We start from the raw sequence: 71,837 nt of genomic DNA, 5'->3' as shown, positions 1-71,837 counted from the left end.
CACAAATTTCGCCATCACTCAGCACCCTGACAAAACTGTACAGACTGTAAAATATAGATTACATCTAAAACAAGTCTAAAGAGTTTTAACTGGAGATCTCCATCGCGGCTGGTTCTTAAATAGCTCGATGACACTGCTGCTGATGTCGTTTCAGTATGAAGAATCGTGATTGAAAATAACCTTGCAGATCGGGTCAAAAACGAGGCTGATTAACTGGAACCAACAAGGTTTCACTCCGACAATAACAACATATCTTACAGTCTTTTCCACGTGAAAGGTTTTGGACTCATATACAAGGAATTTCAGCGATTTGATTGGTCAATTACACGTCGCATCTGTGCCGAGAAGTGCCATAGAGACTCTCCTGCTGTGCTTTATGGGTCGCTAAGCCCAGCTGTTATGGTCACCAGGGGCCAATGGAGCCATCGCGCTTTCCTTTTTTCTCTTTTTAGTCTTAATATATACACAGAGTTTCACACAGTGCTAAACAGCATATAAAAGCAATACTATCCCACGAGAGCTGTTCTTTGTACTTTGATAATGCTGACAGAACAAGGTCCCATATGGTCCCAGTGAACAACATTGGCTGTGGTATGAAAACTAATAGAAAAAAGTGTTTGAATGAGGCCCAGGAACCACCCCAATCTGAGAGCTTTATTTGTCCCGAAAGGATGCATTCGACCCTCTCGCTGTTCTTGTTAGTCCGCCAGCTCTACCTTTTATCTGATGTGGAGCAGTTTTGATGACGATAACTCAAAGGAGCGCCGTTGAGGCTTCTCGTTACCAAGATGGTGGTATCTCCCTCTGTTGTGCCAGACACAACACAACTGGATGGGATATTTTTACCGTATGCCATCACATATTTTTTATTTTTCTGACTGAGTCCTGTGCTATTTGCCCGTTGGTAGCCTTTCCCGAACAAATCCTTGTTTGTGCATTCGTCAGGTAAGGGTAGGCCTGGATGAGTCCAGAGCTTTGAATGTCTCCAGTCCACAGAGCTGACTCTTTCATAGCATTTTGACATGAAACAGCAGGTTGAAGATTAAAAAACAATTGGTCCAATGAGTGCCGTAGGAGGATTAACACACAGCCAATCAGTGACAGATTAATGGAGTCATCTCAGTAGAGTGTTGTCACTGTGCAGCGCTGGCTTTCAGCATCCACGAGAGGCAAACACATCGATTCACGCAAATGGGAAGCGGTGCAGACTAAAGACTGAATGCTATGAACACACGTTATATGTAATATGCAGCTGAGCCTCCCTGTTCAAAAACAGCTTGTGATGAGGACGTTCTCAAAAGGTTAAGCAACTGTTGGTGGAACATTTCCAAACATCTGGCTTCTAAAGCAGCTATTAGCAAGAGACAGCAGGTAATTTAAGTCACCTCCAGCCATACGCCTTAAATGTTGATCTATTTATTATCCTTACTGAAGTGTCACAGTTTCTCTGCAGTTAGAGTTAACAGTCATTTTCTCAGAGTGTTCTCAGTGTACAGTGAGGAGTACATGGCAATAAAACATCTGCCTTTAAACAATCACATCTGTGGTTGATGCGTAAATTTAGCTGCAGCTGATATCTCCACATTCCCCATCTTTTCATAGATTCTTTAGAAACCATGTGACCGCGCCGAGCCAAGAGTCATTTTTTGACTATTGTGGGAACTGCTGGTGCACGCTTAGTTGGAGGGTTCGCGTTCCCGCACTGAAAAAAATCCATAAATCTACTTGTTGTGACGCAGGCTCTCAATTTCTTTAAAATTAGCTCCGGTTCAGTGCAGCGCTCTCGTGCGGGAAGATGACTAGTTTGATGAAAGAGGCGAGCATTCAGTCACATTCTGAGATGCAGGCGACAGCCGCTGAATGCCGGGGTGTGCCTCTACCGCCCATTTACCTTTTAGCGTGTCTCCTCTCTCCTCTGGATGTCATACAAACTATTTTTCAGCCTGTAGCTGTGCAGTCGTTCCCTTCCTATCTCGCACCAAAGTGTTGACACGCCACTGAGAATATTTTCACGAGATGTTGTCAATGTTGGACTAATAAAAAGCGCTATACAAATACAGGCCATTTACCAAGATAACAACAGATAGTTTGAGTGTTGCATGTGAATGATAACAGTTTTTGGATGCTCTTCAGGAAAAACATGCTCCTGTGCTCCTGGCAACCATTCTCCATCTATTCTACGACGGGAAATGGAGCCATGCCACGGCGGCACTGAGCCCAGAAGAGTACAGTTCAGTGGTTCTCAACCTTTTCAGCTCACCTCCCCACAAATAACTAATTCCCTTAGTCACATGGCAAAGGCGTGACTGGGCAGAACCCTGAAGTGTGACTGAAAAAGATGGATTTACCTATTATAGCTGATGTTCTATACCAGGGGCAGGCAATTCATTTTTCAAACTTGGACTGTTGTGGAGGGCTAAAGAAAGAGGTTCTGGTTCGGTTGTGACCCTTGGGAAAATATATATCGCCCACTCCTGTGTTTCATTATGATGTTTATTCACACTTGATACTTGAAAACAAATCTAAAATCTAGAATCTAGAGAAGTTTTACTCTGAGTGAACTTTCTGTTGTCGGGCAGACAGCAGAGTTTGTCCTGCTGGCTTCTCTGTATCATCTCTGCTGCCGTGCTAACTCAGTAATTAAGGCTCAGTAGCTTAGCGCATTTTTTTTAATTTAAAAATAATCTTGTGGAGAGCAGCTTTAATTAATGTTTCAACGGAGAATAAAGGCGGTAATTGCAGTGTTCACACTTCTTTAGCAAAAAGAGATTTTGGTAAAACTGACTGAGTGCCCTCTGTTGCTCCTGCTAAGTTAGCTGTTGTACAATTTCAAGTTATTTCGAGTGTACTAATACTTGTAAAACACGAAGTCCCCTCAAAGGATTAAAAACATTACTGCAGTCCTTGTGGAATAAGAGGTAACACTTTTCTCCTACTCGTGTCAGTGCATGTTAAAGAGAACACAAAGAAAATAATGTTGCCAGAAAGAAACCAAGCAAGCAAGTTTCCAGAGTTCCTGTCAACATGATGTTGCAGCTGCTCGGTGCATGCAGGATGCTGCACTAAAACTTGTGCACATACAAAAGCTCTGTGCACTTTATCACTCCCCCTGAGCTAAACTTGTACTTTTAACTTTAAATTAAACTCCAAGCAGACAGGCTCTCGATCTCTGGGGAGATTAAACACACCAACGAAGCAGCGGCTGTGATCTGCTCTCTCCTTTAACATCCACATCAGATTTCCTCCCGGGCGTCGCCCTGTAGCCTGAGACAGAGCTACACGGGAATAACAGCTGCGTAATTGTCTGTGATCACATGAAACTCCATAAGGACAAGAGGTGAGAAGATTAACAGCATGGCAGCCCAACATATTGGAGGTCATTTAATTAACACTGGTGGTACAGATCCTAATAAATGATCACATCTAACAAATCTTTAGAAAAAAAAAAGGCGTATTTACGCTTCGTCCATGCTTTTGTCAGCTTTGATGACGATAACTCGATTGAATTTGAATAATCGAATCCAGAATGAACAGGGCTACGTGGAAATTCCAACATCGTTATATAGAAATGGTTAAGACCATAAGTTTTCATCGTCATTAAATCATTTTGTGTGACTTGTTGCAGGCAGCAGGCTCCTAGCATCGCCTCCACCCGCCACAACCAGCTGCTTCCCACACACACACTGAAACTGCTGTCGTGGTTTAACGTCTAATGTTTAGTTATCATTTGGACAAAGGTGCCAGTAAGGGTGTACTGGTCCCATGGTAAAATTCTTAATCAACTAATGGCACTGATTAGCGGGATGCTAGCATTTATAAGCTAACCTGACCTCTATGTTAGAAAAAAAATTAACATAACTGTTGTTTTACTACGGAGCCCCGCAGGGGACATGGGAGAAAAAAAATTAAGACGGACTTTTGCGAGATCTCTCAAAACAAACTCAGGATCTCGCAAAAGTTGAATTCCAACAATGGCGGTGTTTTTGGAGATCTGACACCCACTAGCTCAAAGCTAACGGGAGGTCGAGACTTACTACAGCCGGGAGGAACACCGCTTTCCCGGCACATCGTGCCTCGACCTCCCGGTCGGCTTCGAGCTGGCGGCCTCCGAAGGATGTGGCTAAAAGTTTTGCGAGATTCTCGCAAAAGTTTTGCGAGATCCCGAGTTTGTTTTGCGAGATCTCTTAATTTTTTTTTTCTCCCATGTCCCCTGCGGGGCTCCGTATTTTACTTCAAACAGGAAACAGAATCAGTTTATGTATTTATTCCCTGGAAGCAAACATAAATCATGATTTTAATTGTTTAGCTCCATTCACTGCTGCTCATTGAGGATTGTCTCACTGGTGCCCCCTGCTGTTCAGCTGGATGAATTACAAGAAATTTCTGTGACGTGAGATCTAATTTCCAGCTGGGCCCAGTTGGAAAAATATGACCTCATAGAGTTTTGAGCATCAGCTGGAGTTAAACAATATTTGACTTCAAAGGAGACGCCAGTTATGGGTCAGAGGTGTTTCCCAGCAGCAGGACAAATCCTGATCCTGGATTTGTCCTAAAAAGATGTCCATATAATATATTAATGTTAAGATTTTTATATATTATAAAGAATGGAAACATAATTTATCAAAATGAAACTGGTACACGGGGTATTTTTTTGATGACTGTAGATTGAATATGAAACTGTGATTTTACTCTTTTAGACCCACTTGAGACCGAACTTTAGCCCTAAAACGAGTCAATTGTTAAATTAACTGTGAAAATAATTTTTGGTGCGTGTCATGTCAAAAGATTAGATTCTGTCTGACCATCATTCATCTGTGTTTGAGAGGATACTGCCCATTTTATTGGCCATTTCTTTTGTTATGTAACGCACAACAAGGCTAAAGTTGCACACAGTGTAAAGCGAGACTCTTGTGTGCTGCAACCAAACCTTAGCCAACAAAGCAGAAAAAGGCACAGGCACATTCAGAAAGCGTCTTCAATGATGTTTCACTCTACTCCGCCTTCAGCTCCGTGTCGACATCATCGCGTTCTGCATTTTCACATCATTTTCTCGTCCCTAAGAGTCCTTGCTTGCTCGTTAATTAGCTGCCATATTACAGAAATAAATGATCAGTAAATAGTTTTCAATAAAGAGGTGGTCATGACACGAGTAGAAGGAAAGGGAGCACGTTTTGGCTCATCTTCAAACGATATCACCTCATTACAACAGATCAGAACCATTTGTTACAAAAACAGCGTGGCTATCGACTTGTGTACATACATTTTTACATACTTTTTAATCATTACCGTGTCCACTTGTTACGCCTGTTCACCAACGAAACACTCTACGTTTTAGAAAAGTGATAACTGCGATGCAAAGTAAACACATTTGGTAGCGGTTGAGCTCCGAGTCGTTCATTATTTTCTCATTGTTCGTTTTCCTGGGGTCAGAAATGGAAATGTAAGTCACTGGCTACTGAGTGAGATCATTTCCATCCATGACAGGAGCTGAGATCAAAGTCTGGGTGTGTAGCTCCTGCTTTTGCATCAATGTCATGTTCAAAAGGCTTCTCAGCAACATAGCAGCCAGTTTCAAATCCACCAAGGTAGCCCTTCCTCGTGGGCTTCAGAATCATTGCAACAGATGCCACTAATTAAACAGTATGAATTCATCACCACTGAGCTCCGTTTTCTCTCAGTTTTCTCCAGAGTGAAACACTTAGACTTCCTCTACATCCACTTAATCGCAGCATCTTTCCTCCTCTCGCCTTGGCAATCCTCATGAAATCTGGAGGGTAAAAAGGTCCGTCAGCACAATGGCCTCGTGCCACAGTCTGAGCCCCAGTTGATTATTTTCCATACTGGTCTCTGCTGCCTTGCTGATTGGCAGACCTCCAGCTTTACGCGTCAGCGTCTGGTTTCTCCACCAGTTTTAGAGCCTCGTGCATGCCAGCCGCCGACAACTTCCGATTGATGTTCCTGTAGCGGCAGCGCAGGAGGTTGCTGTAGGTGGTTCTCAGATCCCGGTTGAAGAATGCATAAATGAAAGGATTAATGAGGGAGTTGGCATAGCCGAGCCACAACAGAGTCCTTTCCAGCCAGAGCGGCACGCAGCTGCACTGCACGCCACAGACGAACGGCCTGGCAGTGGACACCAGGAAGAACGGCAGCCAGCAGAAGGTGAAGGCACCAACTACGATGCCCAGAGTGGCTGCAGCCTTCTGCTCCCGTTTGAAGATGGACTGGTTTTTCCTCTTCCGCCGTTGGTGGTGCTCGCCAGTTTTGAGAAGGCGGGAGACACGCGTGCTGCACTCCTCCTCCACCTCACGCTGGAGCTTCAGCGCCGCTGCCACGCAGTCCAAGCTCTCCTCTTCCTCGGCTTCCTCCACCTGTTCGACCTCCGTCCCCTCGACGCTTCCCATCTCTCCCGACTCTGCTGGCTGATGCCCTCCTCTCCCCCCGCGAAGAGTCACCACAGCTCGGTGCTCCCCTTCCCTGGGGAAGCCAGTGATGGTGTGCTTGGCTGCGCTGAGCTTGGCCGCTCGGTAGATCCTGTAGTACATGATCAGCATCACCGACATGGGGATGTAGAAGGCCACGGCTGTAGAGTAGACAGTGTATCCAAAGTCCTGGCTGATGAGACAGACCCTGCCGTCATTAACGTTCTGCGCCCAGCCGAACAGAGGGGGGAGGGTGATGGAAGCAGAGAGGAGCCACACCGACAGGATCATCTTGGCCATGCAGCAGCCGTTTTGCCGGACAGGATAAGTCAGAGGCTTAGTGATACCCAAATACCTACACAGAGAAAAACACAGCCAAATGAATACAACCCTAAAATGTGTCTAGTGTAACTCTATTTTTATTGCTTTACATTACCCTAATCAGGTGACACTCTCCCCACCCTGGACAAGGTGCCCTTGAGCAAAACTAAGATGTCTGGTTGCCACACTCAGCCCCCAAATGAGAACTGGGTTACATTATGAAAGAGAAGCTTGGCGATGCTGGGAAAGACCATAAATGTTCAGCAAACCAGGCTACACAATTTCCAACACACAGGACATTGGCAGGCATGTGTGGCTTTCAAGAACAAATGAGCATAAAAACATTTTATCATTTGATTAAAGTGGTGAAAACGTTTTTAAGGAAATGGAAAAACAACAGCAGCGGTTGAATATTAAACTCGGGGTCGTTTCAGAGTCTCTGAATCTGTAAATTGATTCAGCGGTCAGAACGGGAATGCCGCGGGCAGAGAGGTCACACTTTGTCCTGCAGCTTTTCATTTTAAGTAAGCGCCCCAGAACAAGACCCCGAGGCGCAAGAAGCCTCACAGAAACCCAGCGATCCAGTGTCGCAGAGCCCCGAGCCACAAAATCTGGAGTTAAGACTACAGAAGGCATTTTTTCTACATCTGTGAAATAAGAACGTGACCTGTTTAAATGTATTTTTGGTAACAAACACTAAAGACAGGAGACGTTTAATTAAACTCGGTTAAAAAAAACTTTCTATCTTAGCTTCATGAAAAAAGACTGACACAGTTTTAAAGCTGGAGAAGTTTATCTTACCTGTCAATGCTGATTACGCACAGAGTCATGATGGACGCGGTGCAGCACATCACATCCATGGCGATAAAAACGTTACAGAAGAACTGACCGAATATCCACTGACCGCCGATAAGGTCCGTGATGCTGACGAACGGCATCACGGCCAGAGCCACCGAAAGGTCGGCCAAGGCCAGAGAAACGATGAGATAGTTGGACGGCTGGCGCAGCTTCTTGACAAAACAGACGGAGATGACCACGAGCAAGTTCCCGCAGATCGTGGACAGCGTGAGCATGGTGAGCACCGCGCCGATCAGAACTTTCTCCACCCGGCCGTAACTCAGGATCTGCTCCCCGCAGCGGGTCCCGTTCGTCTCCATGACCTGCGGCTGACTGGAGGTGGACGGAGAAGTGGCTGCTGCCGCTGCTGCTGCTGCATCTGCGGCGCCTTGCGCAGCCTTTAGGAGCCGAAACGCAAGAGCCTCGGAGATCATCATGTTAGTGGAGCCCCCGGGATCTCCGCCACCGACTATGTCCTCTATCATGAACGACGACCTCATGTTGCCACTGCCGAAAGTCCCGTTACTCGCTCCTGCAACAACCATTCTGCCGCCTCGTGTTCCTTTTTATCCATGGACTTGGAGAGCCGTCTGGAGGTGGCACAAGCGCGCACCGAAGTGCCGGTGTTGGTGCGTGAAATGATTAATTCCTTTCCCTAACCCCCGTCAGGAGACACCACGCTGGTGTGCTCTCTTTCATTCCAAAGTATCGACGCCTTATTTCATCTATTTACAGGCGCACTCGTCATTACGCACGTGGCGCGCAGCGGGCATATTCCCAAAATACCTGACCTACAAAACGGGATTTTATTTCCTTTTTGTCCTCGGCCTGATGGACTGCACGTCACGCCTTTCACTCCGATGTGCAGGAAGACAAAACTTAAACGCTGCCCTGCGCGTAAATATCGCAAAAGTTGACGCGTGACGTCAAAACCCAAGTTGGATAGCCTATAGGCTACATTTACACATTTACACAAATAACACGCACTGTGCTTTTTGGTGTTCGTTCTGCTGGAACTGGACACCCGTGCCCATGTGCGTAATTACGCAGAATGGATAAATGTTCATTAATGTCAATAATTTACACACAGAAAAAAACAAAGGGAGATAAATTCGTATTTATAGAAGTTTTAATGATGTAATCTGAGGTTTTAAGAAAATTTTAAGAAAACATCATGTCACCCTTTTGGGGGATAGAAGTGAGGTCTTATAATTACATATTTGTGGGGAAATACTTTTAGTAGTTTCATTTTAAAGTCGTTTATCCCTCATCTGATCGAAGTGAAGGAGCTGAAAAGGATTTCCTTTAATTTTCCCTTGAATCATTTTTCTGTTTAGCCTGCATGAGTCACATTTTGAGTGTTAGGACAATCTGCCTCCATCTCACTTCTAAAACTATTAGATTTGTGTTGCTGGAGTTGAGAACAGGAACACAAAGTGCTTTTCATCATTCTCTAATCTAAGTGCAATTTTGGAAAAGATAAGTTCCTACGTGGCTGTGATACTAATGCAGTAGGAAGGCTTGGTTACTACCTCCCCCAAGTGATCAAAATCGTCCACTGCATGCTGCTCGTGAAGACAATGCTGGATTTCTTTCTTGGTTTTGCACCAAGAATCGTGCGATAAAACGAATAATGTTAGTTTCATTTGAAATAATTTCATGTTTTTCTTTCACAGGTGAAGCTGTGGTTTCTCCTGGAGAGATCACCACAGGCTGGAATTTCACTGCTGGTCGTCTAAAGTATCCTAAACGATCCCCAAACACCTCAATCTGAATCACTTAATCATCTCCTTGTTTTATGACAGATTAGTCATGTGATTTTTCCTCACATGACTAATCTGTCCACACAGGGGCTGGACTCAAACACTCGCTGTGAGGCAACAGCAGTAAAACTGCACCCTGCAATTCACACTCTGCTGGCACAGCAGCCAAAATACACTCATGCCAGTTACACCCCCCCCCCCCCCCCCCCCCCCCCCCCAAAAAAAAAAACAAAGCTTACAGGAAACTCTGGTCTTCATTCATAACTTCTATCCTGATCTGATTGTTTTTATCCCCAACACTCTTAAAATAGGTCGATAGGTTGATTCCTGATCGGCACATCGCTAAATAAAAGAAGCGTAAAGAAACATTCATGAAGGTCACATAAACTTTTATTGGTTTCAACCAGCCCGTTGTCACTCCCAAGGCGTAACATGCCGACGTTTTGTCACGTCCCGCGGCGTTCCCGATGAACGCAAAAGGAGACCTTCGGCGTTCTTATGGTACGCGGCGGGTTATGGCTGAAATCCAGTGCAATGACGCTCCCGCGGTAATAGACGTTCCAGCCCTGTATTCCAGCCCTAAACCTAACCTTATCCCTAGCCCTAACCATAACCTTTTTCCTGATGTTAACCAGCACTTTAATGATGTTAAATAGCGTGTTTCTAAGCGATTTGAAGAAAAAGAGCGAACATGTGTAGATTGAGTCCATACGGTTCTCATATTTCCTCATTTTTCCGAGGTCGTCATTTAGGAACGTGGTGGGTAGCCGAAAACGTAATATGTTGACAATTTGTCACCTAGCGTAAAATGTTACGCTTTGGGAGTGAGAACGTGTTGCATCAACATATATGTCACGGTTCCTCAGTCGTCCCTGACTGACTCCACCAGAGTTTGTTTTTTGTTGTTGTTAATGTCCATGAGCGGGACCCATTCGGGCTTTCCGCCTCTGAAGCTGCACACCTGCCTACAACGATCTCATCTGAGATCACTACTTTGGGTAGCGGCTGGCTAACATTCCTCACTGGAACATTAAACTATGCAGTTAGTAAACTTCTGGCTCCCTAGTTGGAAAGTACAGCCTTTGTTTCTTCTCCTTGCGGCCTGTCTCATTGTGTTTCTCCTTTGTACAGCTCGTCCCTGCTCAGCCTGAGCTGAGTGAGTGTGGAGTGTTCAGAATGTTTTTGGATATTTGGACCCTCTCCTCCCTGGAGCTCCATTGTTCTCCTGCTATATATATATATATATATATATATATATATATATATATATTACACTGGTGTTCACTGTAAATAAATACACTTAGCTCGACCTTCCAGAATCCTGCTCCTGAGTCATCTCAGCCTGGTTATGGAACAATCAGACCCTTACAGTAAGTATTTTCTGTCTGACTTGCATTTCTGAAGCTTTAGTTAATAAACCTGTCCATCGTACAGCCCGTGCTGTTAAAGTTTGGGAAGTCAGAAGATTTTGCAGGCTTCCCGACCTCATCTCCATTCAGCATTTTCAAATAAATGAACTGGCATGCGAGTCAAACAACCTGAAATTAGTAGCCAACCTCATTACTGTAATGCTGCTTCTTGTGGAGAGCCTGAAACCAGAGGCTGGTAAAGCAGCAGATTTATGTCCAGAGTTTTATAATGTCCGGTTTAATTATCAGATGTGGCCAGAATGGATCTACTGTTTTTATCCCTGCCAAAGAAAAATTACAAAAATAAATTTTAAACGTTTAATGCATCTAAAGAAAATTAGGATTACCATTAAGAGGTGATAAATACTTCTTTTTCAAATTTGGGAAATTCTTGTGCAGCCGTTAAAATGATGATGAAAAGAAATCAAATAAAACATAACTGCTATATCTTGTGTTACTGTGATCATGCGTGTGTCTCATCATGTTTGCTCCACACACTGAAGGAGCTCAGCTTCCTTATGAAATGGAGCTTTTTGTATCCAGCATCTGTGTTGAGCTTCCAGTTCAGCCTGTTGTTGATGTGGATGTCCAGGTACTCAACGCATCAACATCCCAGGATAGACACGGGTGTTGTAGCCATTCTCGCTTTATGACATCTCTCTGGTCTTTTTCACATTAAGCAGCAGATCATTTCTCCAAGACTACTCAAATAAAACCATCCACTCGTGCTCTCCTACCCGTCACTAATGCATCCAAACTTTATGAGTATTTCTGCAGGTGGCGTGACTCGGAGTTGGACTGAAAGTCTCAGGTGTTCACGGTAAACGGACTGGAGACAGCACGGTCTCCTGTGAAGCTGCTCTAATGCACAGGAGCAAATAGACAGAGCTCAGTGTGATGTCCTGCGGCCTGTCTGTCAGGCAGTCGCTGATCCCTGAGATGGTGGAAATGTTTGCTGACATCTCCTGCAGCTTCTCTCTCAGTGCTGTTGGCTATCAAAAAAACCCCAAACTGCATCAACACCACATTTCAAGGAGCTCACCAAACATAGGCCACCATATAATAACAACATCTGTTAGAGAGCTATCATCTGCTGAGAGCAGATTAAGCGCATTAAGAGCTCCCATTAACAGAAACAGACGAACGAGTCCGGTTCTCTTCGCCTCGACACCTTAAACATCCCTTTAACTGGCATCACACTGACGATGGATGTTGAGTCACTTTGTAATTGGGGGAAGTTTTAGACGAGAATCTAGAATAGCTTTTTAAAACATTCATAAGTGAGATTTGTCCTCCCTAAAGTGCTGCCGCATTTCATGATTAAAGTCATCAGGCCTATAATCATGTTATTGCCGTTGTTTGTTTTTATACAGTGGTTGAGGTTCGATCTGAAGTCATTTTAATTCCTATTTTTCACCCATTGATCTATGATTGTATATTCATTTTACAATCATGTCTCCTCTTGGTTGTCTGCGCTTTTATTCTAAGGTGAAGTGGATAAATCGGATCAATGCAGAATATTTGTTCTGTTTAGAAAGGTCACGTTGTTGCTACTGGAAGTCATAGAGTCACAAAACTATTGAATGGTCAAGCAAACAAGTACATTAAGAAAGTATTAAGTACCAACACTGAAAAACACTTGAAAGTTATTACATGCATGTATCAGAACGTGTTGCGGGTTCATACTTTTGTCTCCAGTTTCTTTATTCAGAGTTTGTTCTTTACTGACATTCAGTAGATTCATTCTTGTGATCGCTATTAGATTTTTAACAAAGTCAGTTATCAGTGGCTGTAGAGGGCACCAGCTCATGTTACCTCATAGGTATCATTTTACCATTGATTTGGAGATCACCTTGTCAGACTCATCACAGCAGCATTTTTCAGTTCAGTTGAGATTAATGCTGAAATAATCACGCACACACACGAAGCAACAGCTCGTGAATGTTCTAAATGTATGTCCGAATGCAGACTGCTGCTTGCACTTACAATACTGTAATTTTCTGCTGCTCATTCCTGTGCAATATCCCATTTGCCCTCCCGTCATATTTCTTTTCAAGATTTTCTTATTTAATCACTAGTGTACATATTTATATTTATAGATACATATATATTTAGTCATCTTTTCTCTTTTACCACGTCTCTCTAATATTTTGCTCCTTACTATTTTTCTATTTTTTTATTTTATTTTATTTTATTTTATTATATTTTCTCCTACTGTATCATGCTGCTGAGAGACTGCTGCTCGTCAAACACATTTCATTGCAATGTTGACCCTGTGCTAACTTGCATATGACAAATAAAACTGAAAACTGGAAAACACTTACAAGGCAGATGATTTCTCAACTATCATGGAGACACTGGCTAACTTTTACTTAATGCTTCAGTCTTTGTTCTGGCTCAGTACCCTGATGACGAAAATGGTAGCCAGGCCTAAAATCTATAACTTCTTTATGTAAGTAGATATAAACCAATGTCCAGCATGCTGAAGAGGGAATGTTATTGGATGCTAGCTTGCTAGATATGCAGTAGTGGTTCTGCCAGTTTTCTTTGAGTGATATGAAACTGAAAGAAAGTCGATTTGATGAATGATTAATGATTTTAAACCTGCAGTTGTTATGTCTCGGTGACCATTGTTATGTTATTAATATAGAATAATGATAATGAGTCCAGCTGGGTTTTCATGATGGCTGCAGACTGGCAAGACATGCTTCTAAAAGGACTTTGGCCTCAAGCACAGACTGTATATAATCAGAATCAGAATCAGAATACTTTATTGATCCCTGGGGGAAATTATTTTTTGTTACAGTGCTCCATTATAAACAAACATTAACAAGACAGACAATACGCTAACTGAGAATAGTACTATATACATACATACATAAAGTCACTTATTAATAAATAGCTGAAAAAGAAACATGTGTAGTTGTAGCAGTAACCAGTGTGTTAAGTGGAGCCACAGGCAGGAAAGATCTCCTGTGTCGTTCAGTGGTGCATCATGGGTAATCTCAGTCTCTCACTGAACGAGCTCCTGTGACTGACCAGCATGTCATGGAGTGGGTGGGAGGTGTTATCCAACATTGTCTTTATCTTGGACAGCATCCGCCTCTCCGACACCACCTTGAAGGAGTCCAGCTCCATCCCCACAACATTACTGGCCTTACGGATCAGTTTATCGAGTCTGTTGGCATCTGCGACCCTCAGCATGCAACAGCATAGAGGATCGCACTGGCCACAACTTCTGAAGATTGCAGGTCTCTGTGCAGTGGCTGAAGTCTGTGGTGTAGAGGGTGAAGAGGAACGGGGAGAGGACAGTCCCCTGTGGTGCCCCTGTGTTGCTGATAACCTTGTCAGTCGGCCTGATGGTATTGAAAGCCCTAGAAAAGTCAAAAACCATGACCCTCACAGTGCTCACCGGCTGGTCTAGATGGGTGTAGACACGATTGAGCAGGTAGATGATGGCGTCCTCAGTTCCGAGACGAGGCTGATGAGCGAATTGAAGGGGAAATATATATAAAAGATGAGTGTAGTCATGATGATGCCTCATTTGTTCTGATATTTCATTGGTCCTTTATTATTACTATTATTAGCAGTAATGTGTCTGTGTGTTGTGCTCTTACAATTTATCGCTGTAGCTTGCTAATCAAGCTAGCTAGCATTAGCTTATAACTTCATGTTCCAGCCTCTCGTTAAAAATATGAAAACTTCTTTGGAGTCCAAACACAAACACCAAAGCTTCAAAATGCAGGACTGGAAACTAGTGGGTGATGATGTCACTGTTACTTCATCCATCTTTTATAGTCTCTATGCTGTCTCTGCTTTGAAGTTTGGTATTTTAATATGGAAAGCTGTGGGGCAACACCAAATCACAGCAATAGTTGCCTCAGGGGGGGATAGTCAACGCGTTAGCCAGTGAGCATATCCAGAATAATCCTCCTTCTGACACTTATGGATTAAATGATCTTCATATTTTATACAGAATGACTAGAAAATGAGGATAAATTCACTGGGTGCCATCAGAGGGATGTCGTCCTATTACCTTCAACAGGAACTTGCTTTCTGAGAGAGCTGTGGGTGCTTTTGCACCCACAGCTCTCGCTGCTCAGTGGCCTTTCAGATGTCTCTTTAAAGCAGAGCTTCCGAAAGTGTGGGGCCTGCCCCCTATGGGGGGTGCAGAGCCATTGCAGGGGGGTGCGGTATGGAAAAAAAGAAAAGAACGCTTGGACACTGCTAGCATAATTGACAGGTTTTTGACGGGGCGCCCACACAAACGCAACGCAGAAGATGAAGCATCGCCAATCGTGGGGCGATCGTGGCTCAAGAGTTGGGAGTTCGCCTTGTAATCAGAAGGTTGCCGGTTCGAGCCCTGGCTTGGACAGTCTCAGTCGTTGTGTCCTTGGGCAAGACACTTCACCTGTTGCCTACTGGTGGTGGTCAGAGGGCCCGGTGGCGCCAGTGTCCGGCAGCCTCGCCTCTGTCAGTGCGCCCCAGGGTGGCTGTGGCTACAGTGTAGCTGCCATCACCAGTGGGTGGATGACTGGTTGTGTAAAGCGCTTTGGGGTCCTTAGGGACTAAGTAAAGCGCTATACAAATACAGGCCATTTACCATTTCTTCCTCTTGAAAGGAAGTTCTTCCTCCCCGTCATCTCCAAAGGATCTTCTTATCGTTGGGGCTTCTCTCTAGAATATTGTAAGGACTCTATCTTATCTATCTTCAGAGGATAATTTGGTGTTAAAAAGTTTTTAAAAACAGATACTGATAAGCATTTACTTTAATCTTTTGAACGGTTCCTTTAGACCCATTTTCCCCTTTAATTAGCAGCAAACCCCAATAAAACAGGGTCGAGCCAAAACGAGCACTCCAGAGAAAAGTGTTGTGGCCACAGTGGAAACAGGTATAATGCTGCAAGCCTGACTGCTCATCACTGCTTTTGTGCCCAGAATCAAAAACGATCTTAAGCTAAAGGTGGAGGTGGGTTGCAAAGCAGCCGGCAGATGGGCAAGAACTGTGGGCAAGCTAAAGCAGCTTAAGTAACACAGCCGACATGCAGTTTGTGATATGTAGAAAGGTGGCACCAGTGTCCGGCAGCCTCACCTCTGTCAGCGCACCAGGGTGGCTGTGGCTACAATGTAGCTGCCATCACTTGTGTATTTTGTCTCTATCTGCCATTCTGCAATTCATCTCATGTACACAATAACGTGGCGCACAGCGCGACGTTAAAAAAAGGCACATACCTTTTTTCATGTCACGTTGCGTGACAAACTCTGTGTTCCTCGTCCACACGTAAACGCAAAAAAGGAATTTTAAAAAATCTCAGTTTTCGGTGATTCGAAACGCCGTTTACGTGGACGAAACAGCTGCGTTTTCAAAAATACCCGTGTAGGTGCGGATGTAGCGTAAAAGAGTTAGTAGTTTATTTTCTTACTACCTGTAATTTATTGCAGATTACTTGTATTTGTTTAATTGTTTACTAAATGTTTGAGGTGTGAAATAAATGCAATGGAGCAAAATATGGGCGTGTGTGGTTGTGGGGCCTAGCAAAAAAAAAAGTTTGGGAACCACTGCTTTAAAGGACTTCCGCATTGACTGACGCTCTTTTATAATCTGCCTCAAGTGGCCGTTAATGGAATTGCAGTTCTGGACACTGAAACACACTGACTTCATATTACTTCATATCCCTGAGGTTGAGCTTTTGAGCTGTGAGCTGAGCCTTTTTTGGGCAAAAATGAAAATAAGACGGACTGATATGAATTATTTTAGAATTTGTGCTTTACTCTGAAAGCAGAATCGCCTTATCAGCTGTGCCCGAGCTTCCTCCACCTGTCACCGGCTGAGACCGCAGGAAATCCCATTCCAGTGACTCCAGCGTCGCTGCCGCGGTTTCAAACGTCCCCGCCGGGAGAGCGTGTAAATACTGTGTTGCCATGTTGGACAGGAATCCACCTTTTAGCGGAAGGCGCTCACCGTGCAGAGCTGTGCGCGTGCTCCTGCCATGCAGGCAGCTTGACGTGAAGATAAGAAAAACCGGATCTGGTTTCCGCGAAGAGCGCAAGTATCCGCTGGAACGGACTTCCCAACGCGGCAGCGCGGAGGGATAAACGAGCCACGGACACGAGCGAAGCGCGTTTGTTCCGTGCGTGTGTCCGCGGCTGGACGGGCAGCAGGCTGACACGACTATTTGTCGCACGTCAGCTGATCGGCGCTGCTCTTTCTGAAGGCCGAAGCCTCGGGTTTGGGAATATACGCACACGCGCTTCCTCCTTCCACCTTCGCAGGATCGGCGGCTGGCCTGACATCATTGGCTGGCGGTTAGGAATGAATCATCGCCTTCCCCGGGGGGGTTCGGGGATGCTGTCGCTGTCATAGCACCCATAAAATCCCTCGGACACGCAGACCCACCCTCTGCGCTCTGCTGTTTTAAAGCCGTCTCGTCTTTGAAACCAGCATGGAGGAAATCTTGAGGAAGCTGCAGAAAGACGCGTCCGGCCACAAACACAAAGGCATCCGCGATGCCTGCGTCTACGCCTGCGGTGAGTGCACGGCAGCCCCCCCGGGCTCTTTGTCAACAGGAGGCGGAGGGAGAGCAGGGATGAGGGGAACCTGCGACTTCTCACCTGCTTTTAGCTTTTAGGAACCCGAGAGCAGCTCCTGCACTCAGCCCAGAGGCTGTGAAGGCTGAGCGAGAAGCTTTAGGACCATAACAGATTCATCCGAGCAGCCACGGTGCCATATGGCTGCCATGCCCCTGTGCTGAGCTCCGCACCTGTTTTATAATGCCAAATGTCAGCCTTTCTTAAAGAAATACGATAAATGCTCCAGTCAGGCTTTAGACAATTAGATTGGATCGTTCTAGAAAAACACACAAGGCAAATATTTGCTGATTCATTAGTGCAATAAGTTGGGAATATTTGACAGAGACGAAGAAAGCATGAAGGAGCTTCTTCAGAGGTTTCCAGACTGAGCAGAAACTCTTTGCTGTCTCATTACTGTCTGTCTGCACAGTTCAGTGCTTTTCACGAGTTCTCGCCTCAGCGAGAGACACGAGCTTCACCGTGGAGGGAAATATAGAAACAGAGGAGACCTCCTCTGGTTTCTTTATGAAATAAAATGTAGTTAATATGGTTTAAAATGTCTTAATAATATTTATGCACTGAAGAGTTCACACACACATCACATCAAGCAATAACAAAAACGGACACACCATGGTGTTCAAGCTCCCACACTGTCTTGGAATAATAATAATAATAATAATAATAATAATAATAATGAGTACAAAGTCTGATTGGGACTCCAGCCAACATAGCTTCATTATCCAGGTGGATGAATTATGACAGAAATTCTCTGTGTTGTTATGAGAAACCCAATTATCACATGAAGCTAAAAGAGTTTAATGCTCCAGGCTGCAAATCTGATTGTTTTTGCTGTAAAATTGGGTGTTTTAACAAGAAAGTAAATGGGGATTGAATCCTCTGTGGTGCCCGCCCCAAGTGGACGTTAGTGGAACTGCAGTTTTTAGCACTTCTGCATCACTGTGTGATCTTTCAGTTCTGCAGGATGAGTTTTTGGAACAAGGCTGATGGCGTACAGGTGAACTGTGGATACGGAGGGTCATCAAGTTAGAGCTCGGTTTGAATCCTGTCAAATAATCCTCTGAGCTTTGTTACACTTAATCCAGCAAGCTGGAAACCGGCAATGACCTTTTACAAACGAATCATGCGGCCGGACACAAATCACGTGACTTTCAGTGACAACAATGAGAACGAGCCACAGAAGCCAAAATATATAAGCACACGGTGAAAAACGATTTCCACTGACGTCAGCGAGGAGACTGTTAGCATTGAACGGGTCAGCGTGACCTTTTAGTGGCAGGTGGAACTCATTGAGACAGCAAGTAGAGAATGAGTTCAGGTTGCGCTGAAGAAGGGGTCATTGTGTACTCGTAAACACACACACACACAGTATTAATACATACTGTCTGTCCAAGGGCACAGACCTATTTGAGTATGTCCAAAGAAAGCTGCAGGCCCTTTCCAGGCACATGCTTGCATATACACACATGCACAAAAGGCCTGAACTGTCACTTTCCAAAAAGGATGATATCATATATCAGTTGTTTGCTCTTTTCTTCACAGACCGCTCGCATGAATAGAAACACGCCCACAGCATCAGTCACTGTGCAGGTCATGGTCGTCTCCGGATGTAAAGGATGCTGAACAGATGATGCAGAGAACATGTGTGAGAGAGTTCAGTGCAGGGACCAAGCTGCTGTTCACTAAGCTTTGGCAGACACAGAAAGTATGAAAGCACGTGGAGAGATTTATGGCAGATTTTAGAGATGTCAGCAAGTCTCATATTTCACCTTTTTGCTGGAAAAACGTGGCACGCAGTCAGAGTTGGTTGGAAGTCTAAAGAGGAGGTGAAAATTTCTCTCTGAGCTCACCGAGGTCACGTTAGGAGGAGGATGCAGCGTGCGCTGTGAATGTCGGCCGGCTTTCAACATAATGTGACTGTACAGATGTTTTGGTGTTTGGTTTTCTTAAAGTACAAGCTCACATTTAATGTGGGGCATCCTGTTTCAGGCATTCATGCTGAATCTGTAATTTTAACAGAAATGAGTCAGCCAGCCCCGCATCTTTCAGTCAGGCGTCACGTAAATAAGATCCAATCCTTTCCTTTTTTCAGCAGTAAATCAATCTGCATGTGGTGCTGTAGTGAGTGTTTGTGTCTGTGGGACTGAGTCAAAGTAAAGTGCAGTGTTTGTGTTCATGGTAATGAAAGTAGTGTCACTCAGCGGCTCGCTGGGTTCAGAGGTTGTTGGCATGAGAACATGTTCAATGCAGAATATTTCTTCAACTGTTTCGCATGTCTGTGCTGAATGAAATGCAGCTTTTCATTCATGGATTCTCTATGAATGAAAATGCGACTTAACCACTCTGTCTGTTTCTTTGTTCCAATAGAAATGCTTCAGTCTCAGAATGGATCAGCAAAGATTTCCCCTTCACAGCTTCGGTAAGTTGAACGTGACAGATTTTCTTCTCGAAAGCGTGAAAATAAAAATGTGTAATTAGAACCTGCTGACAGTCTGTGGTTTGTTTTGAAGGAGGCGTCTTCCACAGTGTGAAACGTTCCTGCCTTTAGCTAACCTGATAGTGTTCATTCATTCTCTTCTGCTTATCCTTATCGGGGCTGGAGCCCGTCCCAGCTATTGTGGGGCGAGAGGCCGGGTACACCCTGGACAAATCGCCAGTCTGTCACCGATAACTGAATACTGAAATTTAAACTGCAGTTTGTGGCTTAAAACATTAGTTTTCTGAAAGCTGCCTGATTTGAATAGATTAAAATGACAGAGGAGTCATTTCTGAGCTGATAATGCAAATACTGAGCGCGAGCTCTGAGCTCAGCTTCAGTTTGGACGTTTGATCGTCAGAGAAGTGATCAGTTTAAACTGCAGTAGCTGAACACACTGACAGCTAAAACTCATCTGTTCAAATCTGTCTTCACTATGAACTCATTGTTTATTTTATCTTGTGCTTTTGTTTATGTGTTGTTCTTTATTGTCATTGATCTATTTTGTTTTATTCTATTGTTAAATGTTAAATGTCCTTGGGTGTCTTGAAAGGCACTTTTAAATAAAATGTATTATTATTATTACTATTATTATTATTATTATTATTATTATTATTATGTGTATCTGAGGCTACTTTGACAAGCAGGATCCTTTTTTGGGCTGTCATACACTGTGATCATAGACTATTTACAGATAGATAGATATACATTTTCTATGTAGTTTTTATTTGTATTGCTTCTTGAGTTTTTGCTTTTTATTCAATTTATCCAATCCAATTTTCTTTATAAAGCACTTTAAAATACCCAGCACAGGAACAAAGTGCTGTACAGAAAATAAGTTAAAACAATAGAATAACAGAAAACAGCAAAAATAAATAAATAAATAAAACACATAAAACATAAAATTAAAACAGCCCTATATTAAAACAAAAACAAGATAAAACAGCATCGAATCACCTAAAAACAACTAAAATAAAAAATAAAAAACCAACATCTCACGTGGTGTCAAAGGTCAGGGTAAAGAGGTGGCTTTTCAAGAGTGACTTAAAAACAGATAAAGAACTGGCCTGTCTAATCTCTAATTTAGTTTAAATTGTTTGAAAATGCCTAGTTTTATTTTATTTTATTTATTTTTTGAGTTATTATTGTATAGAGATTTAGGTACATCACTACAGGTGTTAAAATAAAAACACATGAATTTTTCAAAGCAGTTGACTCAGTAAACAAATCAGCTGGCCAGCAGGGGGCGACTTCTCTGGTAAAAAAAGGCCGTATTTCCCATTTGACCCTTGACCTCAGTAAACACTTTCACTAGTTTCAAATCTTATTTAACACAGTGTTATATTTATTTTATATACATTTTATTTATTTATTTATTTTTATATTTTTATATTTTTATTTATTCATTATTTATTCACTAGTTTCAAATCTATATTTATTTTGTGAGTTTGGTCCCTGTCACAATAAAAGCAATGATAGGTACAGCTGCAGTATTTTTCTTGTTATCGTACAGTTTAACTCAGAGTTTTCAGTATTTTTATTATTTAAATGAGTACGAGAGGACCACACACTACAAGCTAAAAGAGCTGAGAGAAAAAGCAGTGTTGATAACACCTGAGCTCTCTAATGTAAGAGTTTGTGTTACTGAGTCCAAGTGTTTGTGTGCTAATCACCTATTAAATCATTCCAAAAAACCCAGTTGGACATTTTTAGAGTTCAGTGATCTCTTGGTGGAGTTTTTTATTTAGAGGGATGCAAAAATATGATGTCTGATTCTTGCAGTCGCTGTAGTGAGTTTGAAATCCAGAAATCTGTGACTGTTTCTGTGAGTAAAGCTCAGTAAAGTGTAAAGTGGATGGAGCTGCTGCTGCTGGTGGCCAGCAGCTCGTGATGGTCCCGTAAATTCCCAACACGGCATGAATTATTCACGTGATAATCTGTGTTGTTTTATTAGAGCGTATTAGATTAAATATTGATGATAATGTCTTTGTAATATAGTGCCATGATTTCTCTAGTAGTGTGTTCTTCTGGCTCTACAGATAAGACTTCATGCCTGTTATCTCTGAAGGAGAGGTGCTAAAGAACAGACTGATGGAAGATTAGTTTATAATGTATTTAATTATAAATAATCAAATTCAAAAGTGACTGTTTGGTGTTTAAATGACAAATTCTCAATGTTTTTCACCCAAATGTTTGCCTTTTTGTCTTTTGACTTTGTTGTCTGTTGTTTGTTGCTCATAAATGCTCTGGTTGTGGGTAACTACTGTGCAAACTGTGGCTCCTCACAGCCTGCTCGAGTGGTTGAGTTATGGCAGCTCAGAGCAGCCTGAGAGCGCAGAGATGAAGCTCAGTATCCTGTAATCAGCAGCAGAGCGCGGTGACTCAACCAACCACAAATAACAAGAAGGAGATGGAGGGCGAGCGAGTGGAAAGAGAGAGGGAAGAAACGGCGGGAGAAGCAGCACAGTGGCTGGTTTACATAAAGATACCTGCGTGAAGCTACAGTGAAAAGCTTATTTAGCAAAGGATGTGGTTGCTGAGATTATTTGGGTTCCCAGGGCAAAGTTTTAAGCTTAGCATTTTGCTCGTGTGACGGGCGGATCTGACTGAGAAACCAGCTGACATTGTGAGCTCGTGTGGTGTGATATGATTGGCCCACCCTGACGCATACTTTGCTTTATATCCTTCTGGATGTTATTGTGTTTAATAAATTGTGGGCCACAATTTCTAAAACAGACACCATGTTGTACAGAGTGACGTGAAAACAGCAGTAAACTCATCAGGAAAGAGGTTAATTGAGCACGACCTTAGCAAGAAAACAGTGTGGCACTTCTGCAAGCTGCTTTGCAACCCACCTCCAGCCCAGGTTTGACGTTTATTACAAATGTTGCTTATATGCAGCTCTAATGACACAAGAACTAGAATATAGTTCAACTTTATGACGTGCGCTCCCCTCACCCATCAGACGGGTTGGCCAATGAAACCTTTTGCCAGACAAGAGAAGCTCAAGTAAATTGCTCCTCCTGACTCGTTACTCTAACGATTGTAAACTATAATGCTTCGGTTTTGGAGGAGGGCACAGATTAGTGATGGAGGTGAAAAAGGAGACGTTCTGATAATCTGCTGATCTGTTTTCTTCTCACATCTCTGAAGTACTGCACGCACGGTTTCACAGCCTTTAAGAGATATTCCACCTATGCAACATAACCATTTTCAACCACTAATCATTGATGAGAACTCACTTATTAAAAGCTTAATTTCTTAACTTCCACTCCAAGATTTATTCACTCCATATTTAGCATTTTTTTCTGTTCCAAAATCTGTGTTCGCTCACTGTATTGACACCAATCCCTGCCTGTGATCGTGTCAGCTAATCTTCAGAGATTGTAGAGAGCTGTGATTGCACTGCCTGCATTACTGTGTTGTGTTTGCTTCCAGAGAGCGCTGTCTGCTGCCTCTACAGATGGCTCTGGAGTCAAAAAACACCAAACTGGGACAGACCGCACTTACTGGCATGCAGGTACTGGAAGATACAAATGTATAAATACAGGTTTTATTTATTTATTTGGATTTTATTCGTCTTTACTTAAACCTTTCTGATTGAACTTTGACACCAGCTTAAAGTGGAATGTACAAACTGAAGCTGTAGCTTTTCTCTACACAGAAACTCCTGTGTGAGGACAGGTTTGTGGGTGGAGCTAGCGTGGAGGTGGAGGCACTGGAGAAACAGCTGCTCAGCCAGATGTTGGAGGCTATCAGAGTTACCCCATCTCTCCATGAAGACTTGCAGGTGGAAGTTATGAAAGTAAGACCTGGGAATGTGTTTTTGGGGCTGAAATGATGACAGATGGTTGTACTTGTGTCATGCATGAAACTTCCAGGCTTCGTGGTGGTGCAGTCGGTGCTGTCCTTGGTGCTGAAAATTGTTCTGTGAAACTAGACTGCTCATCATGTAGCTATACTTAATGTGAACACACTTAAAATAGAGTCAATTTCTAATCATTTAGACCCCAAAACTGATGTTATTTTCTAACATTGACTTTATTTTCCTGGAGCACGCTCCTTAGTGCACTTAGCCTGTGTAAAGTGGACCTGCTATGGCAGCGATTTCCACCTCCATATTTTATTCTTGGACTCTACTGGAGTAGGTTTGCATGATTGCATGATTACTTATTATAAATAAGTATCTTATTTGGCCTTTGTACAGCTCCCATGTCATCCTTTGCCTGAAATAAGATGGTTTAGCTCCTCCCCCTTTTGCTGTTACTGACCAGCTTTCTTCTGATTGGCCCTTGTAAATAGAATCATCGAGCCAACAGTTTTTAGAGCAGTGTGCATCCTGAGCTTTTGGCTCACAGCTATTAATTATATATACATTAAGTTCGTTTGCAGCTTTGGGCATAGTTAATATGGAAATAAAGCAGTTTAGCACTTTATGATAATGATAACAGCTCCACTTTAAGTTCAGTAGAGGGATGTAGTGTACAGCTGAAGGGAAACGCTGCAGCTTTTAACGCTTCCTGTGATTTGGCCTCTCTAGAGCTCTCTGCTCATCTTTTTCTTTCCCACGTTCCTTTTCTTGTTACTCAGATCTTTCCAATTTGTGTTTAACTTATTGTGAACTTCTTTTGATGCAGTGCTTACATTTGCAATCAGGTTCTATCAGCTAAAGTCGTTTTCATGACCTGTTAAATCTGTCTGCCAGTGTTTTAAAAGACAAGAGAAGCGTCGCCTCAGAATCAGCCCTGCTTATTAAGAGTGTGTTTCTCCTGTGTGCAGGTCCTGCTCTGTATCACCTACTCACCAAACTTTGACATTAATGGAGACTCCATCCTCCGGATTGCTGAGGTAGGGCAGCCTGAGACTGACTCATCTTCATAATCAGATACATGAGCTTTTACTTGGCAGTAAATAAATGGATAAATAAATACATTCACAGACTTCATCGCTGTGCAGAAATTTACATTAAGTTTTAGGCTTTTTCTGTATTGCTGTCGCCTGGAATTATTCTGAAATGATTAGACAGACTTTTATGGGCCGGACTAAACTTGGACTGGACAGCCAAACGAGCTTCACAAAGGAAAATTCAAACATGTTAAAAATAATTTTCTGTTTAGCTTGTTCCTGCTTGTTGCCTCATGACGCAGACTTTTTTTCATAGTACCAGTATTGAATAGGCTGTCTCAGACTGAACCGATGATAGAGGGCGTTGCATTTTTTTTTAAGGAAAGTGAACTGTTAGCACAGCGAGCTGAACATGGGTCTTTTTTTTAAAGGTGAAGCGTTTCTCTGTCCTCACTTGCCCTCAAGCCTCGTCTCATACTGTAATCTCATCAATTATTCAGAAAAGTGAGATGGTTTTCCTACAGACACACAAACAAAGAGGCAGGGCTGTGCAGATGAAAGTATTTGCCAATAATAGTACCAAGATGTGCACCAGGTTCACTGGCTTAGCAATCTGTACAAAGCTTCTTACTCATGGTTTTAAGGCTGTATCATCATCATATTACTGGAACACGTCTGTGTAATCTTCATCAGTTTTGCTGTAATCAAGAACATCTGTTCCCAGTACAAGCCTCAGCTTGCTTTGATTTCTGCTGAACAGTGTAACTATAATGAGCATGAGAACGTATAGATAGAGAGATTGGATAAATGTCCAGCACTGTCTGCCTGATGACATACTGCACACGTCAGCCGGTGCCCCGGCCTTGAAGGTCAGCAGGTTCAGTTCTATATTAAACTATAGATTATGCCAGAGGTGATTATATATTCAAACTGTTTCCGTCTAGTTTATCTACAATCACAATAGAGACATTAATTAAGCCCTTCTGTTTTGCTGGGTTCACAGTGAATGGGGTTTAAGAGAACAGATAACATCTTACTTGTTTTTATTAGGAGGTTTGATCACAACTGGCTTAAAATCACAAATTCAAATATGACACATCAACCCCTTCAAGGTCGTCTCCTTGGGTGGCACTGCACCAGATGATAATGATAATAATGATATTAATAGTAATGATAGTTACAGTAACAGTAGTAATAGTAGTGCTCAGTGTTCTGGAACGTTATAGTGGAACTCTGCATTGACAGCCTGAGTCTAGGGGAAAAAACAGGGATGTGCTGCAGACCTGCAGCTTGGTCTTTGAGATGTAGCTGGAGTCTCAGCTCCCGTGGGTAGTGATGATCCCTGAAATTAAACTTGGGACAAGCTGACACTGAAGTTAATGTTTGCTCTGTGTGGAACTGGTGCAGTCTGCAAGGTTTGGGACTCCCAGGAAATGCTTTTAAAATAGCAGCTGTGCTGGAAGCAGTCCAGAAGTGCTCAAGGAGGCAGTTTCATTCACAAAAGTTTAAACTGGGTTGTCCGCGTTGTACGGCACCAGCAGTAAAAACACTGATGAATAAAATTTAGAAACGTTAGTTTTTTGGCCCTGAGTCATTCTTAGACTCAGACTCCCCTTTTGGTCTTTATAGAACATAAAGAAGTAATCGTTGGTCGTTGTGTCCTTGAGCAAGACACTTTACCCTACCGCCTACTGGTGATGGCCAGAGGGGCTGATGGCGCGATGTGGCAGCCTCGCTTCTATCAGTCTGCCCCAGGGCAGCTGTGGCTACAACTGTAGCTGCCTCCACCAGTGTGTGAATGTGAGAGTGAATGAATAGTGGTATTGTAAAGCACTTTGGGTGCCTTGAAAGCGCTGTATAAATCCAATCCATTAATCCCCCGTTTCTCGATAGCTCAGGTTCATAACTTGCTCCTTGGGCGGTTTCATAATGGATGCCTCATTCAGTTTGGTTTATATTAGGTAAAACTGATTTGGAGTCATGAATAAAAGAACGGTGTCAAAACATCTCAAGACACTAATCAGTTCAATTCAAAGATGAGACTTTACGCTGACAGCTTACTGTACAATGGGACGTTTGGTTCTAAGTGTTCTGCAGTTCTGCTGTTTATACTGAGCAGAAACGTCATGTTAGTCATTAATGTTCAGACCACCTGATCGTAGCGTGGTCGAGTGTTTTATGTCAAATGTTTTCTGTCACGTCACTTCCCCCAGCAGCAGAAGCAACATCTCCTGCAGCTAAGTGATGTTTGACGTCCATTAACAGCTCGTAAAAACCCAGTCACCATGGCGTGTTAATGGGCTCTGTGCTGTCAGGGCTGGCCATCTGGTGTGTGAGTGTATTGTGTTTGCATTGGGTCATAACTCAGGGTGGCTGGAAAGGCTGTCAGCAACACTCCATTATCATAACATCTAGGCAAATAGGGCCAGGACAGTTTTTTTCTAATGTATGTATTTATTATTTAAATGGAGGGATTGGCAGCGCTGAGAGATTCATGCATTGTCAAACACGGGAAGCTCAAGGCTTACGCTCCATTTCTCTAATGTGGTCATCAGCTACATGAAATCATGTAACCTGCCATACAGACACTTCAGATGTATTAGTGTGTTAACCCTCCGATAGACTGGTGTACCCAACTTCATGCCCTATGACTCCAACCCAGCTGTGGCCCTGGAGGGGATGGACGGATGGATGGATGGATGGACGGACGGACGGATGGATGGATGGATGGATGGACGGACGGATGGATGGATGGACGGATGGATGAGTGGATGGATGAGTGGATGGACGGACGGATGGATGGATGGATGGATGGATGGATGGATGGACGGATGGATGGATGAGTGAATGGGCGGATGGATGGATGGACGGATGGACGGATGAGTGGATGGATGGACGGATGGATGGATGAATGGACGGATGAGTGGATGGATGGATGGACAGATGGATGGATGAGTGGATGGACGGATGGATGGATGGACAGATGGATGGATGAGTGGACGGACGGACGGATGGATGGACGGACGGACGGATGGATGAGTGGATGGACGGATGGATGGACGGATGGATGGATGGATGAGTGAATGGACGGATGGATGGATGGACGGATGGATGGATGAGTGGATGGACGGATGGATGGATGGACGAATGGACGGACGGATGGATGGATGGATGGACGGATGGATGGATGGACGGATGGATGGATGGATGGATGGATGGAGTGATGGATGGATATCAGCCAAAATGATTTGCTCAGCAGTTAATTGCCTTATTTTAACTGTAAATAATTTTCTTGTTCCCAAACGTTTGACTCTTACATCAAACTATCACAGACTAACTCAATAATGTTCAGTAGACCACAGGTTGTGTGTTTTTTGTCCTGTCTCCCTTTCCCCAGCTCTTCCCCACTGTTACCAAGTGCTTGCTCATTGGGGCTCGTCTGTTTGTTAGGGTTGTGTTATTGTAGGGTCTTTACATTACAATATAAATGCCTTGAGGTGACTGTTGGGGGGATTTGCCACAAATAAAGCTGAAAATTGAAACCTGACTACAGGTTGAACAGGTGGCAACAGTTTTGTCATTGTCAGACTCAGAGACTGTAAATAAAAAATGGATGTAGCCACCATACTGTTACCTGTTAGTTCGTGCAGCCTCTGTCGCTGTCGCACCTGTATAATTTATAGGTGCCGCTTACTCGTGTTAGCCTGTAGCATAGCACTTTATCCCCTCGTGAAAAATGTGGTCACTTTAGTTTCAAACAACCAACATGGGAGTAGCCAAAATACTAATGCTAATACTAATACATCGCGGTGTTTCCCCCCATCTTTTATATTCAGTAGGTTGTTTTATAGCAACTGACCAGTGCCACCTAGAGGCAAAAAAGGAATATGAGTATTTTGTTACCAAGGAGCTTTATTGATCTGTTGTTTTCTTTTTGTTTGTGGCTGCACAACACAAGCTTTTAGCTTTTAAACGTTGTATAAATAAATGTACCCTGTGCATGTACTATATGAACCCCACATTATGTAGGTTTTAATATAACCCTCAGACATGTTTGTACTTACACTAACTGGCAGCGCTTTACCTTTACCTAGGTACCTTGAGGTTGTTCCTTGCTCTCTTGTCCCTCTCACATGCATATTCATGCCATCTGTGAGTGCTTTATGGTGCAGGATGTATTGGGTTTTTTATTGATTGGGAGCAGGTGGTGTAAAACATCCCTGAGGCTGCCAAGATTTCAAATGTAATTAGCAGATGTGGTCTTTGTTTAGGCTCTACGTGAGGTTGGCCCTGGTAGTTCTCAGCCCCTCTGAGCTCACAGGACGGAACAGAAATTTGATAATTGGTCAAATAAATCTTGGCTTACACATTTTGTTATCAACAAGCTCTGTAGCTCTTCCATTAAACCCCACTCTTGGATTAAGAATTGTTATGTGATTTGGATTTCTGTACTGTGTATTTGGGCAATATCCCGTCAGCAGCCTCCTTAAGGGACAAATATTTGATAAACATCCTGTTGGGAGCGGGCAAAAAAGCGCTTACCAGGAGGTGGCTGGAGAAAGAGCCCCCAACAAAGAAAGACAGGATAAGAATAATGGAGGAAATATATAGAACCTCAAAATGGGCCAATTTCATAAAATCTGGAGGAAGTGGGAGAGATTTGTTGAAGGTGGTAATGTGGGATGATGGGTGGTGGGTTATATAACCAGAGCTTAACTAAGTATTTTCACGCAACTACTGGAAGAAGGAAGGCCTGCTAAGGACGTGGTCACTGTTTTTTAGAAGGCAGCTCATAAAAGAGACTGGAAATAGCCTTCCGAATATCATCAGGGATGGACTGTAAAGTGCTGCGTGGACAGTAGCAAAAACCTGACAACATGGGACCTGTGAAGAGGTGGAGAGGAGCTCCCCCAGACCGGGCAGGTCTGATGGTTTCACTGTGCCATTATGTTATTGTCAGTGCGTATTATGTTTGTTTGTTTGTTTGTTTTTTTGTTTGTTTTTTGGGGGTTTTTTTTGTTGCTGTTTTTGTTTTTTTCATGTGGAAAAAAAAAGAATTGTTATGTGAATTAAGATCTCCATTGTTTCTAAGGTGCCCAGATGTGACAGACAATATTTAGCAAAAATGCTACAGAAAATGAAATACTTGGAATTCCCTCCTTAATTCTATATGAAATAATTGTATTCATAATGGCTGTTTTTAATTTCATGTAGAATAAGCGCCATGCTTTACTGTGACATTAGCAAACCAGCATTCATGCTTCCTCCCTGGCTGGTTCAGTCCCAGCAATCCAGGAACGAACAAATACCCTAGGATTAGGACTGCCACGATTAGTTGACTAGTCACGATTACTGATTTGAAGCTTGAAGCTTTGTAAGATCCCAAAAGACGCAGGAATAAGTAGTAGTATTTAAGAGTGTAATAACGGACTGAAACAGAAGATGGCAGCACTGCATGTACAAGGATGCCAGCTGCTGTTAAACCCTGAAGAAGAAGAAGAATAAGCTCTGTCCCAGAATTCATAGCGCGGCCCAGCTCAGTTTCCAACAATGGCGGCAGCTACTTAGTTTTAATATTACTCTTATTATTCTTTCTGGGTCACAAAATAAACGTTTAACATATTTTCAGGCGAGAATGTAGCTGTGTAAACTTCAAATATCTGCTCAGTTTATCAAGACGCCACATATTTTCAAAAGCGCTCCGACGTTTTCGGAGATGTCTGTTACCCACTAGCTCGACAGCTAGCCGGGGGAAAGGCTCACTAGAGCTGTGAGAACAAACCCACCGCCGTCTTTCGCTACTCAGGTTAAACATGATATATAAGTCACTTAGATAACTTAAAAATGTTATTGTTTGGCTTTTTTTAATATTTTATTTGTTCCCGAGTAAATCGGTTTGGCTGAGATTAAAGTTATAGTTTTTACACAGCTGAATAAACGTCAAGCAGACAGCTGATTATCAGAAGTGTGAGATGCTCAAGAATTTACTCCGGTGTCCTGTTATATTTTAGATAGCAAGGAGTTTATTAAACTTCACTGAAACAATCTGCAAATGTCATTAACATTTAATAAACTATCATCTTTTCTTTATTTTTAGTTAGCACATACCTTAAACACTTAAAGCTGTAAGCTAATGATAGTTATATAAGAGCAGGTGTTGCTGGTGCAATAAGCTGTACATTTTACTCCAATTGATGATGATCTGATTAGTCGACTAATCAAAATAATCGGTGACTAGTTGACTATCAAAATAATCGTTTGTGGCAGCCCTACCTAGGATAGCATTTTATTTTGAAGGAGAAAAGAGCTGATGTTTCTTTTTCTTTCTTTCTTTCTTTCTTTCTTTGATTTTCTTTCCCCTCATCTCCCAGCGAGTCACAGGAGTCTGCTGCACCTGGTCAAAAAAAAGAGTTTCAGAGTATGGCATTAATCAAAGCAACGTGTGAAAAACCCTAACTGAACTCCTGGGATACAGTGAGATATCCCGAGAATATGGTATAGTTGATTTTAAATGCAAAAAGCAAAGCGGGAAAGCATGTGTTATAAATGGCTGTGTGTTTGTGTGTGTGAGCGTGTATTCATATCTTTGTGGGGACCAAAAACTGTACGTTTACTATACTTGTGGGGACCAATATCCCAGTTCCCACAAGTGAAAATGTCAAAATGTGGTTTTAGTGTCAGGGTTACAATTGAGTTCGGGTTAGGCATTCATTTTTCATGGTTAGGGTAGGTGGCTAGGGAAAGCGTTATGTCAATTAGATGAATACCCGATGTGTGTGTGTGTGTGTGTGTGTGTGTGTGTGTGTGTGTGTGTGTGTGCTCAGCTACTAGCTAACGTCTGTCTTACCTTCCACAGATGCACAGTGTTTACTCTGTAACCTTCTAATCTGCCTGAAAGATGTCTGACACTGACAATACATCCCCTTGCCCCTGCTGCTCTCTTGTCTGGTTACCATAGTAACCAGTGACGCCATGGAAAGCTCCTATGAATCTGTCCAACAGTTTGGTGTCTGTCTGTGATGGTTTCTTGGCACAGTGCGTCATGGTTTTTATGGTTTAGTGACATAAGAAAGACCACACACACACTGACAGATGCTCGTGTGTGTGTGTGTGTGTAGGTGTGCATCGAGACCTACGTGTCCAGCTGTCACCAGCGCAGCATCAACACGGCGGTGAGAGCCACGCTGAGCCAGATATTGGGAGACCTGACGCTACAGCTCCGCCACAGACAGGAGGTCACACAATACTTTAATTATATACACACAGATATATTATACAGATGCATATGTGCACACATTAACTAGCAGAAAATTACAGTACAGTACCGCATTTGTTTTGACACAGAAGTGACAGTAAGCATGCCTCCTGTGTGTGTTCCTCCTCAGGGTGCAGATGGAGACGAGGTGACTGCACCGCCGCTGCAGAGACGAGGTACATCACTGCCAGCGGTTTCTCTCACCTCTGCAGCTTCCTTTGTCAGCTGTAGGGATGTACTTCATATGAGCACAGCATTTCACTGCCTAGTATCTTACTATGAATGCTGCAGACAGGACTATTGTAGGGTATGAATGTCGAGCAGAGACTAAATAAAAGCCTTAAGATCACTCTGACCTAACAGGAAGCTCCCTGATTGCCAGTCCCGCTCATGTTCACGCTGCCTGCTGAATTGGCCCCTGCAGTACACACAATAAAAACTTTTTATTCTGGTGAAAGCAGATGGTAGCTCCTCCCTCAGCCTGGTTTTCTTGAAGGTCTCTTCATGTTAAAAGGGAGTTCTTCTTCCCCACTATCACCAAGTGCTTTCTGAATGCTGGACTGGGGACATTGTTGCCCATTTTATGAGTGGCATGTGAAAGTTAAAGCATCACTGGTTGGTGGAGGCATAGAGACACTAGTTTGGCCCAGCAATGGTGAAAATGTCCGAGTTCAGCATTAAAGCTTGCGAGCCACTGGTAGCTGTGGGCTCTTCGTCATGTTTAGTGTGCAGCTCCAGCTGTTTTGTAGCTGTTATAAAGCCACTGTAATCACCAATCTGCTGGTAGTAAGAAGCACCTTCGGAGAGAGACTGGCAGGGCTGCTTTTATGATACCATAAACAGTCAAATGCACTGTTTTGATAGATCCTCTGCAGGCAGAGAGCCAAACAGGTTCCAGTTAGGGAACTGATTTATTCTGCTTCTTAGAGGGGAAACTGAGAGAGAGGGAATTGGGAAAGCAATGATTTTTTTATCACTTCATGTACATAGTGGCGAATGATAAAGCAGGAACCACAAATTAACCTTTTTATGGTGCGTGTGGGGGGTGTGGCTTTTTGCAGATATTTCTCCCACCAGCCAAGCTCTGTGTGAAGATGTGGTCACGGTTCTGACCGTTTTCTGTGAAAAGCTGGAGTCAGTGGACAGGTAACGCTGCAGACTCTCATTGACTCACTGATATATTTCTCTTGTCTCGATGTGGAGGTGAGAATTCAGTCAGACTGATCCAAACACAGAAACAAAAACACAGATATATGATTTTGGAGCAAAGGATGGGCCGACGTCACTGATAATCACTCTGCTTTCATTAGTGTTTCATCTCCTTTCAGTGTAAGTAATGAGAACAAACAGGAAAAGGTTGAAAAACTGCACATAGTTTAGCTCATCATGTGGTTTTAAATGTCAGCTTTACCACATTAAACAGTGTTTGCATGTTTCCTCTGCACTTCCATGGTTTCTTCCTGGAAGCTTCCTAGTTTAATACAGTAACCATTTCTTTATTTTAATCTCTCAGTGATAACCAGCTCCTGCAGCTACTCTACCTGGAGTGCATCCTGTCTATGCTCAGCAGCTGCCCTCCCACAATGCACCTCTTCAGAGGTTTCACAGACCTCGTGTGGTAAGACTCACTGAGTAAAATTTCATCAACTGGTCCCTCACTGTTGTCCTTAATTGAACTTGATTGTAGTCCGATGTAATCAATAAAAATCGCTAATGTTTCTCTTCCCAGGAAGCAGCTGTGCCCATCCCTGGTGGCAATCATGGGCAATCCCGTCAATGACAAAACTATTGCTTCCCACCACGGCTACTCAGCGGCATCAGACCGAGACCGCCTCTCAGAGAGACTCAGTTTAGGTAACTGAGTTTACTAAAGACTCCACTGTAGGAGGCGGTCAGTTTGTCTGTTTTTTTGCAACAATTTGAAAGCGAATATCAGTTGAAATTAATCTCTATCAGGGATTCAAGCGCCAAGAAAGGGGGGAAAATCAATATCTAATTACTGATCGCTCATAAATGGAGCCTGATGCAGCTGTGAAGATCACGACTGAAGCTAACAGTGTGAAAAGTGTTGGTTTCCACTCACTGCTGCAGCTTGTTTAAGGAGACATGAGTTCTCATAGGAGGAATCTTTCTATCAGCATGATTTCGTGGGTTCAGCTTCATGCCCCTCTTTGTTTTGTTCTCCCAGGAATGGGCCAGGAGGTGGACTCCTCCTGCGGAGGACTGTCCGATCAGGGCAGAGGTTCTGGCTGCTCCTCTAGCGCCCCTGCCAGGATTGCACCAGTAGTGCGCACAGTTTGCTACATTGCAGCAGAGCTGGTGCGTCTGGTGAGCTGCGTCGAGTCGATGAAACCGGTGCTCCAGTCGCTCTACCACAGGATCCTCCTCTACCCTCCTCCTCAGCACCGCACCGAGGCCATCCGCATCATGAAGGAGGTGGGATGAAGACACGCATTTCTCTACGTTTATAATATCATTTTTCACTGACAGGCAGCCTTTTGCTAATCTTTATTCAGCAAAGTTTTCACAAGTACCTCCGAGGATCATGCACTCGAAGGGGTCCAGTAACAATTTGACATTTGGAATAACGTGCCTGCATATGTTTTTAGAACCATGTCAGCAAAAGCTTTAATGCTTTCGTCTGTGGCAGATTCTGGGCAGCCCCCAGCGGCTGTATGACCTCGCCGGTCCCTGCATGGCTGAGCCTGAGACCAGGAAGAGATCATTCTCAAAGAGGAAGTCCCACCTGGACCTGCTCAGACTGTTAGTAACTCCTAACTTTTTTCACTTGGTGTTTCTGAAATTTAACAGTCTGAAATCTGTCACATGGATGTTTGTCCGTACTCTTTCTTTTGCTGCACATTGTTTCAATCGTCACTCGGTCCAAATTAAAGTAGAAATCAAAGTAATGTGTTCGCTCATGTCATTTGATACTGGCGATCAATCCTATACTGAGCTGATTGTTTCTGCTTCCCGTGGCAGAGTGATGGATGGGATGACAGAGGCTTGTATGAAAGGAGGCATCGAGGCATGTTACTCCTCCGTCTCTTGTGCCTGTGCTCTTCTCAGCGCACTGGATGAGCTGTCACAGGGCCGCGGCATCCAGCCTGAGCAGGTATGCAGACAACACACGGAACCACAGCATTAACCCTTTAAAGCCGGTCAGAGCAGCACGCTCTGTTTTGCATAACTATTTTAAAATCCCGGTAGCTCTGCAACCACGTGAGCTAGCGCAATAATTTTTTTTGCATATGAAACCGGAGGAGTTGTACTTACATCTTATGCCATCAGCTTGTCCTCGGTCACAGTTTCCTTCCACATATAGCTTTGCAAAAACTGCATAAAAAGCACTTGCAGCAACAAAAACATAATATTCCAGAAACACGCTTTGCCGATCCGATCAGCTGTTTGTAACACTTCCTACGTCCATCAGCGCGAACTATTGCATGTCCGCCATGACCTGCCTGAAACCGGAAGTGACGTCATTTTGCGGAAATGTAGTTTTTTACCATCAAGGCCTCATGAGCCTATACTGGTGTTTTTAAAAGTTATCTTTGACTTTATGACTTTCTGTGTGGTTTCTGGGATGCTTAGGACTCATATTGCACTGCTGGAAATAGTTTATTTTGATGCATATGCTGCTTTTTTGCAAATTTGCATTATAATATTTATTTTCATTTTTCCTGCAGTGTATAAAAATTGGTGTATTTCAAAAATAAAACTATGAAGACACTCAAAATAAATTTCCTGTGGTGGGAAACTATTTTGTGCAACTTTTTTGTATTTACAGTTTTGAGGGATAAGCCTCTTAAATTTCTCTAACTAGAAATAGATGTTAAAAAAACAAAAACGATTTTACATTTTTTGTAGCTTATTGCACTTTTTTGCAATTTATGTAATTACTATGCACTTAATGCAGACATATTATTAAAATCTGGGCTATAATGGTTGTATTGATGTATAGCAACTTGAAATGCTCCCAAAAATGGCTCCACAGCATGTAAAAATATAATATAAGCTCTGGCGGACTTGGTTCTATGGTAGGTCTTAAAGGGTTAAAGGGCCATTCTGGGGTCTACCGTATTACTTTTTTAAGTAGCACTTTTGTGCATGCAAAGGGTTTGGATTTAGTGTTCAGGCCAAAAGAAGGTCTCTATGCCACTGTGTGACCCAGTGATACTTCATGCATTCCTAGCAGCTAGTTTGACAGCCCTCAACCAATGAATGAGCAGCTCTGTCAGGGGCCGTCCATCATTAAAATGGATTTTGTTAACAAGTGACAGCTCTTGGGTCTCTGAATCAGAATGAATGAATATGGGCTCTAGTGTTGATACGTGTATATATACGCTCTCCAGGCTCGGCTTCTCCTCAGACGACTGGACGATCTGAAAGATGGAACCGAGTCGACACGTGAGTCCATGGAGATCAACGAGGCTGACTTCAGGTGGCAGAGACACATCCTGTCCTCAGAGCAGCCTCCGTGGGACCCCAGCTCTTCTTCCTCCAACGTGGCCACCACCGGCACCGCTGAGCGTAGCCCCGACATCAGCATCAGCATCACCACGGAAACGGGCCAAACCACCCTGGATTTAGAGGTGGGAGAGCTCGGCCACACTGTGGGCCACACCAGTCCGGAGGAGTGTGGAGAGGACGCTCGGCTCCCTTCGCCTTCTTTCTGTGGCGATCAGGAGGAAACCAAACACGAGCCGATCCCCGGGCCCAACCAGGGAGGCCAGAAGGAGGAAGGAGGGGTGCCCACAGGGGAGGTGGAGGGAAGAGGAGAGAAAGAAAGAGGTGGAGGCGGAGAGAGAGGAGGTGCAGTTCCTCCAGATGTGGTGCAAAGGAGTCACGCCCTCGTCTACCCCGACATCACGAACTTCCTGTCTGTGGAATCCAGGTCTCGGTCGCACCACGGAGGAGGGTCACGATACAGCGAGAGCAACTTCAGGTACTGCTGCTTCTCTAGCTGCTGAAATTATGATAAATAGTAATTAAGTAAAGAAAGAATATATAAATAATAAAAACAATCTCATGCCCACCAGCATGGAGGAGCAGGACCTGTCACGGACAGAGTTTGACTCGTGCGATCAGTACTCCATGGCTGCCGAGAAAGACTCGGGCCGCTCTGACGTCTCCGACATCGGGTCCGACAACGTGTCGCTGGCCGACGAGGACCAGCAGTTGTCCCGCGACTTCCCAGGTCACCGCTCCCTGCGCACTGCCGCCCTGTCCCTCAAACTGCTCCGCAACCAAGAGGCTGACCAGCAAAGCGCCAGACTGTTCGTGCAGTCTCTGGCTGGACAGCTGCCCCGCCTGCTGGGGCTGCCCACTGCCACGGAGGTGGACCTGTCGCTGCAGAACTTCTCTTCCACCTTCTGCTCTGGACTGCAGGCTGGTGAGTGAGGGGAGAAGGGAGGGAGGTTAGATTTACTGCAGTGGAGTGATTCCTGTTCTGCGATCTGCACGGGTTTGCTACTCAAACACACATATTTGCTCAGGGAGGAGATGGTTCTCCCTGTTTAAGTAAATATATTACACTGCAGGCATGCGCTGGGAATATCAGAGTGCAAAGACAAGAAAAATCTCTACTACTGCAAGAACTCAATGACAAGGAGACATGCTAAAAATCAGTTGTTTAAAGAATAACATCTATTGTTTCTTTTTTTCTACTGTAGATGATCTAAGTGCTGAGGTTCTCAACATTTTTGTGGTCATGGTTAAATTACATTTTCCAAAGGCTCCTTCCCAGTCCTAACACACCTTTAGTTGGTCTGATTAATACGATTTGCTCACGCTCACCAGTGAGCTTGCAGACTAATAAGCCAAAATTTACAGGAGCACGAACAGCTGCAGTGATTTCACTGTGATGTCTGCACAGCTGACGGAGGGTGGGTGCTTTGGGGATAAAAACTCTTCAGAAGAACAATTATGTGGAAATGCCACACTGGCTCCCTCACTCCTGGAACATTTATGATATCATGTTTCAGTCTGTCAACCCATCAATCAGGCAAATGAGCCACATCTCCTTATCCCATCGTCCAATCAGAAGACTGCTGACATTCGTTCAACCAATTAGCAGAGTTAGTGACGTCACAATGCACGGGTTCTCATACTAATGCAGTTTTTTCTGCTTCTGTGAGTGGCTCTCTGTCACTGCATTTTATATTTATTTACATTTCTTTTCATTTTATTTGACCTCAAAGGTGATTTTTTTTTTTTTTTGTAACTGAGCGAGGTAATAAAAATCTTGTTTGTTTGGACGCTATTGATTGATTCTTTGCTGAATCACTGTTAGTGCGAACGGTCATTTTCTAGCTGTTTGCATAAACAGCTAGCTTTTCTAGCTTTTTAGCTAACACTACTTAGCTTTTAGCTAATGCTAGCTCCTCTGTAAGTCTGTTTCCTGTGTCTTGACTGACAGGTCTGTAGCTTCCAGTGTTGGGGAGTAATGGAATACATGTACCGCCGTTACGTATTTAAAATAAAAAATATGAGTAACTGTATTCCGTTACAGTTACTGTTTAAAAAGGTGGTATTTAGAATACAGTTACTTTGTTGAAATAAATGGATTACACGGCGGTACTTCCCTGTTTCATATTGTGGCGGGTCAGGACTGTTTGGGTTTTGTTTGACAGCTACGTTCTGTAGTTCCAGGCAGCGTTACGGTTGCCATGGTTACAGGGTGCCGCTCTCTCTCTGCGTGTTTCCTGGGTGAGAGAGCGCCTGTTGTTGTTGTTGTGCTAAGCTAACAGGCAGAATGCTACAGGTATAGCTCTAAAGAATGTAGCATCATGGGCAGCGTAGTCCGTGCTGCAGGGAGAATGGACTGCCATACCCGTTATGTGTCTGTGAGCGAGGGAGGGAGAAAAAGGAAAAGTACGAGCTGTCATCGAGCAAAAACGGGAGCTGGAAGCATGTAAATATAATAATAACCACTGCAGCCAAGAAGAGAGCCTGACGAGCCCAGTTGTAAGTAAGCTATTAAGACTCGACTGTACACCGTGTTCGTGTTTTCCTCCAAAAACAATAAGTTCAGTTGGAGCAGCCTTTCAACGCCTCTCTCTGTCTCTCGCTAGCAAAGTTGACCCAGACAACAAAGTAAAGCTAGTTTTCGGCTACGAGCCCGACACGAACCCACCGTATTAGCCAGAGGTCCCTTTACTACGGTTCGGAGCCGCGGACCTTCAGTAACAGTAATAAATCACAGCAATAGTACATTCATGTAGTTGTAAACAGCATGATAATATATTAAGTAATCCAAAGTATTCAGAATACATTACTCTCATTGAGTTAACAGAATACGTTACAGAATACATTTTGGGGCATGTATTCTGTAATCTGTAATGGGATACATTTTAAAAGTAACCTTCCCAACACTGTGTACAATATATATGCATTTTCTAAATCACTCTAAATTTGATGATTTAGAAATCAAGACCATTACCTGTGGGGTCGGGGAACTGCCAGAGACTTTCCAGCCTGCCTTGTCTTATTTTTTTCTAATTTCTTTCAAGCCCATCTGTGTTTTTACCTCCTTATAATTAAATTAAATTATAATTAAAACCATAAAAGTTAAAGAAGTTGTTTCTGTTCTTCACACCTTCAGAAGTTAACTCTGGTTGTTCCTTCTAATAGATAATATTGACAGTCAGGGTACCTGAATGAATGTGAAGCTCTTTTCTTTGAAGTTTCAGTAAAAATCAGCTGTAGCAGAAAATATTGCATCTCAAATAAACAGCATAACTGTGTAGTGGAAGAAAACATCAAGCTTCAGATGCAGTTTTCTGTATGTGTGCGCTGCTTTGAGGAAACCTGGTAAAGTATTCAGGAGCTTAAATGAGTTCACTTTCGGTTTCTGGTGCAGATTGGGCTTCCTCTCTGTGGCGGTGTCCTGTGTGGGTCGTGGGTGTTGTTGTTCTTTCATAAACTCTCTGGACTTGTTCCATGTTTGTTTTTAAACGTCAGGGTTTTGCTTGCATGGATTTTTCTTTTTCCTGTTATTTGTGTGTAGTTTAAATGTAGTACGTTTATTTTCTTACAGTTATTAAGCAAAACTTTTTGCCTTGCAGTCATGACATCCATCGCTAAGGGCAGCAAGCCTGCTGGGAGTTTTTACATCAGCAGAGCAAAATTATGACTTAAATGAAATGTTACGCTCAGCTGACTTAATGAAATAGTTTGAGACTTGAAATCCCCAGAGCAGCTTTTTGATTAAAACACTTCAGTCGCCTTCAGCCAACAGATTGTATCTCGCTGCCTGCTCTCACCTGCGCACTCCCTTTCATTTCTCTCACTGTCTCAGTTTTCTTTCTTTCTTTTTCACTGGTGCTGTAGGTGTTATTATTCATATATAATCCGTCACCTTTGACCTCTGAGAACACCGACACGTCCTCTACAGATGTAACTTGTAATCCTAAATCTGTGTCCCTGCAGGTGGGATTCATTCCCCAGGTTTCGAGACAGGCGACACTCTGAGCTGCCAGTCTCTGATGAACGCAGACGGCCTTTACCTGGTGTCTTACTACGCTCTGCTGCTCAATCTCAAACTCTGCTGCTGCGGCTACTACAGGCGGCGAACGCTCACGCCCGTCCTCAGCCTGGTGAGAGCGAGTTTCGTTGCCTCTGATCAGTTTTCTCCGGTGTTTAAAGACAAAGATTCAAAGATAAGAAGTAAAACCAAACCAATGCAACTACATCCTGTAGTTTATTTAAAAGTATAGATGTATCTTTGTGTTCCTCTAGCCACACAACCACACAACTAAATACTGAATCAGCTCTACTTAGACATTTAAGCTACTTCAACTATTCAAACATAACAGCACTGAATTGGATGCAGTCACACTTAATGGGTGGACGTTTGTTCTGTTGTGCAGAAGGAGTTTGTGCGTCTGATCCAGAGCAGCGGCGTCCTCGTGGTTCTGTCTCAGGCCTGGATCGAGGAGCTTTACCACCAGGTGTTGGAGCGCAACCTGCTGGCTGAGTCTGGGTTCTCGGGTTCTTCAGAGGACCACACACTGCCGCTTATCACCATGCTGACAGGTACACACACACACACACACACACACCTGTACAGTTTCTACGTGCTCAGCTAGTCTCCACACACTGGCTCAAAAGGCCTCCACATAACAAGGGAAAAATATTGATTAAGAGATAAATGAAGCAACAGTATTTATTATGGAAGGTGCAAAAGAGTGTGTGTCTGTGAGAGAGCCCCTTATGCTACACTACACTGTCCATGTGGCTTCACATGACTGACAGAGAGCTCCCCCTACAGGCCTCACCAGCTGAGGAAATATGAATATATATGTAAATACACACACGTATGTGCTCAGATAAAACAAAAAAAGAAAATAAATAAAATAAAACAGTCTAAATGACATGAAATGACAATTATTAGGTCTGAAATGGAGTAGGAAGAAGTATAACATACTTATTAATCCCTACCCCATGCTCAACATTCTATTGAATCCCACTATTCACCTAATTCCCATCATCACTTACCCCACACAATAAACAAGGAGAACATGTATAAACATAGCTACAGTGATAGATATAATTTAGATACAATTTAGCATAGTTATATATACAATGGGTGATCAACTTTATCAGTTTCATATTCTTCCAAAATCAGTTTTCGAAACATCTTTATAAACTGACTAATGCTTGAACATTGCTGTAGGTCCACAGTAAAACTGTTCCACAGTTTTACCCCATAAATAGTAACACAAAAGGTTTTAACCTGTGTCCGTGCTTTAAGAGTCTTCAGATTTAATTTTCCCCTCAATTCATAGTCCCCTTCTCTGTCAAAAAACATCCTCTGTACATTTCCTGGTAACATATTGTATCTGGCTTTGTACATAATTTTTGCAGTTTTATATTTTATAAGATCCATAAACTTCAGAATTTTTAATTTCAAGAACATGATGTTAGTATGGTCTCTAAATCCTGCTTTAGTAATCATCCTGATTGCTTTTTTCTGAGTTTTACATAGTGGTTGAAGTGAAGTTTTGTATGTATTTCCCCAGATTTCCACACAGTATTCTAAATATGTCAATATAAGTGAACAGTAAAGTACCCGGAGTGATTTGGAAGGCAAAAAATGTTTAACTTTACTCAGTACAGAGATGCTTCTTGACAGTTTAGCTTGTATATGCTTTATGTCAGGTTTCCAGCAGATTTTGTTATCTATTATCACACCCAGAAATTTTGTTTCAGAAACTTGCTCTACTTCAACATTGTTTATTAACAATTTTGCTCCGGCATCTTTTTTACAATTTCCAAATAACATAAATGTAGTTTTTTTCAAATTTAGTGATAACTTGTTTCTGTCAAACCATGTTTTCAGTTTAATCATTTCTTGTGTGACAATTTCCAAAAGCTGCTGTGAATTCTCCCTTAAATTCAGCTTGTAGTTCGCGCCACACCATCAGTTTCATTTTACTTAACAAAAAGTCCCAGTTAAAAACATCTTTTGCTCTCCTTGACTGTTTCATCTCCAAATAAATTATTTGTTCCTGCAAACAGGGACCTGGCTAAATGCTGGTATTTATAGTAAAGCCTATAATTGCTCACATCATCTCCACGGGAAACTTTTTATCTGTTCAGTTATTGAGCTTTTCTATTAGCAGGGACCTAAAGGCTCTGTATGTTAATCCACAGACCTCCTAAATCTGTGTCTGATAGTTTCCTCAGGGCTGCCTGCAGCACAAAAGGTAGAGCAGGTCATCTAATTGAAAGGTTGGTGGTTCGAGCCCTTGCTGCTCCAGTCTGCACGGCAGTGTGCCTTTGGGGGAGATACTGAACCCCAGTTTGCTCAGACAGACTTTGGGATTTATTACATGCAGAGGGTATAAATTCAAATACTTGACATGTTGTGACTTCTCTGTTCCTCGTCTCTTAGACATTGACGGCTTGGGCAGCAGTGCAATCGGAGGTCAGCTGATCAGGAGAGCGTCGAGCCACGCGCCGCTCGGCTGTGAAAAGCCGTGCAGTGACGCTGTGATGGCAGGTCAGTAGCACTTACTGAGAACGTAGTTAACATTTAATTCTCCTCAGTCAGCAGCTCTTTCTTCACAGGGTTTTCATGTTTGGATTATATTTCAGGGGAGCTTTACTTGAGTTCGCTGAGCCTGTAAATGCTACTAAAGTGCTGCGCTGGTAATCATTAGAAACCACAACATTAGCAGAAGTATCTCAGAGCAGAGCTGCATGGTCAAGACATGCAGGTTTTTTAAAAATGTTGTATTTACTGGTGCAAAACATAACAGATGAACATTTGTAAGTTTCATGTCCTGCTGCAGAGTAGGTCTGCAGGAACGTTGACAGGAAACCTGCAGGTTTTAAATATAATCATGCTTCAGTGATGTTGTGTGTTTGGATTTGACCTTCTGTAACTGAAAGAGCAAGAAGCTGCATTGCAAACGAAAGATGAGACAAGCTGGGGAAAAGCTGGGTAGAAAGAGGGCAGTGAGCACCTGTGCTGTTTCCTGCAGGATTAAGCCTTAACTGCTGCTGGCTGACTCACCCCTGACATTTATGCTCATCTTGTGTGTTTTGTGTGTGTCACCATTTAAAAAACCGACCCTTGTTTTTCAGGAGCTGTGTTCTCACGCTTCATCCTCACCGGTGTTTGGAAAAACCTGATCGATGTTCTGTCCACACCGCTGACCGGTCGCATGGCGGGCAGCTCCAAGGGCCTGGCCTTCATCCTGGGGGCAGAGGGGGTCAAAGAGCAGAGCCAGAGGGAGAGAGACACCATCTGCCTGAGTTTAGACGGCCTGCGTAAAGCTGCTGCGCTCAGCTGCGCCCTGGGTGTGTGAAGCGTGTTTCATGTATTAATAAGACAAATGCATATCATCTCTCATCCCTGTGGGGGAGGATTTGTGCTCCCTCCCTATAGCACAGGCAAAGGTCAGGATTATTCACTAGACATCTGTCCTGCAGCTGGAGCAGATTCTAGGTACAGTAATTTTTATTAGCAGCCACTCAGCACTGTTTTTAATCAGCACGTCCTGTCACAGCTCACTAAACTCGAGGACTGATTTATTTAGGGGCCTGAAGAAGTGCAGTGTGAAACATGATGAGTTTGAAATGTAAACGCTTAATCCAAATATATCCGTACTGTGGATTCAAATATTACACTTAGATTACAGCATGCACACACAGATGTTTTGGCCAGTGTGATTTCTTCTTCATGTGATTTGTTATAAGATAGCAGATGCTAAAGATGTGAAATATTGTGCTAAAATATTTCTACTTCAGATTATTTTCTGCAGCAGTTACAGCCTCTCTTTCTTTGTTTGGTATTTAGCTGTAAAGCATTTTCCATCACTGGTTTAGCATTAAGACAGTTAGCATAGATAACTTATAAACGCTCGATGTAATTAAAACTAAATAACAGGGGCCCTAGAGTTGAGCCGTGTGGGACACCGCAGGAAAAAGCAAATGGACACAAAGACTCCGGCACAGACGGTGAAACCTTTGAGATACGGTTCAGCATGAATTTCTTCTTCTTCTTCTTGTCCTTAGCGGGCGACCAGCGGCGGTGGTCTGCCGCGCAACCAGTACGTTGCTGTAGATGCCGCAGGTTCTCTTGCTTGACCAACGATTATCTTCCACGCTTTTCGATCTAAGGCGATGGTTCTTGCCTGCTCGAGGTCAAGTCGAAGGGCCTTCAAATCATCCTGGATTTGTTTCATCCATGTCTTCTTTGGTGCATTTCGATGCACCCTCCAATCGGTGGGGCGGGTCAACCAGAGTAGGCCATGGGGATAGCGGCTCGGGTCCATTGACAAATGTGGCCAAACCAACGGAGTCGGCGGCGCTGGATTAGGTCGCCGATCATCGGTTGGCTGCCGCAGCTGGTGAGGATGGTGTCATTCGAATGACGGTTGCGAGGGGAAACGCCGAGAATGCATCTAAGACAACGCATTTGGAAAACTTCGAGCTTGCTCAGGTCGTGTTTGAGCATGTATTTGGTGGAAGAAATGCAGAAATAAGGTCTCGATGTAATAAGATAGAACAATGAGCTGCAAGTTATTTGGCCACAACCTTCAGAAGTAGAAAGACTGAACTGAAATGTTGTTGTTTGCTTCTTCCAGTCAGCAGAATAAGCATGAGAGAGCACCGGGGAGGACTTGCTGCCAGATGGCTTTATTGTTCACTTTTAGCCGCAGTAACTGTCAGGATGGCAAAACTGCACAAATGAAGTCAGAGTGAAAAAGGTTCAGACTGTAGAGGCTGTCAGAGGCAGACAAAACGCTGTTATTGTTATCGTGGCTCAAGAGTCGGAAGGTTGCCGGTTCGAGCCCCGGCTCGGACAGTCTCGGTCGCTGTGTCCTTGGGCAAGACACTTCACCTACCGCCTACTGGTGTTGGCCAGAGGGGCCGATGGCGCGATGTGGCAGCCTCGCTTCTGTCAGTCTGCCCCAGGGCAGCTGTGGCTACAACTGTAGCTGCCTCCACCAGTGTGTGAATGGGTGGATGACTGGAAAACGCTGTTATTCTAATTCTAACATGGAGTTTACCGCCCTCGTGTGAGCTCAGACCCTCTCAGCTCCCGCCACAGCACAGGTCTAATTACACAGAATAATTGAGAACTTTTTAATTGATATTAAACATGTTTTGGAAGCTTATGGGGTCACGGGAACTAATGAAAACTAATGAAAACCGCTTGACACGTGACTTTTTAAGCGATTAAGCACTTTAAACTTTCCTGTTAGAAGTCCTGGATATTCATTGACCCTGAATAGTCGTCTGAACCAAGTGCCAGCGGCCGTTTGGCTGGTCCGCCTTAAAGCTCTGTCCCATGTTTTTAGCTCGGGGATCCTTTCGTTTCCACCTCGACGTTTGGCAGCCACTGAAAAGGGACGCCAGAATAACACCAGTGTGCTGAGTGCAGATTAGTGTTCAAACGTGAACACTGGGCAAAGCTGTCAACCATAAAAATACGAAACACAGGTGCTTCCTTAAAACACTCCAGTTTTAGGCACATTTTACATTTCATCTGGTTTCAGCTCATTTTACACACTGAATGCAGCAAAGACGATGACTCTCCTCTCTTGCTGGTATAACTTTTCTCTTCGTGCTGGAAGTGCAGACTGGAGGCCACGTCGTGCCCAGTTTTACTTCATACTTTGACATCGTTTCAACGTAGCATGCACACCTTTTTGATTTAAGTCATATCAGTTGTTTCTTCACGTTCTGTTGATAACTTGAGTCCATGAGGGCTTTAAATGATCTTTCCAATAAGCACGTTTAAACCATGGAGGGAGATGAATCTGCTGTTGATCATCTGTACTCCACTCCATGCTTCAAACGTTTAAATGTAAAAACAGAAATTATCAGTAAAGCATTTATTGGGCATTTCATAGTGCCTAAACATCCCCTCACGGTACTGTAGGCTTTTAATGTTTCTGCCATACTTTGAGCTTTGACTCGTACTCACACGGGGAAGGTTTTGCTGAGTTCTGATTTTCCTTGTCAGCTTCATTATGTATCACATTAATCACATTTGACACCAGTGGCAGGTGCCCAATAGCAGCCAGCACCTGTTCGACGCTGTGCAGCTCCTCTGGAGGTTAACTGTGAGTTTTACTTCCAAAATGTTAAATGCAAGTGTTACAGAGGATGTCAGGGGAAATGCAGTTTACTTATCAACCGCTGTCAGATGTCTGTGAGGATCACTAGCATTAAAGGACAGTGGCACATCCCTGCATGGGAGCAAATCAGATTGAAATTAGTGCAGAAGGACTAATGAATATGAATGAACACATGGCGCACGACCTCCTCAGTTGGAGGTAGATTCATTGGTAGATTCTGAATCTGGATGATGGCTGAAATGTTGCATTTTTAATGTGCAGGGATGATGTTTTGTGGATGAATGAAACGGCACGTCTTTACTTTGTGTGTGTGTGCGTCTGTCAGGTGTGGCTGCCAACTGTGCTTCGGCTTTAGCCCAGATGGCTGCAGCCTCCTGTGTGCAGGAAGAGAAGGAGGAGAAGGAGGCGGGGGAGACGGGAGACGCTATCGCGCAAGGTATTTTCACACAAACACAAACACACGCTTGTTCGGACGTTTGCATGTAACAGACACACAAAAACCTTCAATTTGAATCAAGCTCATCATCGTCACACACAATCAAGGGGTAAAAACACAAATTAGTGCTAATTTGTGTTTTCCTAGTTAGAAAGCCCAGATAAAGGAAATATCTGGAATATTGATAAGGACTCGAGAAAAGAACCGTGTGCTGAGAATCTGAATGACCTGACACTAACCTGTTTGACATGCTGTACTGAAACTACAGCGTGTAAATGTGGACTACAAAACATCGTTGCTTTGCTAACAGTACGCAGCAGCTGGATTTACTAAGGAGCTCACGGTGACTGAACGTCACAGTCTTGGGTATTTTTTTATACATTTGTAGGAGCTTCCCTTTCAAGAAGAAAATATTTAAATGAGTAACATAGACATGATTTACAAAGTCTGAAGCATGCACTTTACTGCAAAATGCTCAACATTTGCCAAAAAACAAAGCTTATGTCTGTTGTGGTTGTGATCGATGCTTCCAGGAGTCTTTATCTGTTTGGAATAACAGGCCACAGCCTAAACTTTGGGAATCATTTCTACTGGAGACAAAAGCAATGATAAAAACAAGATGTGGGAACTTGTGACATCTAGTGACAGCTGCTACAAACTGCTGGCAGCATTTACTGCGATGCAAAATTAATGTTAATATATTTCCTCAAACGGAGAGTCAGTTTTGTTAAAGCTCATCTCAGATCAGTTCAAGCACAATGTTCAGGGCGTCTGTGATATTTAAAATCCACTTTACTGTGTGTGTGTGTGTGTGTCTCCAGTGAAGCAGCGTGTTGAGCAGCGTCTGGAGCAGATCGGCCGTCCTCAGGGAGTTCGCCTCCACACAGCTCATGTGTTGTGCATGGACGCCATCCTGAACGTTGGCCTGGAGATGGGCAGCCACAACCATGACTGCTGGCCTCACGTGTTCAGGTACGTTTGTTTATCCTGTAAAATATACGTCACATATCATATATATCAAGCTCGGAAATGGTCGTATGTGAAGCTCATAAGAGGGATGAAACTTCTAGAACTTCATGTCTGTGAAGGTTCTCAGTCATCCAGGTCATCGTAGTCAAAGGAGCTTGCAAAGAAAAGCGTCTGGACTTCTTTAAGTTACTTGAAGACGTTTCACCTTCATCCGAGAAGCTTCTTCAGTTCTAAGGTCAAATGGTGGAGAGTCCCAGATATAACCCTAGTGGGAGTTTCCCCCCACAGAGGGACAAAAGGACCCCCTGATGATCCTCTAATCGCCTGAGCCAAGGTGTGGAACTGGGTGTGGGTCCCAATCAGCCAGAGTTTCGGGTGGGTTCATTGTGAAACCTGGCCCCACCTTATCATGCGAATTCCTTAGGTCAGATGGCCCAGGGTGTGAGTGGGCGTTAAGGCGTCTGGGGAGGGATCTCAAAACTGGATTATAGATGGCAGAGAGTTGGTGTCGTAAACCACCGCCTCTGTTCAAAGATGGTCGCTCACAGTGGACATAGATGGCTTCTTTCACTCCTCTTTCAAACCATCTGTCCTCTCTGTCCAAAATGTGAACATTGGCATCCTCGAAAGAGTGACCTTTATCCTTAAGATGCAGATGGACAGCTGAATCTTGTCCTGTGGAGGTCGCTCTTCTGTGTTGTGCCATGCGCTTGTGAAGTGGCTGTTTGGTCTCTCCAATGTAGAGGTCTGGGCATTCCTCGCTGCACTGTACAGCATACACCACATTGTTAAGTCTGTGTTTTGGCGTTTTGTCTTTCGGGTGAACCAGTTTTTGTCTGAGTGTGTTGCTGGGTCTGAAGTACACCGGGATGTCATGCTTGGAGAAAACCCTCCTGAGTTTCTCTGATACACCGGCTACATAGGGGATGACAATGTTGTTGCGCCTGTCCTTCTTATCCTCCCTCGCTGGTGTCTGATCTTCTTTTCTGTGCCTCTTTGCTGACTTTAAAAACGCCCATTTAGGATAGCCGCACGTTTTGAGTGCTTCCTTTACATGTGTGTGTTCCTTCTTTTTCCCTTCAGGCTTAGAGGGAACATGTTCTGCCCGGTGGTGTAGGGTCCTGATTACTCCAAGTTTGTGTTCCAGAGGGTGATGGGAGTCAAACAGGAGGTACTGGTCCGTGTGTGTGGGCTTCCGGTAAACTTCGATGTTGAGGTTGCCATTCTCTTCAATGTGCACAGCACAGTCCAGGAAAGGCAAACAGTCGTCCTTCGTGTCTTCCCTGGTGAACTTGATGTCAGATTTGCACACTGTTAGACCTCTGCCTCACCACCACATATTTCAAATACAACGAAGGCTATTACAGACAAAAACATGGCTGTGCCATGGGCTCCCCCGTGTCACCTATTGTAGCCAACCTTTACATGGAGGAAGTGGAAAGCAAGGCTCTTGGCTCTTTCAAAGGAAGAGTACCCAGCCACTGGTACAGATATGTAGACGACACCTGGGTCAAAATCAAGACACAAGAAGTGGAATCCTTCACTGCGCACATCAACGCTGTGGATAAAAACATCAAGTTCACCAGGGAAGACACGAAGGTATGACTGTTTGCCTTTCCTGGACTGCGCTGTGCACATTGAAGAGAATGGCAACCTCAACATCGAAGTTTACCGGAAGCCCACACACACGGACCAGTACCTCCTGTTTGACTCCCATCACCCTCTGGAACACAAACTTGGAGTAATCAGGACCCTACACCACCGGGCAGAACATGTTCCCTCTAAGCCTGAAGGGAAAAAGAAGGAACACACACATGTAAAGGAAGCACTCAAAACGTGCGGCTATCCTAAATGGGCGTTTTTAAAGTCAGCAAAGAGGCACAGAAAAGAAGATCAGACACCAGCGAGGGAGGATAAGAAGGACAGACGCAACAACATTGTCATCCCCTATGTAGCCGGTGTATCAGAGAAACTCAGGAGGGTTTTCTCCAAGCATGACATCCCGGTGTACTTCAGACCCAGCAACACACTCAGACAAAAACTGGTTCACCCGAAAGACAAAACGCCAAAACACAAACTTAACAATGTGGTGTATGCTGTACAGTGCAGCGAGGAATGCCCAGACCTCTACATTGGAGAGACCAAACAGCCACTTCACAAGCGCATGGCACAACACAGAAGAGCCACCTCCACAGGACAAGACTCAGCTGTCCATCTGCATCTAAAGGTCAAAGGTCACTCTTTCGAGGATGCCAATGTTCACATTTTGGACAGAGAGGACAGATGGTTTGAAAGAGGAGTGAAAGAAGCCATCTATGTCCACTGTGAGCGACCATCTTTGAACAGAAGCGGTGGTTTACGACACCAACTCTCTGCCATCTATAATCCAGTTTTGAGATCCCTTCCCAGATGCCTTAACGTCCACTCACATCCTGGGCCATCTGACCTCAGGAATTCGCATGATAAGGTGGGGCCAGGTTTCACAATGAACCCACCCGAAACTCTGGCTGATTGGGACCCACACCCAGTTCCACACCTTGGCTCAGGTGATTAGAGGATCATCAGGGGGTCCTTTTGTCCCTCTGTGGGGGGAAACTCCCACTAGGGTTATATCTGGGACTCTCCACCATTTGACCTTAGAACTGAAGAAGCCTCTCGGATGAAGGTGAAACGTCTTCAAGTAACTTAAAGAAGTCCAGACACTTTTCTTTGCAAGCTCCTTTGACTTCTAGAACTTCAAATCACTTTCAGGGTGACCGAGTACATCAGCTCACTGGAGCACACCCACTTCAGCGATGGCTCTGCCCAGCCGTCCTCTCTGACCACAATCACCCAGCAGAGCCAACAGATGGCTGGCATCGACCTCGGGCTGGAGTTGAGCTGCGAACCCAGCCCCGAGGCCTCGGACCTGAGCCTGAGCCAGCCGGTCATCCAGCCGCTTTCCATCCAGGAGCTGCTGAAGGAGAGCGGCAGAGGGGGCCGAGGCCTGGACCTGAAGAGCGGCAGCCTGATGACCGGCACCAGCGCCGCCAAGGCTGTGTGCACGCTGTCAACACAGGCCGACAGGTAGAGACTGAACAAAAACCACAGCAACAGGATAGACTGGCAATCCAGACACTTTCTACATGTGAGGTTCCAGGTGTTGCACCAGTGCTGTTAGTTGTGTTTTGATTTTGTTTTATTAAATTAAGTCATTATTTCAGAGAGTTGTTGCACTGAGGTGCAACTTCAGAGACTTGGATACTGAGTTGTTTTATGTTTTTTATATCTTTTTCATTTTATAGGGATTTAATCTTGCTAAAGACTAACAGAAGATGGGTTCAGTTTTATTTATACTTGCACTCTGACAGCGATGAAAAGACTCAGTTCTCTCTTTCGTCCACTTTAACTCTAACGAGGTCACAGTTATCTTTCAGACTCTCAGATCTTTCCTGCCGTGTTTTCTGCAGACATCACATCCTGACAAGAGTAAATAATGTACGCGATGAAAGGCAAAACAAGAGAATTATGTGGTGCAATATTCATTTTATCTCTATTATCTAATTTTAATTATTGTTAGAAATTAAACTATGATGAGCTGCGCAGCCATAACTAATAAGGTCACCACGGGCAACAAGACGGTGTAAATAGAAACAGACTAAGACGTTTCACAGTGGGTTTAGTTTCTAACTGAAGTGCAGCAGCAGTGTTAGCGCCGTGTTCCATTAACAGCCAGCACGACCGAGGCTCTTAATGACTTTATCGTCCAAATCCACGTTACACCAACATTTGGTGCTCAGCAGGTGTTCCCGAGCTTGCTTTTATAGCCAAAAGATGGCAGCAGTGGTGCAGAGCTACTGCTGTGTGTGTGTGTGTGTGTGTGTGTGTGTGTGTGTGACACACTTTCTTTGATGAGTCATTTGGTATTTGGACCCTAAATGTAAAAGTGTAACAGTGTTTTGTGCTTGTTGTTACTGGATGACACTCAGGATTAGAGACTGATGTCCTCACACGTGTACAAACACGTATGCATATGTGTGCGTGCCACTTGTTACGGCTCGCACACGGCCGCAGCAACCGTGGACTTGTTTGCGTGTTCGTTCCGAGGATCATCTCTTACGTAACCAGTTATCTGGGCTGCTTTTAGGAGCGTATATTAATAAAAAATTATCCCTGATCTTTTGGAACAGATGGACTGAACACATTTACAAGCTCAAAGTGGCAACAACCGTAGTAAATACTGCTGCACGGGGCTGGCCTATATGTGCTTAGAGGGCAGTGAACAGGGAAGCTTTGCAAGTATTTCAGTGTAGGACGTAAACTTGCATGGCAGCGTTGCGTTACCTTTGCACTGTAGACGTTCATGTGAGTGTATGAAATGCTTTCTGTGTGTTTCAGGTTATTTGAAGAAGGCACCACCAAACTAAACCTGGTTGGTCTGGTTGGTTTCCTGCAGCAGCTCAGAAAAGCTTCTCAGTCTCAGCTGTTTGACTCTCCCACCGAGACTGGAGACTATTCACTGGCAATGCCAGGTACACACTTTGCATTAATTCAGTGCACATTATATTGACTGGCTGACTTTACTAATGCTTCAGTAAATGCATGTGAGCACTCTGGGCAAAAGCCCCCACTCCACCCCACCCCTCACTCCATGCATGGGCTGACCATAGACTGTATAAAAAAGATGGACATACTCAAGGAGATGCCACCAATTGGTTTTGGGCTCTACGCTCTGAAACGTATGGAACGCCAGGACTGCCATAATGAATTAATTAAATACACCATTAAATAATTAATTAAAATCAGAAATAATTAATTACATAAATATTTACGACACATTTAATTAATTATTTATTTATTTCACATTTTAATTAATTATTGCCACATTTAAATAATTATTTAATGGTGTATTTAATTAATTCATTTTGGCAGAGTTGACTTCTTCAGGTCTCACCACGAAATAATTTTATCTGTCAACCTCACCCATCAAACTCAGGGGGCGGGGTTAACGCTGCCATGCAGCTTCTCTAACATTTGATTGGTTGCCGTGCAAAGTAAGGGAAGACATAAAGAAAGAATAAATAAATAAATAAATAAATATGTCAATAATTAATTAAATGTGTCAATAATTAATTAATTACATGTGTTGTAAATATTTATGTCATTAATTATTTCTGATTTTCATTAATTATTGCCACATTTAATTAATTATTTAATGGTGTATTTAATTAATTCATTATGGCAGTCCTGGCGTTCCATAGGAACGTGACGAGCTGCTGTCACGTAGTATCTGGATAAAAGGCTGAGATGCTAAGCTATCAGCCAATAATTGCATTAGATTGGTTAGCAAGCAGCATCCATAAAGTGTACAGGTGCATCACACAGACACAAATACCTGCTCACTAATTAAAGTAACAGATTTTAAAAACTTATTATTACATTTTAATCATCAAACTGGAGCACAGAGTTCACAGAGTGGGCTGCGTGAGAGCAATTATTCTCTGTCAGATATTTGCATTCAGAAATCTTTCAGAAGGCAGCAGGAGCGTGAATGCAGAGGTGCAGATGAGTGACCCAGTGAAATGTTAAACAGTCGAAACTGTGTTTGCTTTAATAGCAGGTGAAATTGGCCAAGTTAAAAACTGGCTTCTCTTCACAAAGATTTTGGCTTCACTTCAACACAAATAAACCACAGACATCCATTTTTATTTAATAGCTACATTTCCTGCCTTTATTAAACACACCTAAAACAAATTCTGTTACATTTATTTAATTATTGACACATTTTTTTCAGACACACGAAAGAAAATTATCCAAAAAACACATAGAATTTGCATTTCTAGAGCAAACATGCAGTGTGGTCTGCAGTTCATACAAGCTGCTGCAGCTGTGAGAGGAAGCACAGACAGCCGTCAGCTCGAACAATGAAGAGACTCATACAGGCAGAGGATCCAGTTGTTCCCAGTCAGCTGTGTGCAAACAAACTGGGAAACACACGGGAGACAGAAGACGTCAAAAAGTCAGGAAAAAACTCAAAACTGATCGTGAAACACAAAATGCACAACAAGCCAAAAAGACGTGTGCAGAAACAGGAGTCGTGTTATTCTTGACAATCACATTTGTTTTTTTCCAGATCGGAAATTACATTTTTATTTAAAACATATTTCTCTACTGAATGTCTGAGAGTGATGTTCAGCTTTTAAACAAATACAGTTTTGTGTTTTGTGTTGTATCTGTGGCTCATTTATTCGTCACAGATTTAAAGTTTTCACAAATGATCCTTTAAACATACTCGGTCCCTTCCTGTGCCCTTCTCGATCTCAGGCCTTGGCCACTGACCCAAGGGTCTGCATAGTTGTGAACTAGTTAATTAAAGATGAAGTACAGACAGGAGTAAAGCTCCGAGGCCTTTTTTGTGTCCTCTGCGTGTCTGTAGGAGAAGCCAAGTCAACGTTGGACCGGCGCAGCGCCCTCCATCTCTTCCGTCTGGGTGAGGCCATGCTGCGAATCGTCCGGAATAAGAACCGACCCCTTCTCCACATGATGAGGGCCTGGAGTGTGGTGGCGCCTCATCTGGTGGAGGTAGGATATTACTACCTTCTGTTAACTTCTCAACCTCTCAGTTGCACAGTTGTGTAACTACAGAAGTTCTAATTGCAGCTCTCACATGAGTTGGAACTACAGACAAAGCCAACAGTTTATCCATTCTGCCACATGTGAAATACGGGTTAATCAATCTTCTCCTTTTATGGAGATTTACTGCACAGCAGCAGCATCGCAGTAGTTCAGGCAGGTCTCAGTCTTCTGAGTTTGGGTCAACTATCTCACTGCACCTCAGGCTGCCTACATGCCTGCCTGTGTATCTCCAAGCCACTTTGCAACCCACCTCCACCCACTTCCAAGGGTCTCGAACTCCAGGCCTTGAAAGCCGGTGTCCTGCAGGTTTTAGATCTCACCCTGGGTCAACACACCTGAATCACATGATTAGTTCATTACCAGGCCTCTGGAGAACTTCAAGACATGTTGAGGAGGTTATTTAGCCGAATAAATCAGCTGTGTTGGATCAAGGACACATCTAACACCTGCAGGACACCGGCCCTCGAGGCCTGGAGTTCAAGACCCCTGTTTAAAGGTGTCTCTAACCTGATCAGTGTCAAATCACTAATGTCTGCTTGTCTTACTGCTGCTGTCACCACCTTATACTTTCTATGTATGCACATGGAAGAGTGAAGGGCTCCCAGAAAACTGTGACTGCACACAGAAATGAATCTTCTTTGGATTGTAGCGGCTCTGAATGAAGTTGTGTAACATCTGTGTAGACCATCTTCTATCTCGCACAGTGCTTTTCCTTTTTTAACTCGGTACACTTCAGGCACTGAGAGAACAAAAGCTTTGATCTATTCGAGGCTCTTTAAACACAACGTTTTTGTCGTCATCACAGGCTGCGTGTCACAAAGAGCGCCACGTATCCCAGAAGGCCGTTTCCTTTATCCACGATGTTCTCACAGAGGTGCTGACGAGCTGGGCGGAGCTCCCACACTTCCACTTTAACGAGGCGCTGTTCAGGCCTTTCGAGCACATCATGCAGCTGGAGCTCTGCGACGAGGACGTTCAGGACCAGGTGGAGTCGGAGCTCAGTTCCTCAAAACATCCAAATCAGCCGGCGTTGTTCCGGTTTGTGCGTTCAGTTTGCCAAACAGTTTTTCTCGGGTTTGTCTCCCTGCAGGTAATAACATCGATTGGAGAGCTGGTGGAGATGTGCTCTCCTCAGATCCTGTCGGGGTGGAGGCCTCTGTTCAGCGCCCTCAGGACGGTGCACGGTAGCAAGACTGACACCAAAGACTACCTGCTGGGAGAATACTCCATGGGTATGTCTAACAAACCTTTTTCCAAAGTTTATCAGCAGAAAGATTTTTACTGTAAATCAGAGTTTCCTCCTCTCGTCTTATTGTCTTCCTGCAGGGAAGTCTCAGGCGCCGGTGTTCGACGTCTTTGAGGCGTTCATAAACACTGACAACATCCAGGTTTTTGCCAACGCTGCCACAGACTACATCATGTGTCTCATGAAGTTTGTCAAAGGATTAGGTTTGTCTCACTTATGTGTGCGTGCTCTTTTTCATTTCAAGATATTACTTTTCAAGCCTTTCGGGATTTTATTTTTCCCGGGATCAGGCTATGTATTTATCTCTTTATTAGAAGCTCGTGACATGCATGCACATTTTGTATTTACGTCACAGTTTAATACATCAGGAGAGCGGATTTATGCATCTGCAGATGCTGAGTGCTTCAGTTTTCTGCAGAAATTTAAGATTTGAGAATTTATTTTGATATGTGCTATTATTATTATTTCTTTTATTTATCAAAAAAGGCCAAATGCACAAATGCACGGGAGGTTCTCATGCATATTTATCTTCCTGTACATCGTTAAATGTTTTACAAAAAAGCACCAAGAGGACACACAAGACACAAAAGCTACTTTTATGTTTTTAAAATCCCGGTCATTCATAATTCCTAAACAATGACTGGGAAGCAATTTTTCTTTTAGAAAGATACTTCAAGGTTTTTAGAAAAATCGTCACTATCAAAAGCTTTAAAACCTCACAGAAGGAGAAACACGGTGCTGATGAGAGTGAGTGGGAGGCGAGCAGCGAGTCGGTGACAAAATCAAGAAAACAGCACCGCAGAAACAGCGATCCTGTGTTTTTGAGAGACACGTTCTCTCTGAATGACTCGAACAACAACTCATCCAAGTGTTTGTTAAAGCTGACCTTTCAAACTGCGGAGAACTTTTATGCTTTTCCGTGCAGGAGAGGTGGACTACAAAGAGATTGGCGACTGCGTTCATGCGTCAGGTTACAGCTCCACCGACCTCTGCCTGCCTGCTCTCGACTACCTCCGCAAATGCTCGCAGGTGGAAGCTCCGCAGATATAAAGCGAGAGCATATTTTACGATTTTTCGCTATTATAAAAAAGAAACCGTGTTTTGCGTTTGATTGACAGCTGCTGGCAAAGATTTACAAGATGCCGTCTAAGCCGGTGTTCCTGGGCGCGCGGCTCGCCAGCCTGCCGATGAGATCGCAGGAGCGCTCGATCAGCAGCGAGGACGGCGTGGACTGTGTCCTCCAGGAGTTTGATGACGACACAGGTTTCGCTTTGCTCAGTCTTTGTGTCGTCGAAGAATCCTCCTTTCTCTCTCCTTTCTCGTCAGCGCATGTTTGTTGTCTCGTGTCCTGCAGGTCTGATCCAGGTGTGGATTTTATTACTGGAGCAGCTCACCGCAGCCGTGTCCAACTGCCCTCGACAGCACCAGCCTCCAACGCTGGAGCTGCTCTTTACTCTGCTCAGAGAAGTCACCGCAGTGCCAGGTGAGAAACGTAAACACAATCCGAAGAAGAAGAAGACAAACCCTACAAACATCATGTAACCTGATCTCGCCTCTCCAGGTCCAGGGTTTGGCATCTTCGCTGTCATCCAGCTGCTGCTTCCCGTGATGTCACTGTGGCTGCAGCGTAGCCACGGTGACCACTCTTATTGGGATGTGGCGGCAGCGAATTTCAAACACGCAATCGGCCTATCCTGCGAGCTGGTGGTGGAGCACGTCAACAGTTTCATACACTCAGGTCGGTGGTGCGCGTTTCCCTCTGTGACCTCGCGCGTTTCGTCTTCTTTAATCAAGCTAAGAGCAAAGCATGCTGGGAACTTTCTAAGCTTTCATGTAAATATTCACTGATTTGAGCCGTGGCGTGGTGCATTAGCACAGTCAGGTGCGCTGTCACAGATCTGATGGACTGTTATTGTTTCTCTGGCGTATAATGTGCTCGTTCTCTGAAGTGAAATGGAGCAGAAGTGACACCGTGTTGTTCCACTGTCCTCCTCTTTAGTCAGATTAAACTGGACCCCCACCCTGTGTGCTCACAGTGTGTGCGTGCACGTGTGTGTGTGTGTGCGCACGTGTGTGTGTTTCTGCCGTCACTTCCTGCAGATATTGGTTACGAGTCACTGATCAACCAGATGCTGAAGGACCTCTTCAAGCTGCTGGTGGCTTGCGTGTCTGAACCTGCAGAGACCATCTCCAGAGTGGGCTGTTCCTGCATCAGGTGACCACACACCTGGCAGTTACACACCTGTCGCCACAGTGAAATCACGTGTGAAACGTCTTTTCAGTTCAGGTTGTCTTTCTCTGTTTTGGGTGGATTGTTGGCTGAGTGAGTGCTTCAGTGGTGGACGCTCGTCCTAAACAAGGATCAAGTTTCTAAAAATAAGGTGCAGCTAGAAGAAGGTGGACGATTCGTGGAACTATTTTTAAATCCTGGTAGAACTGCAACCACATAAGCTAGTGCAGTCATTTTATTGCATTTGGAACCAGATGAGTTGTACTTACATTAGGGCTGCCACGATTAGTCGACTATCAAAATCGTCGACGACTGATTTAATAGTCGACGCGTCGTTTGAAGCTTTGTAAGATCACAAAAGACGCAGGAATAAGTAGTAGGATTTAAGAGTGTAAAAACGGACTGAAACAGAAGAGGGCAGCACTGCATGTACAAGGATGCCAGCTGCCGTTAAACCCCGAAGAAGAAGAAGCTGTGTCCCAGAATTCATAGCGCGGCCCAGCTCAGTTTCCAACAATGGCGGCAGCTAGTTAGTTTTAATATTACTCTTATTATTCTTTCTGGGTCACAAAATAAACGTTTAACATATTTTCAGGCGAGAATGTAGCTGTGTAAACCTCAAATATCTGCTCAGTTTATCAAGACACCACATATTTTCAAAAGCGCTCCGACGTTTTCGGAGACGTCTGTTACCCACTAGCTCGATAGCTAGCCGGGGGCTAGGCTCACTAGAGCCGTGAGAACACCGGACTCCCAGCTAATCGTTTTCAAACCCACCGCCGTCTTTCGCTACTCAGGTTAAACATGATATATAAGTCACTTAGATAACTTCAAAATGTTATTGTTTGGCTTTTTTCAGTATTTTATTTGTTCCTGAGTAAATCGGTTTGGCTGAGATTAAAGTTATAGTTTTTACACAGCTGAATAAACATCAAGCAGACAGCTGATTATCAGAAGTGTGAGATGCTCGAGAATTTACTCCGGTGTCCTGTTATATTTTAGATAGCAAGGAGTTTATTAAACTTCACCGAAACAATCTGCAAATTTCATTAAAATTTAATAAACTATCATCTTGTCTTTATTTTTAGTTAGCACATACCTTAAACACTTAAAGCTGTAAGCTAATGATAGTTCTATAAGAGCAGATGCTGCTGGTGCAATAAGCTGTACGTTTTACGTCCAATGGATGATGATCTGATTAGTCAACTAATCGCAAAAATAATCGGTGACTAGTCGACTATCAAAATAATCATTTGTGGCAGCCCTAACTTACATCACATGCCCGTGGTTTCCTTCTACATATGGCTCTGCGGATTATCACATGTCCACCATTACCAGTGAAAACCGGAAGTGACGCCATTTTTGTGGGAGATGTAGTTTCTTTCAGGGCCTTTCAAAGGTTTCCTGGTGTTTTTCAAAGTCGTGTTTGACTTTATGCCTTTCTGTGTCGTTTCTGGGAGGCTTAAACTTCACTGTTGGAAATCGTTTATTTTGAAGCATATGCTTTGCACAATAATGCAGCAGGACAGTGTTTTTTAAATCCTCTACTCCTGTGACGATGTCTGCACCGTCTCTGGGGCATGCCGCCCTGTTTGTTTTGTTTTGTTAGAGTTATAATCTCAGTGCACATTTGCACATGCAACACCTGCCATACACGAGACAACTGTTCTACATCACTGATACAGACTCGCACACAGTTTTGTACGCTTTCCAAGGTTGTGTGAGGAAATTGATAGCGGCTCTTTTCTTCTCATGATTATTGTTTTTCATCTGTCAGTGTTTGAGCTGACTCTACTTTTATCTTCATATTTACTCAAATCCTCGAGGTTTCCGTACTAACCACAAATATGACGTTTTTACAGACTCACACATTTGGGCTTGTGTGAGTCTCTCTCGTTTTACGTCTTGATTATGCAGAAACAAACATAAAAGGTTTGCAAACTTTCAAGGTCTGCATTAGACTCCACGAGAGGATTGGTCAGAAAGTTTGGCGACTCTAAGACTTTGTTAGTTTTGCTACTCGAGCGGTTTAATCGCAGCAACAGAATTGTCAAATCAAACAATGTCAGGTGTGATTTGTAGTACTTTAGAAATTGATTTAAAAGATATTAAAAGATATAACTTAGTTTATTTTCTGTGTGATCAGTCCACGGTTGTCCTGCGTCTCTCTCCAGGTACGTGTTGGTCACAGTGGGTCCAGTGTTCACAGAAGAAATGTGGAGGTTGGCCTGCTGCGCTCTGCAGGACGCGTTCTCTGCCACGTTAGAGCCGGTCAAGGTACGTGATGAAATGCAGACGTCAGGCGGTACAGCACCTGGATACAAGTGACCTGGACAGCCCGCTGCAGTAAACCACATAATCCATCCCCAGTTTGAAGCCGCTTGTCCAGACAGAAGTAATCTGAAAGCAGTTAATACCATCACAGTGCTGGGACTCAATAACCCCATTTAACCTCGGGTGTGCGTTATATACTCGCCATCACGGTCCTGCAGCTGATCACTCTTTGTCTCCTCGCAGCAGGAAGGAAACTGCTCTCCTTTCCTTTTTGGCGTCAACCATCCTTGACTGAGAGGTTCAGTTAGATATTATCTAGTTTTTGGATTCTGCAGCTCTTTTGTCTGAATTACCTCAAACGTAGTGTTTTATTTGGATCCGTCACTTTTAGCTGTTCTTCTTTATCAGTACTGCACGATGAGGCACCATTCAAACCACAAATGTTCCCAGCTTTCATGGATGAATATAGTCAGAACTGATTTCTTTCTAAATCTTCTTTTATTTTCTTTTCAAGACTAATTTTACTTATAATTTGAATTAAGTACAGTGTGGCTTTTATGTGCAATATAAATCCTTTTTTTAAGCGTTGACTTCGGCAAACGAAACCTAATCCTTATCGATGTCATGCTGGGGCTCGGTGCAGCTGCTTGGTTCATCTTCTGTCTGAAATCAGCTGATTTAGCTTCCTTCCTCTTACCTTTAAGTCGTCTTTCTCCTGCGGGTGAGTGAAGCTGCTGCTTTGGACCCGAGCTCACCACATTAGTGATTTCTGTGCTTCTTTACACATCGAGCTGAGCGTGTGTGGGTGTTTGGATCCGTCTAAACCTGAGGTTTTTGCTTTCAGTGATTACTCGTATCTGCACTGATCTTATTATTTGAAACGTTTAAATATCACGTAGAAATATGACACAGAATAATGGCTCCTTTTTAACGGTCTTCTCTGTTTCACTTTCTAATAATGCAACATGTCTCTGCTCGTTCTAGCTTCTATTATTGATACGAGTTCCCTTTGTTGGAACGATATAGCTTCTTTCACCTGCTCAGTAGGAGCTCCTTGAGTCATAGCAGTCCTGTTTGGTCTGTGTAGTCTACGTCATCTCTCCAAAAATAGCCAGTGCACAAAACTAAGCAGAAGAATCGACTGAAATCTGAATGTCTCACAATCAGTTTCCTCCTTTCGCTCGTTAAATGTTCTACCAGAACATGCAGTGGTCTGTTTGAGACGATCTGCCAGCCCGCTCAGCTTTAATGAAAAATTTGTGTTCATTTGTTGATGATGGCTCGGTACCTGCTGAGTGCATGTGTGAGCCTGCAGATTTAGAGCCTCAGCGGGGAGCCGACTGCTGCTGGTCGCTTTCACTTACCCAGGGAGCCGCCGCTAACGAGTGTGCGTGAGTGTTCGGCAGAGGTGACACGGACGAGCACTTTGTTATTGGATGTCGTGTTCCTGCAGTTCTGAGCCAGCTGCCTGCCTGACATCTGCTAAGCAGCTTTAAAGATTAGAGCCACATCTGTCTGTGTGTGCGTGCGAGCCTGCATTCATGTCTTTGTGGAGACTAAAAATGGAAGTTCATTATACTTATGGGGACCAAAATCATGGTCCCCAAAAGTTTTAAAGGCATTTATGAGACTCAAAATGTGTTTTTAGTGACAGGTTTACAGTTAGGTCGTGGTTGGGTTAGGGTGAGGGGCTAAGGAAAGCATTATGTCATTTAGATGTCCCCAAAAGATATGAATACCCGACGTGTGTGTGTGTGTGTGTGTGTGTGTGTTAGTCAGGCTGAGATGGTGTTTAGTGGATATACTGGACAAAGGTTGTTGAATGTGCCAAACAGGAGGAAAAGGAAAAGTCATGAAGGAAGATTCAGGGATGCAGTGACAGAGGAGGATGCTGGAGGAGGAGATGGAGGCAGAGATCTGCTGTGGTGGCGCTTAAAGGCGCTTTCTATTTCTAGAAAATACAAGATAGTAAAATAAAAATGGTCCAGCTGGGGCGGGAGAGGTCTCAACAGTCGAAAATGAGAGGATGGATAGAAACAGATCTGATTGACTCTTTGTGAGGGGGTTTAACATTATCATGCTGAGCAATGCGCTTTGTGTATTTAGGTCTAATAGCCCTTTATATAACAATATTTGCTGAAGCAGAGGCATCTTAAAGCATGTTGCTAATGTTGCTGTGACCTCCTGAAATACTTCGGTGTCTATAATTCCTGATGCAAAACGTTTGTTTAAGCCCTTGAATAAAATGTGAACCTGTCAGTTCAATCATATTTATCTGTTTGACTTGAAATCCAGTGTAAAAAAAGACAATTTTTACATGATATCACACGTATAACAGCGCACTGAAAACAAGTGCAGCTGATCTTGTTGGCTCAGATTCATACTAATCATCAGAGATGGGCAGTAACGTGTTACTTGTAACACGCTACTGTAATCCGATTACTTTTTTCAAGTAACGAGTAAAGTAAGGGATTACTATTGCAAAAACGGTAATTAGATTACCGTTACTTTCCCGTAGGAACGCTGCGTTACTGCGTTACTAAAACCGTGATTTTTTGCGAGAACGTCTCATGACAGTGACGTAAGCGAGTGCGACGTTCGTGACAACAGCTGTGTGCAGATCAACAATGGATCATATATCGAGTGCAGAGAGAGTATGAGCGTGCAGCGTTTAAAGCGTGGAAGTACTGACCTTACTTTGAGTTTGATTCCATAAAAAGTGACAAAAACATTAGTGTCCGTTGTGCGTGGGAAGAAAACTTCTTTTTACAGTGAAAAAACCCCAAAACTTCCGAGCAAGCACCGAGTAGCTACGACGTAATGGGAAACTCACAGAGAAACTCGCGGATTCTTCCACTGACCGCTGCACACCTGCACCAGGGTAACCCTCCGCCTGCCCCACTCCTGCTTTACAGGTGAAAATAGAGCAACAGGACCGCTAGTCTTTGACTTTATTTATTTTCTGCTGTGTTTTACTTGCATCTATTTGAAAGACTGAGTGTAAACACACAAAAAATATTTTATTTTATGTGCTGGAATGTGCAGAAAATAGGTTTAAATGTTAAACTAATTTCTTCCAGTCAGAGAATGTTGCATATAATTAAATTTTTGCTTGATGCATAAAGTTAAAAGATTAAAACTAATAAAACAAGTTTTAAAAAGAGACTTTTCCATTTGATCACATTTTGTATGATGATTATGCAGAAAAAGTAGAATTGGGCTGAAAGATCTATCACTTTATCACCTATTCAGGTTGTAAATCGTGTTTTTAAAAAGTAACTAAGTAACTAAGTAAGTAATTACTTTTGAAAATAAGTAATCAGTAAAGTAACTGGATTACTTTTTTGGGGAAGTAATCAGTAATTAGTTACTGATTACTTTTTTCAAGTAACTTGACCAACACTGCTAATCATTAACTCTGAAACAAGCAGACGGATCCACGTCTTTGTAAAATCCGCACTTTGCTTCTCAACGTTGTTTCTAACCTCAGTTAAAACTTCTTTCATTTCCGTCCCATCTTACAGAAATATTGAAGGAAGAGCAGAGAAATTTCAGACGTGACTGTAAATGAAATCCTGAAAAATGCATAGAATCGTATTATGTCTGTAGGACAGTTGTTAACATGCAGCTTATGCTATGTAGACATCAGTCCTTAATGTGTAGCTTATGCTCTCAGACATGAACACATGGCCTTTGACTGGCTTCATAGAAAAGCTGCTTTTGTTAAAAAGCATTCAGGTCACAGCTGATGTAATGTAACAAAACCTGACTGGTGTATGAAGGAAACACTGTGAGATTTCCTATAAACAGTAGAAGCTGTGCTCCTTGATTAAACACACAGACTGAAAGGTTCATCCTCGTTCAGCCAGAGTTTCAGGAATAATGTGCTGTAGTCTCTTCCACAGTATTCCAGTGGAAGAATGAATTTTCTGACGGATCTTCTTCTGGTTTCAAACCCGATTCAGCAGATTTCACTTCCAAGGAGCCAGAGGTTCCTTCAGCGAGACAGCTTTTAGATCGCAAAAGTCTGTGTTTCCCATTTAACGCACACCAGCGTTCCCTGTTTTCTCTCCGCAGAACCTTCTGGCGTGTTTTCACAGCGGCTCGGACAGCTTTTCTGGAGACGCCTGCGAGGTGAAGGTGGCGGCTCCTTCTCATTCACCGTCAGCCGAGGCCGAGTACTGGAGGATCAAAGCTATGGCCCAGCAGGTCAGTGTCACTTCACGTGGCTTCGACCTCCGATCAAGAGTCTAGACATCATCCTGGAGTTTAAAATGTCAGATCCTGAAGTTGAAGTTGTACATAAACTTGTATTTTATCACTTGATACTTACAGAGATCCATCGTGGTGAATGCATATAAACACACGTGTACGGGTAATCTTTCTTTAAGCCTGTCCTGTGGATTTAACTGTCTGACCCGAGCTTGTCTGCATGTCCCGTTTCTATCCCAGGTCTTTATGTTGGACACTCAGTGCTCCCCTAAGACACCCAACAACAAGGAAGGCTTTGAGCACGCTCAGTCCTGCGTCCTCATCATCGAGCTGCCGTCTGACCAGCAGTCCAATGGACACGCTCAGAAGAGGTGCACATCAAAGCTCTGATCACATGGGTGGTTTATTACTCGTCTGATTGGTTTACATTTCTTAACGAGGCTCTGAAGGTGCCGCGTGTTTTCAGTTAGATTCAGGTTTAAATGTGCCTCCTTCTGTGGTCTGTCAGTGACTGTGGGGGTTGTGCTCTCTGAAGTCCACTAACTCTTTCTGCTTTTCTCTCTGCTGCTGTGTTAAAGGAAAATTGGGTAAGGCTGTTCTCTGTGTGTTCATCAACAACCATTTAAAAGTGTGACAAATGCCCACACGAGGCGTGGACAGCACGATCGGCAATGTTCATCTTAAATGAGCTGCACAATGCACAGACAAACATGCAGCGGCTGATTAGACGTGAACCAAAAATAAAGTTGTAATTAATGCAGCACTCAGTCAGCTTCTCGCTTGCAGCTGCATCAACGATACGAGTTTAAGAAGACAAAGAAGCTCTCTTTGTACATTTGCACTTCTTCACGTTACACCACGGCCATATTGTGCAGCTCTGTCATTTACATGTTGCACCTGCATGTTTATACTCTTTATTCATTTGTTTAACATTACAGTGATGCTACAACAGATAAATGAAGCACGACTGGAAATGCATGAATGTGTTCAGTGAAATATTTCTTTATTATGAAGGATTCTTTTTTAAATAAATAACTGATGTATGTGATTGGACTGATGTGCAGGATCCCGTTCAGGACCATCGTGGTGAGCCTGCTGTCCCACCAGGTTCTGCTCCAAAACCTCTCTGACATCCTGCTGGAAGAGTTTGTAAAGCAGCCCGAAGGTCACGAAAGGGTCACACCTGTGACCTCTGACCCCAGTAAACCCACAGCAGGCTTCCTGCGCTACATCTCCATGACGAATTTAGCCATAATTCTGGATCTGCTGCTGGACTCGTACAGGTTACTGCAGCAAAACACGTCACATATGCAGACGGCGGTGTAGCGTTGATACTGAATTCGTTTCCAAACATAGAAACAAAACATTTTATATTTATGCTTTTTTATAATAATGTCAATCAGCTTCAAATGCAGCTGAAAAATCTGTTGTGTGCAGGACGGCGCGGGACTTCGACACTCGGCCGGGTCTGAAGTACCTGCTGATGAAGGTGTCGGGTGTTTGCGGAGCAGCCAATCTTTACCGCCAGTCGGCCATGAGCTTCAGCCTGTACTTCCAGGCCCTGCTGTGCGCCATACTGAGCCAGGCAGACAGCATGACTGCACAGCAGGTGGAAACCAGTCAAGTTAATAATGTTCTTGGATGTTTTTGTCACACTGCTAATGCAGCACATCCACATACTGAGGGGCTTTTGTAGCTTAGAAGTAGCCAACAATTAGCAACCGCACTGCAGCTCTTTTATGATTTCACAGGGACCTGCCGTCACTTCTGGAGCATCGCTAATGCGTTCAGATGATTTGGGACAAATTTTTGTTATCGTAAAAGCCACAGAGAGTTATCACCCGAGTGGTCACTTCCACTCAGCTCTACAAAGCCTTATCACTTATTTGAGCTTATCGTTTCACAGCTCAGTTCACTGTTCCACTTCACTCTTCATTATCCCACTCGTGCTGCTGCTTAGCAACAAACGCACACAGTTAGAAGGTAACTGGTGAAAAGTTGGACCAGAAGGTTTAGACGCACGTCGAGAAAAACGACCGACACCAGCCAGGCCGCCCTGTTGATCGCTTCTAAAGGAGCGAAATGCACAAGTTGTTTTTGATTCGCTGACGGTCATTTCATAAACACATTTTGTAACATGAACTGTAAATAACATTTAAACCACTGATGTAGAGCTGAATTTAAAATCGGTGTCATGGCGGAGCTGAGCAGGCAGCGAGCCGGACGCCTGCCCAGCTTTTATTTTGGAAGTTTTTTTCAAACATGTCTTGGACGAATGTTCATGAAACGATTTTTCACCGTGCAGGAAAACATCTTCACATATACGATGTTTTTGATTTTTATGATTTTCTTTTGCTGAGATTATTTAAACGTACAGCTCCAGATTTAAAACTGCACTTTTGTGTATTTGGTAGGTGGAATGAAAGAAGCGCGGAGCAGGTATTTGATATGTCTGGAGGAACGATGTTCACAAAAATAACATTTTCATTTCATTTATTCATTTTTATTCTAATGCATATTTTACCAACCAGACGCAGCAGTCATATTAACCTCTCAGCAGACACAGAATCACTGGTGGTAACCGTCGTCACCGCTAACAGACGAGCTCGTCACTAGCTGTCAGTTATCTGTTTGACATCTGAACCTGTCGCCGTGTTCAGGTAAAGAGGATCCTGTACGAGGAAGAGGAGGGGAGCTCAGACTCCTCTCATCCTGGCTCCGCCTCCTCGGAGGATGAAGACATATTTGAAGAAACCGCACAGGTAACACATGCACACACACATGGTCGGGTATTCCTATCTTGTGGGGACATCTAATTGACATAATGCTTTCCCTAACCATCAAAAATGAATGTAACCCTGAGCCCAAACCTAACGATAACCCAACTGTAACCTGAATGCCTTCAAACTCGTGGGGACACTTTTGTCCTCACAGGTGACTGTTGGTCCCCACAAAGATGTGTAAACAGGTACACACACACACATACACACAGCTTCTGATTGGCAGCGTTACTGTAAAGAATCGTGAAACACTCAAATGTGATGAGAGGCCACTCAGAGGGGCTGACAGGTGACCTCAATCTAGAATTAAAGCAGCGGCAAAAACAAAAGATTTCCTTGGATTAGTCGCACTGCTGCTCTTTTCATCCATTATTAATTGTTTTCTCTTCAATCCTCAGAGGCTTTTCTAAACTTTTGACGCTCCTCGTGATATTTGTGTCTTATCTGGCAGGTCAGCCCCCCTCGCGGCCGGGATAAGCGTCACCCGTGGCGAGCTCCAGTCCCTTCACTCAGCGTGCAGCCGCTGGGCAGCGCCGACTGGGCCTGGCTGGTCAAGCGGCTCTACAAGCTGTGCGTGGATCTGTGCAACAGCTACATTCAGATGCACCGCGACCTGGAGAGCATGCTGGAGGAGACTGCTCTGCTGAGGGGAAGTGCAGGAGGCGACCATGTGTTCTTCCTGCCTCTCTTCCAGTCCGAGACTTCGACCCCGACCTCAGCAGGCGGGCTTTCAGCGAGGGAGACGCCCTCGGAGGAAGGCGGGTACAGGTGTCAGACGACAGACGTGAGCTCAGCGTCACCGGGGGACACACCGACGCCAAGTCCAGGATTCAGGTTGGAGGTCGCGCATATTAATGTGTGCTTTGTGAAGGCTGTTTAGTCACCCGTCATGTAAACCTCTGCTCTCCCCGCAGCTGCACGGGGGGTCTGTCCGGTCCGTTCCGGACTGGATGCGAACGGAGGGACTCCAACATAACAAGCAGCTCGGTTGGAGGGATTCCTGGCAGCGCCGGCCCGGGAAGGAGAAAGGAATGGTGGGAAAGTGCTGGAAACAAGCTATACACCATCGCCACGGACAGAACGATCAGCAAGCTGATGATGGAGTACAAACGCAGGAAACATCAGCAGCAGCAGCCGCAGCAAAGCCACGTCAACCTGTTCATGAAAGAGCAGGGCCGGGCGGCGGCGGGAGGAGGCGGCATCGGGGAGAGGAGGGGCCCAGTAGAGCCGCAGAGGCCCCCGCAGAGGCCTCAGCAGCTGGTGGACCAGCAGGGGCCCTCTCTGAGGCACTCGGTTAGTGCGGGGCCGGAGGTGCTGAGGCAGGAGAAAAGGCCGCGGTCGGGGTCCACCATCAGCTCCCACAGCATCTCGCTGAGAGACTCTGAGGCTCAGATACAGGCGAGTGTGTGTGTGGGCAACCAAAATCCTTGTCCCCACAAATTTGAGGGTCCCCTGTTTAAATCCTGTCGTATAAAGAAAGTTGGGTAAAAGTCTGATGTCTGTGCTCCTCCCTCTGCAGGCGTGGACCAACATGGTCCTGACCCTCCTGAACCAGGTCCTCCTACTGTCTGACTCCTCATTCCTGGCGCTCCAGCCGGCGCTCTACCCCTGCCTCAGCCAGCTCTCCTGCCACGTGACCGACGCCCGCGTTCGCCAGGCCCTGCGCGAATGGCTGGGCCGGGTCGGCAGACTCTATGACATCATTGTGTGATGTCGCAGCGACGAAACGCGAAAGCAGCGGCCGGAGGCGGCAAAGTGTCGGTCAGTGAGGGACATAAACAGATGAAATCAGAAATGCTGCAGTAGATTTTAGGAGCTGGTGAATGATCGATGGTCAGGCAGTCATTAAGTGACGTCAGTATGAAGGATTTGTTTCCTGATGCAGGATACGGTACGAGGAATAAAAATGTAACAGGCTTCTCTATATTATTTGAAATGTTTCTCAGTAAATGTGCCGTCTGTGCTCTCAGTTCAACTGTTTCCTAAACCCTGAACAGTGCAAAGAAACAAACACGGAGCTCTTAAATGACATCTATGAGTTCTCAGTGTTTGAAGACTGATTGGCAGAATCCTCATTTTGCTCCAGCATTGTCATAAAGTCTCATCACAACAATCACAGAGGCTTTTGATAATATTTCCTCACCCTCGTGCTTCATTCGTGTCAGTGACTTCCAGGGGTTTTTGACACCCCGTGAAGAAGCAGCCATGTTTACATTCTTTGCATTGTTGCATCTCTTCATACGCTCGTCTCTATAACCTCTGTCATACTGTCACCACATACACGTCGTATTGCTTCATAGCACCACAGGTGGTCCAAACAGCTGCCCGTTTGGATGCTTTAATCCTTTTTACAACCTGCTGCAAATTTACTTCCAGCTCATTTTTCACTCCCTTTTCCACAAACCCACATTGTATCCAGATGAGATTAGATGATGAGAGAACTGCCCGCTGGCTCTTTGGGAGGTCGGAGCTAGAAGACAAATGGTAGCGATGTATTCAGTGACGCCTGCGCTGTTGCTGCAGTGACTCTTACAGATGGTCTGGTGATGTCTGGGCACACAAATCCCATCTGATCACTTGCAAATAACAGCGCAGTCCTAAAGGTCCTATTTGAGAAACAAATCTGATTCGTCTGCTGTCTGAATAAAGCCCATGTCTCATCTCTGCCATGAGCTCAGCAGGTTTCTGAGAAATCTCCACAGCGCTGAAGACGGGACCATAAACAAGCCAGTGAAATCCTGGAGATCACGAAGGTTCAGCTTAGAACTTTATTTTTATCCTGTTTTGCTTCTCAGAGTTCAGAGTGCTCATTGATCCTGATCACATGTGGCTCAGAGGTCTGTTTAAACCTTCTGACATGAGTATTAATTATTTTAATCAACGACGGCGTTCAGTGTGTGTGTTTTGATGTTTCATGCCAGCCGCATGTCCTTTTTCATATCATCTATTTATGCAAATATTTATTTGAAATATTTACTGTGTTGATAATATTTTTTTGCATCATATGTGCTTGGAGCTTATTGGCTGTGACTGAAAGGGAAACCCTGAGTCTGACCCCACTGTCAGTTTCACCCCCCCACCCCACCCCACAGGGGAAACCTGTATTCTTAAGCTTTTCCAACAGTGTTGCTAATAGAGAGCAGGGGGTTGGTGACAAAGCTGCTTAATGCATCGTGTTTAACATCATCAGTAACTCTGTCGTTCATTTTTAAGTGACCAAAGAATTCCAATCGCCAAACGGAGGATTCATGATGTCTTTTGTATGGCGGTGTCTAGGGCTGGGCGATATGGCCTAAAATTCATATCGCGATATAATTTCAAGCACGTGCGGTAACAATATATATCACTATATATTCTTTTCTTCTGTATAACGTATTTTCCACACTATAAGACACACTTAAAATCATTTAATTTTCTCAAACATCGAGAGTGTGCCTTATGTATGAATACTGGTTGTGCTTACTGACCTCGAACCAATTTTGGCTGCAGAAATCTCTAAAAAAATGTTTTAGTGCAACTTTGGTAAGCCGCACTGCTTGATGGATAGTCAGAGCATTACGGCTGCCGTAGTGAGGAGCTTCGCGGAGGAATTTGGGTCCAAAACTCCGTCTGTTTCAGGTCCCAAAGTCAAACGAACACTAAGAGTTAAAAACGGTCTAAATTCTTTCATCTTTAATTAAATCATCAGCGTTGCTGCTTTATTGGGTGTAACAATTAAGTTTAACATCCATGAAAACAGAATTTATTAAATTTAACAGAGTTAGAAGTTAACAGGAAGTTAGCTCGCTAGTTTCCACCTAAACGTTTCATAGCATGTTCTGACTGAGAGATTTTTGAAACTAATCCAAACGTACAGCTCTGCTACCACTTCCAACATAAATGAAGACAGAAAACTAAACAGCAGTGGCGTTTGCAGGGTTACTGAAGTTGGACTACCTGGTATATAATGTTGTGCTACGTGATTGCTAGCGACACAGCTATGTTAGCATAACATTAGCACAGTGAAGCTGGAGGATGAACGCCAACTTTTTTCCACTCGATAAAAGTTAACGTGAGGGATTCTGGTGGTCAGGGACAAATGCAATGGCATAGCAGGATGCTATACACGGGCCAAACTTCAGTCAGGAGAACAACTGAGATCATTCATCCACAATACGAGGTTAGTTAGATGATAATGATTTTAGCCGCTGCGATGCTTTCGACCAAAACAGGCGCAGCTTGATGACATCATCAACATGCGCTATCGCGATAGAGCGGTATAGTCAAAATCTCTATCGTTGGCCAAATTTATATCGTTTCAATGTATATCGTTTATATCGCCCACCCCTAGCGGTGCTTTCACATGACTTTCAGTCTTCATATTCTGTTTGTCACCATGTAACGTGTGTCAGTGTGGTTATATATGTGCACCAATAACTTTCAGGTTAAAATGAATGTTTTTGTCCTGCATCTAAAACAAGAAAAGTTCAATAATAATCAACACCTATCCTTTCAGCTCCTTACTGTCTATTTAAATATCAGTCTTATCATTATTACCCACTTATCATCAATCATTTCAAAGA

The 71,837-nt window shown here is 43.9% G+C and overlaps 2 protein-coding genes across 2 annotated transcripts; one reads left to right on the top strand and one right to left on the bottom strand.

Annotated features, from left to right (window-relative positions):
* Positions 1-5,038: 5,038 nt before the first annotated feature.
* On the bottom strand, positions 5,039-8,429 carry htr7 (5-hydroxytryptamine receptor 7). The gene is made up of 2 exons (XM_087849964.1): positions 7,542-8,429; positions 5,039-6,774 (listed from the first exon to the last, which is right to left on the bottom strand). Exons 1-2 carry the CDS (start codon positions 8,120-8,122, stop codon positions 5,880-5,882), a joined length of 1,476 nt encoding a protein of 491 aa, XP_087706090.1. The 5' UTR covers positions 8,123-8,429; the 3' UTR covers positions 5,039-5,879.
* An 8,315-nt stretch (positions 8,430-16,744) lies between these two features.
* On the top strand, positions 16,745-70,999 carry arfgef3 (ARFGEF family member 3). Its single transcript, XM_087849963.1, has 41 exons — positions 16,745-17,277; positions 19,705-19,756; positions 23,252-23,333; positions 23,478-23,618; positions 24,593-24,661; positions 31,777-31,893; positions 32,044-32,089; positions 32,975-33,059; positions 33,427-33,531; positions 33,643-33,767; positions 34,102-34,349; positions 34,564-34,676; positions 34,896-35,028; positions 36,269-36,861; positions 36,956-37,308; positions 40,347-40,513; positions 40,787-40,952; positions 42,814-42,921; positions 43,509-43,724; positions 46,839-46,949; positions 47,771-47,921; positions 50,670-50,984; positions 52,296-52,429; positions 54,334-54,479; positions 55,339-55,518; positions 55,624-55,765; positions 55,860-55,982; positions 56,705-56,808; positions 56,898-57,042; positions 57,134-57,262; positions 57,341-57,517; positions 57,880-57,994; positions 60,184-60,286; positions 64,361-64,492; positions 64,736-64,866; positions 65,560-65,778; positions 65,933-66,104; positions 67,156-67,257; positions 67,727-68,109; positions 68,190-68,673; positions 68,795-70,999. Exons 1-41 carry the CDS (start codon positions 17,193-17,195, stop codon positions 68,984-68,986), a joined length of 6,894 nt encoding a protein of 2,297 aa, XP_087706089.1. The 5' UTR covers positions 16,745-17,192; the 3' UTR covers positions 68,987-70,999.
* Positions 71,000-71,837: the final 838 nt, after the last annotated feature.

The sequence above is a fragment of the Neolamprologus brichardi genome, chromosome 13 (genome assembly GCF_056152115.1).
Source record: "Neolamprologus brichardi isolate AB-2024 chromosome 13, ASM5615211v1, whole genome shotgun sequence".
Taxonomy (NCBI): domain Eukaryota; kingdom Metazoa; phylum Chordata; class Actinopteri; order Cichliformes; family Cichlidae; genus Neolamprologus; species Neolamprologus brichardi.
Note: the sequence above shows the minus strand (reverse complement) of the source record. Positions and strands in the feature narration are given on the sequence as shown.

Coding starts and splice junctions, on each gene's coding strand:
- arfgef3 (XM_087849963.1), top strand. CDS start 17,193: ATGGAGGAAATCTTGAGGAAGCTGCAGAAAGACGCGTCCGGCCACAAA. Junction 31,894..32,043: donor AGCTCCGCCACAGACAGGAG/GTCACACAATAC, acceptor GTTCCTCCTCAG/GGTGCAGATGGAGACGAGGT. Junction 33,768..34,101: donor CTCAGAGAGACTCAGTTTAG/GTAACTGAGTTT, acceptor TTGTTCTCCCAG/GAATGGGCCAGGAGGTGGAC.
- htr7 (XM_087849964.1), bottom strand. CDS start 8,122: ATGGTTGTTGCAGGAGCGAGTAACGGGACTTTCGGCAGTGGCAACATG. Junction 6,775..7,541: donor TGCGTAATCAGCATTGACAG/GTAAGATAAACT, acceptor TTCTCTGTGTAG/GTATTTGGGTATCACTAAGC.